At 42.1% G+C, this 72,089-nt stretch overlaps 2 protein-coding genes and 2 pseudogenes across 2 annotated transcripts in view; 1 reads left to right on the top strand and 3 right to left on the bottom strand.

Annotated features, from left to right (window-relative positions):
• The window catches only part of Hhex (hematopoietically expressed homeobox), a 5,891-nt gene extending 3,367 nt beyond the window's left edge, over positions 1-2,524 (bottom strand). The window contains exons 1-2 of the mRNA NM_008245.3: positions 2,132-2,524; positions 1-176 (exon numbers count right to left, since the gene is read on the bottom strand). The exon at positions 1-176 is cut by the window's left edge and continues 3 nt beyond it. Of these exons, the coding sequence (NP_032271.1) occupies positions 1-176; positions 2,132-2,495 (540 nt within the window). The 5' untranslated portion in view covers positions 2,496-2,524. The remainder of the gene's footprint in view (positions 177-2,131) is intronic.
• A 12,977-nt stretch (positions 2,525-15,501) lies between these two features.
• Positions 15,502-60,983, bottom strand: Kif11 (kinesin family member 11). The gene is made up of 22 exons (NM_010615.2): positions 60,698-60,983; positions 52,993-53,125; positions 52,726-52,823; positions 52,555-52,633; positions 50,163-50,348; positions 49,930-50,054; positions 46,963-47,053; positions 46,474-46,716; positions 43,585-43,680; positions 39,158-39,246; positions 35,073-35,160; positions 33,716-33,904; positions 33,044-33,251; positions 30,199-30,371; positions 27,764-27,889; positions 27,481-27,639; positions 26,732-26,838; positions 25,755-26,034; positions 24,022-24,244; positions 20,733-20,875; positions 19,348-19,464; positions 15,502-17,106 (listed from the first exon to the last, which is right to left on the bottom strand). Exons 1-22 carry the CDS (start codon positions 60,769-60,771, stop codon positions 16,975-16,977), a joined length of 3,159 nt encoding a protein of 1,052 aa, NP_034745.1. The 5' UTR covers positions 60,772-60,983; the 3' UTR covers positions 15,502-16,974.
• On the top strand, positions 23,493-23,954 carry Gm46649 (annotated as a pseudogene).
• Gm8663 (predicted gene 8663) lies at positions 47,870-49,026 on the bottom strand (annotated as a pseudogene).
• Positions 60,984-72,089: the final 11,106 nt, after the last annotated feature.

Here is a 72,089-nt window from a genome sequence, read left to right as displayed (position 1 = left end):
TCTCTCACTGAGCTGTAACATCTTGGCCAGACGCTTTCTCTCGGGTGGGGAGAGGTATTTCTGAGTCTCGAACTTCTTCTCCAGCTCGACGGTCTGGTCGTTGGAGAACCTCACTTGACCGCCTTTCCTTTTGTGCAGAGGTCGCTGGAGGAAGGGGCTCCAGAGCAAGGGCTTGCCTGTGGGCCAGAAGAGCTGTGGTTAACCAAGGCCCCGGCACCCTCTGAACAGTTCCCAGATCTACCTGGTCCCAAGTGACACGATCCAGAACGCAACCATGTTCCTATCACATACATGCTCAGGTTAATGGATGTTTCCACACTCCTCACCAATGCACACAAAGTCAGATTAGCCGTTCTACCACCCAGACCAGCTCTGGATACTCAAGACACGGCACTACCCGCCCAGCACACCTGTGGCTAAATGCAAACAAATCTTTTCAACCCCCAAGAACCCCTGCTGGCCTTAAACCTTATCTTATTTAACCGAACCGACTCTTCTGTATGCACTAACTTTTGCAAAAGACTCAGGGTGCGCTCTTTATGAGAGCACTTCCCAAGGCCTGCTGGGCGCACAGAAGCGCTCACAGGGCGCGGGTGTTAGGCCTCGAGTGGGGCCTCCAAAGTGGCTGGAGAGCGCCCGGGCCTCCTCTGATTTCACACTCGGCCTGCGGGGGCGGCCAGTTAAAGCCACCCCGTGGGCTATGGCAACATTTCCGTCAATGTGTTTCCTGTTGGTCTGTCTCAAAAAAAAAAAAAAAAAAAAAAAAAAATTTGCTTCCTTCTGCTCAGGCCTAGCAGAAACCCAAGGAAACCAGGGCGAGCTATGTGAAAACGTTGTACCCTCCTGCCCCAGAGGGTACAGAGTTGCGGCCGGTCACACTCATGTTCTGCACGCTGAAAAATTTAAATACAAATTTTATGTACAAAATTATAACACTCACACCCCAAATCCCTGTAGCGGTGAGAAGAGAGGAGCGCTGGAGGCGGCTCTTAATAATTCTGGCATTAAAATGCCAATTCATTAAAATGTTAATTGTCTCCCAGGTCCCCAGTTAAGCTGCCAAACTGTTGACTTTAAACTCTGGAGCCCCCTCTTATTCACTCTAGACCCCACTGGTTCAGAGGCTGAGGCCCTGAACCCGGTCACCATCGCGTATTTATTCTTAGGAATGTTGTGAGGACAAGCCTCGAAAATCCCAAATTGCCAACGTGTAGCCCTTAGTATTTGTTCGGGGTCTGCACTTTCCTTCTCCAAATTGATGGTGGTGCGTCTGTCCGTCCGTCCGTCCCTATGTCCACAGACCTACACCTAAACATTTTGAAAGTTGGCATTGTTTTTTTTTCCCCCCGAGATTTTGCTTGCGTCAGGCTTCAGACTTGGTGCAAAACAGCCTCCAAAGATGGGGGTGGGGGGTGGCGGGAGAGGCAGAGAGGAAGCAACTGGTTATTTTAGCTGCCATAAAGTCACATCCCACACAGAGGAAATGAACAATATCAGAAAAACGGATCCTGGCTATCAGACGTCGAGTGTTTCCTGAATTTGTCTGTATTGAGGATGTCGATAAAATAATCAGCAGCGTGCACTACTCCGGGGGAAGGGTCTGCTTCATGCAGCCAGGAAAACACTTAACAGCTTCAGAAACCAGATTTACTCCTATCGAGAACTCAAGATTTCCTGTATGAACGGAAAGGGTCAGGCTCCTTCACTGCACAAGCTTGTTGAACCAAGCCCAGCCCAGGAACCGCCCGGGCAGGCAGCTCTCCCTGCCCTGCAGGGGCCAGGCTCAGGGCGCCCCGACGTCCTCTTCTCCGGGCCGCTCGCTAAGGGAGTCCCCCACCCACCCCGGGGCGACACGCGTGGCCAGGGCCGCCCTCCTCCACCTCCCCGGGAGCCCCAGGTCTCTCCCGACTACGCTTGCCCCGACGTCTGCAAGGTGCAGGAAAAGCAATCTGAGTCGCCGAGCTTCCCAGTACCGGGGCCCCGCATGCACCCGCGAGCCGCTCGCTCCGAGAGCTCGCCGCAACTTTTCCACTGCGCTTCCCGTCCGTCCGCCCCTGCCGCCTCCCGCGCGCTGCCACCCGCCGGGAGCGCCTTCCTCACGGACGCCCTCACTCGGCCCCGGCCGCCTTACCCAGGGGGTCGTGGCGGAGTAGGGCGTGCGTGTAGTCGTTCACCGTCCGCGGGAACGGGTACAGAGGGCCTCCGAAGCCACTGGGGCCGTAGGCGGCGGCCAGCGCGGCGGCCGGGTGGTGCGAGAAGGCGGGGTGGACCGGCGTGGGCTCGTACACCGGGGTCCGGTAGGAGGACACGAGGCTGGTGAAGGAGGAGTTGGGGGACGGCAGCGTGGGAGTGGGCGTGGGGGCGGCGGGCCCGCGACCCAAGATGTCGTCGATGTAGAAGGGCGTCGGGTGAGCGGGCTGCAGCAGCGGCGTGGGCGCATACAGCGGGACTCCCACGGCGGGCGCAGCCGCGGGCCCCGGGTGCGGGAACTGCATGGCCGCTCCGCAGCCCCTCGCAGAGAGCTGCCGGCCGGCGGCGCCGCGCTACATTTATTTGCGCTCTGCGCTCCAGGCGATAGGCTCGGGCAGCCGCGGGGTGGGGCCGCGCTCGGTCCCCTTCCTGCCGCCAGGCCCTGCGGCCAATGGCGCTGGCTTCAGATTCGCCTCCGCCCCCCACTAACCCCCGCGCCGATCCGCCCCCACCGGCCCAGCTCCCGCCCCCGAGACGCACGGGCTGTGGGGCTCCGGGGACCCTCCGCCAGGGTGTTCCTGCGCCGCAGGCGCCCCCAGAGGTTCCAGGCACCTAGCGAGCGACTGCGACCGTCGAAGAGGAGGTCACAAGACGTGCGCCGCGGGGCGCGGATCCTGACGGGATGGCGCCACTGCTGAAACTCGGGCAGCCTCTGGAACCTGGAGAAGCGATGGGACTCTGCGGGCCAGGAGGCCGCCGGCAGGATGGCACCTTCGGGCGGCCAGAAGGCTGCGCTTCTTGGGGTAACGGTGGCACTGTCTAGAACGGGGGACCTCCGCAGCTCGGCGCTCCAAGGAGAAGACCCAAGCCGTTGGCTGCGTCCTAGTCCCAGACGGGTACTGACAGCGAGGCTGCAGGTGTTCCAGACCTATTTGAGGACCCCCTAGCTCGGCCACCTCCCTGGATGCTAACGGAATCTGCTCCAGACCGGTATCAAGATAGAACCTTAATCGTATGGCGCAGGACAGAGGCTATGCAGTGTTCTTCGATCCAATGGGGGTGGGAGGTGCTCCTGGACCTCTGTCCCCAGGCCCTGAAGGACACAGCTGCGCTTAGCCGGCCTCTGAGGTTTTACACGTGTTTTCTATTCAAAGCCGTGGTGCGCTGCTCAGTGTGGCCTCAGCTCTGTGCGGCTTCACTCGCCTCTGGGGCAAAGGGGCATTTTCTTGATTGACGCCCTCCTGGGGTGACCACACCTTGAGTTGGGCAGTTTCTGCTAAGGACTTCTATTAGTAGAAAAACTCCCTGGCTTTTTTTTTTCAACTGAGATATTTAGTTTTATCCTTTGGAATTAATCTTCAGCTGCAGTGGGACTGAAGGCGAAATAGCCAGAGGACCTGGGTCCGAGTTTCACTTCACACCTTATTTTCTTGAGCAACTACTGTGTGTCATTAGCAAACGAGAGAGGCAGTCTCTGCCCTGGTGGAAGCAGGAAACGAACACAGTCACATCTACTAGGGAGAAATCGTGTGTAAGGGTCGAAACCTTAAGGAGCTCCAGCCCCTCCTTTCGGGTAAAGGAGAGAGTCACTTTGAAAAAGGAAAAGTCTTCCCAAAGGAAATAATGTTTGAAAGATAGGTAGGTGTCAAGGAGCCTAGGGTGTGAGTGACTCCAAGTCAGAAGAGCACTTGAGTTGAGTCTGTCAGTTTATTGCCCTGGGCTTTTCTCACCTGTCCCGTTTGGGACTTGACATAAAGGTTCCTAACTGCTTGGGGATGGAGTCACGGACATCTTTCAGAATAATGACAGACAAAAGCCGTTAATTAGCACAAACAAACCAGTGAGTGTGAAGCGCCGCTATTAGAATTAAAACCTTGGGGGCTGGTAAGGCTATATCTCCGTGTGTTCACCCTGTTATGTGAACCATAAAAAGGAGAACAAGTTTAACTAACTTCGGGCAGGGCTGGAAAGAGAGTAGACTTCTGAATACCTGGAGAACTGAACCTTGGGAGGTTTCTTTCTGGTGAGCGCAAAGACATCTTGGCCAGACAACAGACTGCTTGAAGGGGCTTCCGGTGGGCAAACTCCGGGTTATTTAAGCCTTGAAAAATACATCATCGAGGAGGTGCTAGCCTGGCAACCTGAGCTTCGATCCAGGGAAGACATGGTGGAAGGAAGAACCGATTCCACAGTTGTCCTCTGCCCTCTGTCTGCTTGCTGTGTCGCATTACACACAATAGCGAAGTTGAAAAAATACGTAGTAAACTATGCTATTTCTAAGTCCATTGAACTCAAGTGAAATAAAGAAGTGGTGGGTGGGAAAACTGGGAGAATGCCAGAACAAATATAAAACATTTGGGACCAGTGAGGTGGCGCAGCCTATGGGAGATTGTCTCCCTTAATGCTGGAAACAAGGACTCAAGTTCAAGCTTCCGACCCCACATGAGAGAGGGGGAGGGGAGAAAGAGGTGGAGAGACTTGCCCTGTAGCACCATGGCTGCTGGAGTGCCCAAAACACACATCAAACACAATGAGATACTTTTTTTTTTTTTTGGTTTTTCGAGACAGGGTTTCTCTGTATAGCCCTAGCTGTCCTGGAACTCACTTTGTAGACCAGGCTGGCCTCGAACTCAGAAATCCACCTGCCTCTGCCTCCCAAGTGCTGGGATTAAAGGCGTGCGCCACCACGCCCGGCGAGATACTTTTTAAAGATTGATTTATTTTATGTATGTGAGTACACTGTAGCTGTACAGATGAGCCTTCATGTGGTTGTTGGGGATTTTTAGGATCTCTGCTCCCTCTGGTCAACTCTGCTCACTCAGTCCCTGCTTGCTCAGGCCCAAAGTTTTATTTATTAATAAATAAATACACTGTAGCTGTCTAAAGACACCAGAAGAGGGCATCAGATCTCATTACAGATGGTTGCAAGCCGCCATGTGGTTGCTGGGATTTGAACTAGAGACCTTAGGAAGAGCAGTCAGTGCTCTTACCGGCTGAGCCATCTCACCAGCCCATGAGATACTTTTTAATGTAGAAATTGTTATTGGTTGGTTCAGGGACGACTCATTAGACACACAGGTATTGAGTGAAACGTTGAAGATGAGGATTCTGGCAAGCTCTTACAGAATTAACACATTTCTTTGGATTTGGGGTAAAAAATAGGAATAAATATGAATTGTACATAGCTGGCAATATTTCACTGCTACAATGTTAGGTGTGATTTTGGTCTTATGAGTTAAATATAATAGGAAAGTTATTACTAAGATTTTAAGAATGTGAGCCATGATACCTGCAACCTTCCAGTAGTTCACTATACACGGGTGTAGTTACTTACATGTACACAACTGTAAATATATGCATATGTGTACATAAGGAAAGGAATAAGCCAAACATTACAGAATATTAATTGGTGAGTTTAGGTGAAGAACGGACAGGTTTCTGTTGTGCTGTAGCTGCTTTTCTTTTCTTTTTTTGGGGGGGGTGGTGCTCGAACTCAGAAATCCCCCTGCCTCTGCCTCCTGAGTGCTGGGATTAAAGGCTTGCGCCACCACTACCCGGCTGTGCTGTAGCTTTAACTGCACGGTAGCTTTCAAACTTTTCAGTATAAAAACTGGAAGTCTAGTTTTGTATATTAAAATAATTAAAGCTCTGGGTCAGAGATGGCTCAACAGATAAAGGCCCTTGACTCCAAGCCGAATGAGACATGGGGTGTCTCTCTGACCACACAAGCACTGGCTGTGGCACTGAGACACCTGTGCACATGCAGAACAAGCATAATAGTGACTGGAGAAATGGCTTAGTAGTAAGGGTTACCGGGCTCTATCCCAGATGCTCTCTGCTGGCCTCTGAGAGCACTGCATACACATCGTGTTCATAAATTCAAGCTGGCACACACACACATAAATGATTAAAAAATAAACATGGGGCTGGAGAGACAGCTCGTTGTTTAAGAGTGCATGCTGCTCTCTTTGCAGAGGATCCGAGTTCAGTTCCTGGCACCCATATTTGGAAGCTCACAACCGCCTGTAACTCCAGTAATCTGACACTGTCTTCTGGCCTCCGTGGACATAACCCCACATGGAGGATTCACTCACACGGACTCTTTTGTTAGTTGGGTGTTTATTACTGGGGGTTGAAGCCAGAGCCTCACACATGCTAGGCAAATGCTCTATACTTTGCCTTCCTCAGTTTAATTCTGCTTTGGAGACAGGGTCGTATGTAGTAGCCCAGGCTGGCCTCCAACTCAATACGTAGCCAAGGATGATCTTGAACGTCCAGCCTTCTGCCTACACTTCCCAATGTGGTGGGGTTGCAGGCACATGCTCCTCCTGGTTTCTGTCGCACTAAGAGTCAAACCCAGGGCTTCATGCATGTTAGGCAGAACCCAACACCACCAACAAAAAACCTATCAACTGAGCCACAACTTCCCCCCCCCTTCCCTCCACCCCCCCTTTTTTTGTTTTGAGGCAGGGTCTTGCTAAGTTATCCAGGGTAAACTTGAACCGAGAGCCTCCTGCCTCAGTGTCTCAGATAATTAGGATTACAAGCATGAGCCACCACACCTGGTACCACTCAACTTTAAAAGGTTTTGTTGTTGTTATTGTTGTTAATTATTCAGTAGGTCTCTATACAATTTCATTAGTGCCTTGTCTTTGGAGACTGTGGTGGAGGGTTCTTACCCAATCCAGGTCTCCACAGGTGACCCCGCTGCTGACCAGTCTCATTACCTGCCTTGATGGAGAACTCAAGTGTGGTTTAGGTTCCAGAAAGACTCTGGGGACCAAGTAAGTCGGGACCGTTACTATTTGAAGTTCAAATGCGTCTTCAAAAAACGGTATTTGAATACCCAAAAAACTTGGGACCTCGTTGAGCTCGCAGGAAACTGTTCTTCCTCGTGAACTATTTCCCCAACCTTCTGTTTGATCTTTTGAACTCTTCTCCCCCACTTTGGGAATCACCGAATGATTACTGTCACTTAGTGTCCTCACCCAAACCCCTTTATTCTCCTCCTCAGGAACATATGGGTTTAGGGTCTTCCTTTATTCCGTGCTTGATGCACCTACCAGCCACAAAGATGGAAATCTGTGAACCTTCCAAAAGTAAATAGTAAGATGCCAGGGAAATAACCGCTAACGCAAGACTCTAAGTCATCGCCTGTTGAGGTGTATCTGTCCTTTCTCTGCTGCAGCCACAGACCCTGGAAAGTGGGTGGAGACCTTAGAGGTATTGGTTCCGACATTCCAACTCAGCTACATAATCCTCACCAGCAAATTGAAGCACTTAATTCTGCTAAACTATATAACACAGCCTTTTCAAAACCCAATAGATCCATGTCCACTTTGCTGTCGTTAAAAAAAAAAAAAATTACAACCACATTTGTGAATGTCACATTTTCTTGAACTTCATAATTTTAATATCACTTGTGTAGGCTTTATAGTTTGTTTTATTGTTTTAAAAGTCATTTGGGGCTCTAAAAGAAGTCAGTTTTTCCAAAGTTGTCCTTATGATTTTTTTTTCACACAGTCAGAACTAATAAAACAAAACTGCTGTAGCTATTTAATTCAAAATCTCTTGGAGTTTCAATATTTTCTCTCTGCTGGATACTAAAGCCAATAAGGCTACATGAGATTTTAATTATATGCCGAATTAAACAAGACTCGCCAAAAATTTGGTGCCATTTATTTTCGTCATTGTTATTTTGCAAGAGAACGAATTTTGCAGGAGGAAAAGGTAATTCTGGCCTCTCACTTATCAACAGAGAACTTAGGTAAACTCCTGCAACTTGTTTTCAACAATTAAGTCTTCATAGAGTTAAACTTTCCAATTAGCTGTGCTTGAACACATCAGATGATTTTGCTGTCACAACTTGGTTCTGTCTGCATTTACAATGAAAGGTGCATTCCCTTCAACTGTTGGACTGAACAATTTATTAAGCCTCATATAAAATTATTTTTATCTTATGTAATATTTGACAAAAGCTAAGTAGAGTTTTAGGGTTTTTTTTTAAACTAATATATTAAATACAGATACCTAGTCCATAACGTGGATGGTATCAAAGCCTGAAAGTACAGAGGGGATGGGCTCGCACTGTGGCAGATTCACCCATGTTCCCTTTCCACATTTTCTAACCTACCACACACACTGCACAGCACTTTGCCGCGGGTGGGTTTTACTGCCCACAGACTATATAGTTTATGGTATTTGAACAGTGTAAAAGGTGATGAACTGAATAATAAGCACACCAAGTTTTTTTTTTTTTTAAATGGGTACAGGATCTGAGAAGGCACTTCCCCAGAAATTTAGATAGAGGTAGCTAGTAAGCACACAAATGAAAGCGATGTCCAACACCATTAGTCATCAGGGAAATAAGTGCAAATCAAAACCACAGTGAGACATCACTTTGCGACAGCTATGAGAAGTCTGTAAAAACAAGGGTTGATGGGGACGTAGCGTTTGGAATCCTTATATCTTGGGGACTAAAATGGGAACAGTCTCGTTTTCAGCATGGTTACACACACAGTTCCTGTTCCCATAATACCAGAAGGTTGGCTCCACTGGGCTACTATAGTTCCACCCTTAGGTTTAGACTCAAGACATGATAATGTATGTTCACACAGAAGCTTGTTTTTAGCAGTTTATTCTAAACAATGGAAGTACAATACCCAAAGTGAACAATCCAAATGTGGATAAGTGAAAATGTGGTATATCTGCACAATATAATATTAGTTAGCCAGGTGTAGTGGGGCACGCCCAGGCAGAGATTAAACTCAGGAGGCAGAGGTAGGTGGATCTATGCGTTTGAGGCCAGCCTGGTCTACATAGGGAGGTACAAGACAGGTAGAGCTGCACAGAGAATCCATCTCTGAAAAAGCCAAATATATGTGTGTATGTATATGTATATGCAGAACCTCCCAATCGAACCCAGATCTCATCAATATGGCAAGGCCTTCCCGTCTCTCCTAGAATTACAAATAAGCTGCCATGTTTTTAAAAGCACCCAGCATTTACCCGGGCTCCGAGAACCCGAACACAGGTACTTGCTCAGCAAGTGCCTTAACCACTGAGCTATCTCCCCAGCCCAAGGGAAAAGATAAGGGGTGAGTTGTAGAGTATGAAAATTACCTCACTAAAAGCAGTATTTCACATTAGTAGTTCTCTTAATGAGGAAAGAATGCCATCTGGAAGCCTTGCGTATGTAACCTATTGTTTGAGCCAGCACAAGTGATATCTTAACAGATAATCTAAGTCTAAGGGTGTACTGCCAGACTTCTAGGTGACAGCCCTTGAGAAGGTAGCAGAAATGACGAAGCAGGACTCTTGCTGTCTGAATCATGCCTTCTTTTAATCAGCGCACCAACCTGCCCCATTGGATCCCCACCCCCAGCCCTCAGAAAGATGGACTAGATTGCCAAGGAACAAAATGTCTAAAGGAAAAAAGAAAAAAAAAAAAACAGCCTAGATTAGATTGTGGTCCTTTTTCTTTTCTTTTCTTTTCTTTTCTTTTCTTTTCTTTTCTTTTCTTTTCTTTTTAAGATTTCATGAAGTCATTTGGGAGACTATGGGGAACAAGTGGCCCCATCCTTGGCTCTAAGGATTCTATTCTGAGAAAAGAGAAAGACAACCAATGTTGAAAAACCATAAAGAAATCAAGGGACTCTGTGTGTAGTGTGTGTGTGAGAGAGAGAGAGACAGAGAAACAGACAGAGAGACAGAGATCAATTCAAGGAGGTGGGGAACACTGAGGGGCTGTGAAGGGTAGGGACCTGGAAGAGCCCTGGGAGCCATCTAGAAAGCCGGGAGGCAACCGCTTGCAGCAGGGAGCTCACCCACTCTTTACCTGTTGGATCTGGAGGGACTGCATAGCTGTTAAGCAATGTTTGACTTTCAGAGATTGCATTTCCCCCAGCTGTGAAATGGACCCAGCATGTGAAATTATTTCAAACTGGCTCATTAACAGATTCTGGGATTATTAGGAGAGTCAGGAAACTATTACTCACACATAGGTTGGACTTAAAAGCAAAATTCCTAGCTGAAATCATAGGTCTCAGAAAGGAACAGGAAATGATAGAGGAAAGACACGGACAACGGTGGGAACACACGAGAGGATGAAACAGGAAGTGGCCTTACGAAGCCCCCTGTTTTTGCCTTTTGAAATGTGAATCCAGTTGTACACAATACGGTAGGAGATTAATAGATATTTTTGAATCTTTAGATGGGTAGGGGATGAATCTAAGGCCACTGGGCTTTTGTAGCAAAGAGCCTTTACCCAGCAATCCGTCTTGCCAACTCTTGTGAGTTTTGATGGTGTTCTGTGATGCTGATGATCAAACCCACATTCCCACACTCCACACTGACTGAGCTACACCCACAGCTTTCTTAGATTCTTTAGGCTCCCATTTCCTTAAACGTAGCAATGCAGTTAGATTAGCGCCTTTTTCCTGATTTGATGTTGTTGTGAATGTAAATAATATTCTTATATTCTAGCTTGCTCATATAAAAGACACACAATCCTGGTATTTTATTTACAAGCTGTAAGCCTAGACTGGGCAGGTTTGGAGCTTTTCTGACATCCCAGCCATATGTCCCTTGTTTCTTGCTGTTTCTCCTGGTCACACCCTCATGGTCTGTCTCCACTCATGGGGGCTTCTCTCTCTTCCTCTCTCCCCTGCTCTTTCCTGAGATCCCTCACTCCATCTTCAAGTCCTGTCTTTGTCGCTCTACTGCCCAGTTACAGGCTTTGGCCTTTTATTGATCAATTAACTTTAGGAGCAAGGTTTGCATAATAAAAGCTGGTGTGTGTGTGTGCGCGCGCGCGCGTGTGTGTGAATTTGCTCATCTTGGGGCAACCAGATCTTGGGTACAGAATTTAGCATTTGAACACATATCATCAGGCCAACCCCAACATGTGAAGGTTAAATACATTGTTAACATGTAAATTTCTGGCATATAGTAAGCACTCAATAAATGGTTGTCACGGGAACTTTATAATGTCTGCCACTGACAGTGACACCCACAGCAGTGAAGGGCCAGCCATCCCCAGGCTTTTCCAAGTCTTCTGGGCCAGAAGAGGCATTGGATCCTCTGGAACTGGAGTTATAGATAGCTGTGGGCTGCCCTGAGGGTGCTGGGAACTGAACCCAGGTCCTCTGCAAGAGAAACAAGCAGTCTCTCCAGGCTATTTTGTTTTGTTTTTGAGACAGAATCTCACTATGTAGCCCTGGCTAGCTTGACTTCAAGCCAAATCACAGAGATCCATTTGTCTCAGCCTCCAAAGTGCTATGATTAAAGGCCCACAGCACTATGCACAATAGATAATATCATATATATTTTTAAGATTTATCTATGTGTAGGGGTGTTTTGAAGGCATGTATATCTGCGTACCATGTACGTGCACCGCCCGTGGAGGCCAAAAGCGGGCATCATGTGCCCTGGAACTGGATTTACAGGTGGTTGGGGACCACTATGTGGATGCTGGGACTTCTGGAAAAGCATCCAGTGCTCCTAACTGCTAAGCTGTCTCTACTAATTTATTTTTTTAAAGATTTGTTTATTTATTATATGTAAGTTCACTGTAGCTGTCTTCAGACACACCAGAAGAGGGCATCAGATCCCCATTACAGATGGTTGTGAGCCACCATGTGGTTGCTGGGAATTGAACTCAGGACCTCTGGAAGAGCAGTCAGCGCTCTTAACCGCTGAGCCATCTCTCCAGCCCAAGTCTCTATTTTTATTTATTCATTTGTCTGTTTTTCGAGACAGGGCTTCTCTGTGTAGCCCTGGCTGTCCTGGACCTTGCTCTGTAGACCAGGCTGGCTGTTCTGTGCAAAGAATATGAGCCTCATTATTGGCCTTTATAGGAAATTCAAGAAAAGATTAGCCCTTATCAGCTCATATAGTACTGACATTGATTTAAAAAAAAATCAGTTGATTCTTAAAAAGGAAGCTTAAGGGGACTGGAGTGATGGGGTCAGAGGTTAGAAGCACTGGCTGCTTTTGCAGCGGGCCTGAGTTTGATTTCCAGCACCCACACAGTGGTTCACAAACCCCAGTTCCAGGGACCCAGCATTGTCTTCCAGCTTCTGAGGACACTACCTGAACATGGTGCACAGGCATATAGGCAGGCAAACCACACATAAACTAGGGGTTTTTTGATTGGTGGTGGTGTTTTGCTTTTTACTCTTTAAATTCTGATTTACTGAATCACCCACCACCCAGTCTGTGATTCAATGAGGAATTAAAGGGAAAGTGTCCTAGGTATGACCCATCACTGATGTACCAGCAGAACCAAACCTCTTGCCTAAGGCTGGGGATGTACCTCAGTTGGCAGAGTGCTTGCCTAGGGCTTATGAAGCCCTGGCTCAATCGCCAGATGAACCTGGCATCGTGGCACTGGCCTGTAATCCCAGCAACTTAGGAGGTAAAGACAAGAGGATTAAATATTCAAGGTAGGGTTGGAGAGATGGCTCATTGGTTCTTCCAGATGTCCTGAGTTCAATTCCCAGCAACCACATAGTGGTTCACAACCATCTGTAATGGGATCTGATGCCTTCTTCTGCTGTGTCTAAAGACAGGTATAGTGTACTTACATATAACAACAAATAAATCTTTAAAAAAAAATCAAGGTAATCTTTGGCTACAGGGAAACCAGCCTGGGCTACATGAAACTGTCTCAAACAACCACTGGCCTCTTAGCTGGTTTTCCAAGCCAAGGCATTAGTAGCAATATTTTAAATTCCCTTCCAAGCAAAAGATTCCAAGTTAAGATTAGATCTAACAGGGGAGGTGGGGGTGTGGGAGGCTTTTGGGATAGCATTGGAAATGTAATTGAGGAAAATATGTAATAATAAAAAAAAAAGATTAGATCTAACAGGTTTTCAAATCGTATCTTTTTGGATCTTTACATTGAGATTCTACCTGGAAGTCACAAAATTGGATTAAAGTTGGCAAAGATTTTGAACTGGTAAGAATCCAGGAGATACGTTCAATGGAAGATTGGGAACCAACCACATGAAGTAGTCCCCTGACTCCCCACTTGCACACCATGGCACATGCCCCTACCTCACACAAATTAAATTCAGAGTAAGAATTATTATGGAATTAAAAAACAAAACTAGCCGGGCAGTGGTGGCGCACGCCTTTAATCCCAGCACTTGGGAGGCAGAGGCAGGTGGATTTCTGAGCTCGAGGCCAGCCTGGTCTACAAAGTGAGTTCCAGGACAGCCAGGGCTACATAGAGGACCCCTGTCTCCAAAAACCAAAACCAAACCAAAACAAAAAACCCTAAACAACCTGTCTTAAACATTATGTTCGTATGAGCCCCACGTATTAGTAGCTTGTCTTTTTGCTTAGAATTGTGACAACACCTTCAGGAAAAGCTTCCTCGGTTTCTGCTTCTCCTGTGAATGGATGGTGCTTATTTCTTCCCATCTTTCAGGCTGCTTTTTATGTTTTAAAGCTGAACAGAACAGTTTGAATATCATAACATACTAAACCAGAAATCAAATTCTCTACTCAGGCTTTGTTTCTGTTGCTTGCTATGGCTGTAGGGACATAGTGACTTTTCTAACCTATATTAACAGAAGTTTTTCTAAAGGAGCTGGAGATGCTGCCTCAGCTCTTAGGAGCATTAGCTATTCTTACAAGAGTGCTCTGGTCCCAGGATGCTGGCAGCTTACAACCACAGCTCCAGGGATAAAATCCCAGCTCCAGGATGTAACACCTCCTGGTCTCCAAGACACCTGCACGAATATGCACATTGCCCACACATATACACATAAAAGAAAAATCTTTAATGAAGTTTCCTTGAAGACCAGACACCTTAAGTAAAATCAAGAAAATACCATTTTGGCAGATTAGCTGCTTGGGTCACACTTTCAATGTAGCATCCTTGGGCCATTTAACATCTATCTTCAGCTTACTTTCTGCGCCTAAGCCTACAGACTAGCTGGAAGCCGTCTTCTTGGAGCTGTGTGTGCCACTCACTTTGGGCATGTTCATACCTTCCTTCTACTTTCCTCCCCGCTGCTTGCCCTCAGGCTATACGTGTGTCTTCCTTTACCTGACTGTAACTGCCACAGGTGGGTGGTTCATCTGTGGTGTACGATGTGAGAACTGTTTCCCACTTTCCATTTGAGTTCATCTAACAGTGTCTGTCTGTGCTTCAGGTTGCTCCAAGCAGGCTTTTGAGAGTGAAGCTTCTCTACTCCTTAGGCACTAAAGCCACCGACATCACCAGGACCCATCTTCTTGAGTGTTGGTGCTGTGGATTGTGTACATGGACTTTATCGTTGGCCAGTCAGCTCTAGGGACCCACCTGTCTCCACCTGCCCACTCTCCCTTGTTATCCAGGCCCAGGGCTACAGATGCCTGTTGCTAGGCCCCGCTTGGCTTTGGTGCCAGGGATCCAAACTCACGTCCTCATGCTTGCACAGCAGACACTTTGCCAGTGGAGCCATCACCTTCCGCCTTATGGCGGCAACGTCACAACTGTTGTAAATGCTTTAAGCTGGAGAATATGGGAAAAGGCCAGATCAACTGTTGCTTTGGTTTGTCCTTTTTCTGACACATTTAGCACATGTTTGGTGGCTAAACCTTTGACTGTCTCCAGACTTTGGGCAAAGTGCTAAATCGTTCGCTTGAATTTTCTAAGTCCTTGAAGTTCTCTACGAAGGCATTCTTGTTTGCTTGTTTTTGACAGGTTTCTACTATGTAGCCCACGCTAGCCTAAAACTTAGGATCTTCCTGCCTCTCAGCCTACCAGGTTCCACAATTATAAACCTTTGCCACTATGCCATGCAACACTCACATTTTTGCCGATACCATGCACAGTTGATCGCCTGATACTGGTAGCGCATGAAGATCTGTAGGCTAAGTTATAGCTCTAGGTATTACTTTTGCTATTCTGTGGCTTGTCAGGCGTTAACCCTGCTGCAGAACCATTTGGGAGAACAATGACAGAGGCAGGATGACATAAGCTGTACTTCGGGCTGTGTAGGGTCTTTTCCCCACATACACATCATATGTCCAAGGTATATGTGCTTGGAGTCTACTGGAAGCCTGGTGTCTTCCTTGGTAGGACCTTTGCTGAAGTCTGTTTTAGGAGTTTCACCACAATAAATACCACTGCTAAATAAGAAATTATGGGCAAGCAAGTAAAAGAAACAAATTTCAGGGCTGGAGAGATGCTAGGAGGGAGAGTAAGGGCTCTGGTGCACACATGCTGACCCAGAGTGGCCCTAGCCCCAGCTTCAGGGCATCTCTGCATACGCACAGCACGCACGGGAAGCAGCGCACAAATGTACAGGCAGCACGAACAAAAAATTAAAATAATTTAATTTAAAAAATTCAAAAACAATTACCAATTAAAGATTTACCAAAAGCAAATTAGATAATATCCACAGATTAGGTTGGCATCTGTTTGCAGAGAAATTTATGCATTATTTTTATTAAAATAACGTTTCTATTTCTACAATGAGTTGGAGAAATAGTACAAGAAAATAAATTTCTTAAAGTAGCATTTTTTTCTAATTTTCTATTAGGGGTTAGCTCTTTGTTACAAAGTTCTATTTCTTTTGTTTTTTTGAGACAGGGTTTCTCTGTAGCCCTAGCTGTCCTGGCACTCACTTTGTAGATCAGGCTGGCCTCGAACTCAGAAATCCGCCTGCCTCTGCCTCCCGAGTGCTGGGATTAAAGGCGTGCGCCACCACGCCTGGCCAAAGTTCTATTTCTGAAACAGGCACAGTGATGATGTCTGTATTCCCAGGCCTTGGAAGGATGACTGTCCTGCTGCATAGTGAGTCCAAAGCCAGCCTGAGCTCCATAGTGAGACTGTGCCAAAACCACATCACTCTGAACCGTATACATGAACTTGACGTGACCACACTTACTCTCTGCATACACTTTTAGGTAGGTGCTCTGGTTCATCTTAAAATGGCCAACTTCCAGAAACAGCGTTGTCAAAGCGAAAGAGCGAGGGTTAATATTTCAACAGAGGGAATGTATATATACATTTTTATTATATACAAGGAATAAAGTTTTAAAAGATAAACAAAATAGAAGTTATAGTCATAATTGGTAGTTTGAAAACAATCTTATCATTTCTAAGAGACTTAAAGACCTTTTAAGTGGGGCCTCAAGGTCTCCTGCATTAGGAGCCGACACTACAGGGAGGCTGGTGATGTGTCAGACCTCAGGAAGGAATGAGATGTGTGCATATCAGCGAGAACAAATGAAGGACCCAAAAGGAAGGGTCCTTCCAGGGTCAGGTGTTTTGACAGTGATTGTAAGGGTAATCAGTGAGATAGAAGAGTTCCAGGTAAAACCCTGCGTTTCTCATACTAAAGAAACCTTTCTGTAGGCTACAAAAGGTTAAGTGACAGGAAAAGGGAGACAGGAGTCGAAGACAAACTAGAAAAGGCTGGTTAGAGGTAGGGAAACAGCCTTGGCCAGACAGCAAAGGAGATGGCATTCACCAATACAAGTCTAAACCTGGAACAATGATTTCCATATATTTGGTATTTAATTATATACAAGAAAAATACTTACTTGTTACAGAAGAGCTTCTTTATATAAAAAGCTAGAAACACACACACATATTCAATGTAAATCCCAAATGATACCCAGCTTACTACATCCTTGGACTACAGGGATTATAAAAAAGACTTTCAGTTCAACTACAGTTACTGTGGGGCCCTCACACAGCAGTCCCCTTTTCATCTGTACATAGCTTCAGACTCTGGAGTTTCAGGTTGTATTTTAAAGATGACACCCTAAGCCTCAGATCAGCTAGAGGTTTATGGAGGTGTGAAGCGGCAGTCTGCTCTTGGAGATGGAGAGATCCGAGGCCTCTTCCACTTTATACTTCTCCACCGGGTTAAGGCCTCTGTTTTCTTTGTCTTTTCCATGTGGCTTTTTTCGCTGTGGGTTTAAAGGGGAGAAATGAAGTCACAATTATGTAACATTTACTAGACATTGCAACATTTTATTATGAAAGTTCTATGCATTATGGACTAAAGTTTAAATTTGAAAACCACAAAACACAAAAGGTAGGGTCTTCTTTACTTTACCAGTAATGGAAGAAGAAAGAATTACTTTTCTTTTTTGTTTGTTTTTTGTTTGGAGACCGGGTTTCTCTGTGTGTAGCCCTGCCTGTCCTGGAACTTGCTCTATAGAACAGGCTGGCCTTGAACTCACAGAAATACACCTGCCTCTGTCTCCTGAGTGCTGGGATTAAAGGCGTGTGCCACCACCACCTGGCATGAAATATTACTTTTTTTGCATTGTTTCTAAAACATAATTACAAATTTCCCTTTAAGACAGTGGTTCTCAAGAGCAAGTGATTCTGCCCCCTAGTGGACACAGGCAGTTATCTTGAGACAGGTTAGTACAAATACAAAGTGCTCCTAGCTGCAGTAAGAACCGGCCCCAGAGGAAGTGTTCAACCTGCAGGGCAGCTGACCACAACACGTAGTTACCCAGTTTAACAGATTTGTCACCACCAAGAAAGACTTTTATTTATCCTCTTTGAAAACCTGTTTCACAGTCTACATCTCTGAGGTGAAATCTAACCTGGTCTGCAAAGCAAGTTCCAGGACAGCCAGAGCTACACAAAACAATCCTGTCTCAAAAAACCAAAAGAAAAAGAAGGAGAAAAAGAAAGAAAGAAAGAAAGAAAGAAAGAAAGAGAGAGAGAGAGAGAGAGAGAGAGAGAGAGAGAAAGAAAGAAAGAAAGAAAGAAAGAAAGAAAGAAAGAAAGAAAGAAAGAAAGAAAGAAAAAGGAATTTTTACTCTATGTCTCTGGAATCAGGAAGAAAATCCTGCACACTGGGATTATGAGCGCTGAGACCAATAGCGAGATGTAAGTCAGCTCCTTGGCACGCATAAGGCCTGCCTGTGGGCAACGGTGAGATGAAGAATGACGAGCTGTGCCAGGCCAGGAAAAAGTAAGGGGTTAAAAGACAATGGGGGTGAAGCTGCCTTGAGGTACATAAGGGAGCTAAGGAAATCTGTAAATATGGAACAGTTAAACCTGCATGGAGAGAGAACTTTTAGACCTCCAGAAAAAGGATCCAAAAAACTACTAAAATTAGATACATAACATATATAATAATACAATATATATGCACATATGTAAGTATGCACATATATAACATGTAATATATGTATAAAAATATACATATCAGCATCCTAACTGTAAAAATGGAGATATTATATGTCTTGCATAGGAAATTTTTACTTTAATCTAGGCTCCTGTCTTTAAAATATAGGGAAAGCTGCCAAATAGGATTTTAGGGGTGTTTGTTTTGACATAGGGCTCACTGTGTGGCCCTGGCTGGCCTGGAATCACCATGAAGACAGACTGGCCTTCAATTTGTAGAGCTCAAACTGTTTCTGCTGCTACAGGGTTGTGATCACAGGTGTTCATTCGATGCCTTACTTGGTTGGCACCAGGCACTTTTGAATGGCTTGTTCCTAACTATGTTAAAAGGGCACGATGCCTCACATCTGCAATTCCGAAGGCAGGAGAACTGCTAAAGTCTAGGCAAGCTGTTCTACTGAGTGTGACAGTTTCAAGGATAACAAGGTGGTGGGCATAGGATCTGTCTGTCAGGTGATTTAAATGTACAGCATCAGAGCAACAGAGAGCTCAGGAAGTCCTGGGGAGCAATGAACAAGGAGAGCCACAAGGTGGCAGGATAAATCACTAGTACATCTTATAGTCTCCATGTGTGATGGACAGCGATGCACACCGGACCTACTGGGTAAAGATACAAATTAAAGAAATATAAGAGGCAGAAATGAGACAACAATGACTAGAGATTACTTTCTAAAGTTACAGATGATATCAAATTTTACCTTTATGTATTCTATAGAAGATTCTTTCATCAATCACACTATGTACACATTTTAAAGAAAAATTAACAAGCCATTAGAAAGGAATGACTAAATTTTTGTTGTTCTATGCCAAGAATATTGTGGGTTTTTTTTTATTTTACTGCTCTGTTGTTAAAAAGACAGGTCTTGCTGTGTTAGCCTAAGCTAGCTCCTGCCTCAGCCTCACAAGTGTGGGCATTTTAGGTGTTTAGCATCATGCCTGGCTACTAGCATGGTCTCTTTACACTAAGTAGTAAAATCTGAGTGAAATACATTATCAAGTACCTGGAAAAATGGAAGACCTCTGCTGGAAGAGCAATCTGCACTGGGATGTTCAGTTGTCTCTGGACTTACAAGTTCCTCAGTACACTGCTCCAGAGCCTCCCTCTCTTCATCCATGTCCTAAAGGAAGAAGGTGATGAGTGGGTGAGTCCATGGCTGGAGCATCATGCTGAGCAGGATAAGGCGGGGCATGCTTAACAATCCGAGCTCTCAGGAGGTACAGGCATTATAGGAAAGTTAGACTTTGATAAGTATTTTAAAAATTACAAAATATAATGTATTGGCTTAGACTTGTTCTCTAATTTCTTAGCTTTTCTACACTATTAACTTTCTATTGCTATTAACTACAGAGCACAAACTGAGGGCTTGATTGCCTTGCTTCTAATTGCAGCTTCATCTTTGTAACCTGAAACAAAAGAATTCTTTCTTTGTTTGGTTTTTGGTTTCCTGAGACAGGGTTTCTCTGTGTAGCCCTGGCTGTCTTGGAACTCATTCTGTAGACCAGGCTGGCCTCGAACTCAGAAATCCACCTGCCTCTGCCTCTCAAGTGCTGGGACTAAAGGTGTGTGCCAACACTGCCCAGCAACAAAAGAATTCTTAGCTTAATCATTTTAAAGATGTGGTAGCCATCCCATAAGGTTAAGTTAGCATACATGGAAAGAACTTAGAACAGTGTCTGGTATGCAGTCACAGCTTAAATACTGGCCTTTTCTTATTACTATTTACTAGCCTAACTAATTCAAAATTAATCACATTAAAAGAAAGTCAGTGAGCTGGAGAGATGACTCAGCAGTTAAGAGCACTGACTGCTCTTTCAAAGGTTCTGAGTTCAAATCCCAAAACCACATGGTGGCTCACAACCATCTATAAAGGGATCTGATGCTCTCTTCTGGAGTGTCTGAAGACAGCTTCAGTGTACTTACATATAATAAATAAATAAATCTTTAAAAAAAAAAGAAGAAGAAGAAAAAGAAAAACAAAGTCAGCAACTCTCACAGAAAGCAGCATAGGACTGAGGAGTGAAAAGTGACATTCGTTACATGAAATCCATCACATCAATAGTTCACAGGGGCGCACATTTGCTGTTCAAATGGAAGGACCAGACTTTGGATCCCTGGCACTTACCTAAATATCCTGTGGATGTGACAGCCCACCTGTAACCCCAGCACTTGGGAGAGCTGGTAACTGTTAGCTCTGGGTTCAAGTGAGGGACTCTACTTCAGTATATACAGTGGAGAGAGCAATTAAGGAAGGCACCCAAAGTCAACCTCCTGCCTCCACTCACATGCACACATACTGAATGCACACTCCCATGCACACATGTACCCCCATATGTGCAATAATAAATAACTGTATGGAAAAGTTCTAAACGTATGTATTAACTGTACCTGACTGGTCTCCTTGCTGGCTTCTGAGCTGTTTAGCATCATTGGTGGTTGTTTCTTTTGCAGCTGATCAAGGAGCTGCTCTCGTGGTTCAGTTCTCACAAGTGTTGTTGGATATAAATATTTTTTCCTCTCTGGTGTCATACCTTTATAGCAGACATTAGAAAAGTAGGGGCAAATTAAATATGAAATATAATTTTTATTTTTATTTATTTTCGAGACAGGGTTTCTCTGGGTAGTGCTAGCTGTCCTGGAACTCACTCTATAGGGATTAAAGGCGTGTGCCACCACCACCCAACTCTTATTTAAAAGCATTTAACTGAGCCTTGGTTACGATTTCAGAGGTTTGGTCCATTATGAGCGTAGCAGGGAACATGGTGGCATTGCAGACAGACATGGTACAGGAGAGGTATCTGAGAGTCCTACATGTGGGACGTCAGGCAGCAGGAAGAGAGCGAAAGAGAAAGACAGACTGGATTGGGCTTTTGAAAGCCCATTGCCAGTGACACACTTCCTCCAACAAGGCCACACCTCTTTTTTGTTTGTTTGGTTGGTTTTTTTCCTCTCAATACCTTGGCTGTCCTGGAACTCACTCTGTAGACCAGGCTGGCCTTGAACTCAGAAATTCTCCCGCCTCTGCCTCCCGAGTGCCGGGATTAAAGGTGTGCGCCACCATGCCTGACAATTTTTAATGTTATCTTAAAATGAATACTTTCAAGTAACTTGTCTTCCAAGAACAAACAGTGATTTTCATACATCTTTTTTTTACCTGCCAGGCACATACTGGTTGAAGCTAGCAATATTCTGTTATGTAGTAATGGATCTTTACTAGATCTTAAAATTTTCAAGTGATCCTACCTCCAAAAATGTCTAGTTTCCATTTCTAAGAAAGTACAAAAGATGTATTAAGCTTATGAAAGATTTTGGGTATTCTCAGAATTAGAAATAAAAGTTTTACCAGCTTTGAAGAGTTATAATTTCATTACAGATCTGGTGTAGTGCCTGGCTCTTACTCAGTTCTGTTTCTTCATATGACTTTTCATGTAACATTTAATTTTCATTGATAGCTAATGATAAGTCTGAAAGACTAGCTGGGCGGTGGTGGCGCACGCCTTTAATCCCAGCATTTGGGAGGCAGAGGTAGGCGGATTTCTGAGTTCGAGGCCAGCCTGGTCTATAGAGTGAGTTCCAGGACAGCCAGGGCTACACAGAGAAACCCTGTCTCGGAAATAAATAAATAAATAAATAAATAAATAAATAAATAAATAGAAACCAAGAATATTGGTTTATTTAGTTTCTTTAGTCTTTCAGATTTTTTTTTTTTTTTTTTTTTTTTTTGTGGTTTTTCAAGACAGGGTTTCTCTGTGTAGCCCTGGCTGTCCTGGAGCTCACTTTGTAGACCAGGCTGACTTCGAACTCAGAAATCCGCCTACCTCTGCCTCCCAAATGCTGGGATTAAAGGCGTGCGCCACCACGCCCGGCTCCAATATTATTTAGTAGAAACTCTTTACAATGACTATTTTAAAAGAAAGTTTTGAGATGTAATTTATATGTTCCAAAAACATTCAAAAAAGTATATAATTAAATGATTTTACAGTGCAATGAGGAATCAATTATTAATAACTGTTAATTATTAATAACTTAATAAACTGTTAATGGGTAAGTTTAGTGATCATGGTAGTTTATCGATCTTTGCCATTTCTGATCTCTAAAACTGGTGATTTTTAAATGTTGGCAGTCATTTAAATAAGATGGACGTGGGGAAATGTACAATGCAGTGAGTTTGCATTAAACTAGACTTAGCTTTTATCCTCATCTAATATTTTGGTATTGAAACATCCTTTGAGACACACTGTTGACTAAACAGTCGGTCAATTTTATTTGTTTTGAGTGCTTTTGGGTTGGGTTTGGTTTTCTGAGACAGGAGCTCTTGTAACCCAGGGTAGGATCAGGCTCACTCAGCAGCAAAAGATGACCTTGAACTCCTAATCATTCTACCAATTCCTCCAGAGTACTGTCAGAAAGTGTTGCCACCACACCCAACAATTTATGTTTTTCTCTTTCATCAGTCTTGCTATGTAACCCAAGATAGTCTCCAAGTGACAATTTTCTTTCCTCAGTCTCAAGGAAAATAAATTATAAAATTTCATAAATATTCAGATTATCTAGCTTGTTTATATGCATGCTCTTAAGCTATACCAGGCTTTAAAACTGTCTTTTCTTAATAAAGCCAGCTGTCTGACTGTTTATGAACTATTATTCTATTGTGCCCAGATTTCTAGGAATACACCACTGACAGGAGGACAGCAAAGACTAAACAAGAATTATTCTGGTATTCTAAATTTTCCATATTTAAATTTTATTACAGCAAGATGGTAAATTTCTGTAGGCAAAAGCAGGCTCAGGTTCAAAGAGTATCTAACACTGTATACAGTTGAATTCAATTTCAAAAACTTCAACAAGTTTGTTTTAAAACTACAGAGGGTTGGAGAGATGGCTCAGAGGTTAAGAGCATTGGCTGCTCTTCCAGAGGTCCTGAGTTCAATTCCCAGCAACCACATGGTGCATCCACCCACCCGTGACCCACAGAAGTAAAATAAATCTTAAAAAGTAAAACTAGCCGGGTGTGGTGGCGCACACCTTTAATTTCAGCACTCGGGAGGCAGTGAGTTTGAAGCCAGCCTGGTCTACAGAGTGAGTTCCAGGACAGCCAGGGCTACACAGAGAAACCCTGTCTCGAAAAACAACACCACCTTTCTGCTGGGTGCCTGCTGCCTGCTGTCGAGATGGGCAAGTTCATGAAACCTGGGAAAGTGGTGCTGGTCCTGGCCGGACGCTACTGCGGACACTAAGCCATCATCGTGAAGAACATTGATGATGGCACCTCAGACCACACTTACAGCCATGCCCTGGTGACTGGAATTGACGACTATCCCCGGAAAGTGACAGCTGCCATGGGCAAGAAGAAGATCACCAAGCGATCCAAGATCAAGTCCTTTGTGAAAGTTTATAACTACAACCACCTCATGCCCACAAGGTACTCTGTGGATATCCCCTTGGACAAGACTGTTGTCAACAAGGATGTGTTCAGGGACCCAGCTTTGAAAAGCAAGGCCAGGCAGGAGGCCAAGGTCAAGTTTGAGGAGCAATACAAGACAGGGAAGAACAAATGGTTTTTCCAGAAGCTTCGCTTTTAGGTATATTTTTGTTTTCATCATTAAAAATTAAAAAAAGAAAAAGAAAAACAACAACAAAACCAAATCAAACCAAAACAAAAATAAAGCTAACATACCTGTTGGGATATCTAGTTTCAGATCCTGTTTCAGAAAGCAATTCAGCTTTGTTAACCCAGTCTTTATAGTTTTATCAAGCTCCAGGCTTCCTGCTTTACAGCTTTCTTCATCGGAAGTCATCTGAGCAACAAAGGAGCTGTGCTGGTTCGCAACAGCTGCGCTCTGTTCTCTTACTTTCTTAGTGATCTCCGAACTTGAAGCTTTACAACAGCCATTTACAAACTGTAAAGGACAAAAACAAGCTTCCATTACAAAATTTGTAAGCACTTTTAGTCCATATGCCATTTTTTACTACCTCAAAACTTCCCAAAGCAATTAGCCGCTATATTTACTGCATAACATGGAGGCCAAGACCTGAAGCACTCTGACCTGCTATACCATCTCTCTCACTACCCATCCTTAACATTACTCCAATAACAGATGTAAGGAGAGGCTAACTTAAAAACAAAAATCAGACCAATAGTCTGGCAGTGGAGGTGCACACCTTTAATCCCAGCATTTAGGAAGCAGAGGCAGACTGATCTCAATGAATTCAAGGACAACCTAGTCTACAAAGCTAACTCCAGGACAGCCATATCTATACACACACACACACAGACACACACACACACATGGCTCCATCTTTTGGGGGAGAGGGGAGGCAGACTGAAGGCTAAGTCTTTTTTTGCTCTGTAACTTATTCTTTTTGTTTTGATATTTTGTTTTGTTTTGTTTTGTTTTGTTTTTCTTTACCTAGAAAAGCTTTGCTTTTTTTTTTTCTTTTTTCTTTTTTTTTGGTTTTTCAAGACAGGGTTTCTCTGCGTAGCCCTGGCTGTCCTGGAACTCACTTTGTAGATCAGGCTGGCCTGGAACTCAGAAATCCACCTGCCTCTGCCTCCCAAGTGCTGGGACTAAAGGCATGACCCACCACGCCCGGCTGTTTATGCTATTTTTGAGGCAGAGTCTTAAGACTGTATAGCATACACTGGACTCATCAAATTTTGAATCTCCCTAGCCTCTGCCTCCCAAGTAGTAGTATCACAGGTGTGTGCCTCTATGTCCAGCTTCTATGCCTCAGTTTGATTCATGAAACCTATATAAAAGTGGATTTTATAAAAGTGGAACTTTACAACGGCACACAAGTCCACACATCATGCCCACAGACACAATAATGATGATGGTGACTATGAGCTGAAGATGTATTAGTAGTTAAGAGCACTCGCTGGTTATCCAGGACTCGTTAGGTTTCCAGCACCTGTGTCAGGGGCCTCACAGCTGCCTACAACTCCCAACTCCAAGAGATCAGACACTTTGTCCTCCAAAGGTGTTCATGTAGACACACACACATCCACACACACCAAATAAGATACAACTTTTAAAACAAAGAATATAAAAAAGAAAATGGAAAAAAAAGTAAGAAAAGTAAGTTAGATTTGAGACCTAAAAGACATATGCTAAAACATGAAACAATATCATGTATAAACATAGCAAATATTATACTTAAAAGCTTAAGTTGTTCATTATATCTTAAAAGATTATATAATGTTATCAAGTTTCTGGTGTTTGTTTGTTTTTGTGAGGGTCACACTATGTATGGAGCCCTGGCTATCCTGGAACTCACTGAGTGCTGACATTAAATGTGTGGACCAGTATGCCCAGCTTCTGTATTTTAAAATCAATTCTAAGTCAAGAATACGTGTACTTCTGAGTATAGCTATTCTCTCCAGAGTTAGTTCAGGTGCAGACATATTACCTCCATTAAATTCTCAAGTTCTTCCTTTCTCTTGCTTAGGCAGGATGCCCACTGATCAGAGAAATGAACTGTGCTTGTGTTCAGGGTCCCACACTTCTGGGTGATCTCTTGGGATACAGTCTCCAGGTTGCTGTTGAGTGAACTGCAGTGTCCTACAGACTCTTCAACCAGCTGTGTGCCTTCTTGGTTAAAGTGTCTGAGTTCTTGTAATAATCCATCAGATTCAGCAAGAATTTTCTTACTGTGAACTGTTGTTTTATTGATTATATCAGTAGACCTCCTGCAGGAAAATAGCAGAATAACTGTGAGTGCAAGGCCAACCTGCTCTACAAGTCAAGGTCCAGGGTGACATGAGCCTCAGAGTAAGACTCTCAAAAAACCAACCACCAAAACTAACCCCAGTTATCTGGCAATCAGGACCAGGAAAACCACAAGTTGAATGAGAAAGGCAATCAACAGATGCCAACAAGAATATTTGGAATTATCTGGCAAACATCCTATAGGAGTCATCCTACAAAATATCTCAAAAGGCAATTACAGCGGGGCGGTGGTGGCACACGCCTTTAATCCCAGCATTTGGGAGGCAGAGGCAGGCGGATTTCTGAGTTCGAGGCCAGCCTGGTCTACAGAGTGAGTTCCAGGACAGCCAGGGCTACACAGAGAAACCCTGTCTCAAAAAACCAGAAAAAAAAAAAAAAAAAAAGGCAATTACAAGCCCCAGCCTATGGTTTCCACAGCTGGGAAGCTGAGGCAGAATTGCTTGGAAGTCAAGGCTATCCTGAGGCACACAGTGAGGTCCTGTCTCAAGAATGGGGGTGGGGAGGAAAGAATATATCATCACATATACACACAAAAAGCCAAAGTCACAAATTTACGTATAAGCAAACCAGAGTTGTACTATTTGAAGTCTTTCTTCCTTCTGAATATCTTTCCAGGCTTTTACCGAAGACTTTAAAGAATAGTTAAAAATTTCTTACAGCTCTGTATTTTCTTGAATACTGTTCAGTGGTTTCTGGATGTTTTCATACTTCTTCTCCAAAGCACAGAATCTCTCTGCCCAACTACTGCTTAACTGGCAAAGTTCCTATAAGAAACATTGACAAGAGAAAGACTGAAATGATAGCTGTTTGTTTCCTGTATGTGAATGGTCACATGGTCACGGGTCTCCTTACTCAGATCAGGTTGGCTGCCAACTTCTGAGTGCTGGGATTACATGTGCAGCACTACACTCCGCTCAACTACATAAACTGACTCAACATTTAACCTCAGCTCTCACACATAGAGGAAGCCCTGAAAAGAACACTGAAAGAACATTTTAGGACTTGTAAAAAAGAGTAAAGAATTAACCAAAACAATTCTTTTGCTTTGTTTTTTGGAGGAAAGGTCTCATCATGCAGCCTTAGCTTGAATAACCTAAGCGTCCGATGCTAACTGATCTAAAGAACTATTTTCGAGCCAGGTGGTGGCGGCGCAGGCCTTTAATCCCATCCTCTCAGATGCAGAGGCAGGGGATCTGTGCATTCTGAGGCTAGCCACAGTGAGTTCCAGGACAGTCAGGATTACCCAAAGAAATCCTGTCTCTAAAACAAAAGATGCCCTCAAAAGAAGTATTCTCAATTATTTTACACAATTACCATCAGACACAACAGCAGCCGTGGTGACCCCAGGCTGTGTGAGATAGATTATTAAATCCATTAAGGTATTAGAAATGGCTGTTAAGAAATACCTGTGAATGGGTTTCCTTTATTGTCTTCAGGTCTTCAGTTAGGTCTCCACAAAGCTTTTGTGATTCAACCAAGGAAGAAACTGTGTTTTCTCGGAGTTCATGTAAATTGTTACACAATATGCTGAGAAAACTGTCTATTTCTCTTTTTTGATCTTCTACCTTTGAGGGAAAAAAAATTATTAGTTTCTCTTTTAAGTAACCTATCAAATCTGAGGTATTAAGAGGATAACACCAAAGAATAAATAAAAATTTAAAAAAAAGAAAAAGAAGAAAACATGTGTACCTTTTCAGCCACTGTCGATGAAGCCCTGAAAATATGCTGTAGCTGCTTATTTATGTTCAAGATGGAAACCACACTAGGGGCTACGATGGTCTTCAGGGAAGTGAAAAGGTCGGTCACAAGTTCATCCTGGATTTTAAAACAAATACTTTCCTAAGAATGTGTTCATTTGCATTTGCTTAGATGATATATCTTGGATATTTAGCAACCAAACACCTACATTCAAAATTCTGCTTTGATATTCTTTGTAACCTGAAGAGACATAGTTGCATCCCCAGTTTATATTCTGCCTATATTCTGAGTCCTACTCCAGCAACTAAACAATGTTCACTAAGTGTATAGTAAACGCCGAGTTTTCTCACTTGTGTTTATATATGTGTGTGTTTTAGGTATCTTATAGCACAGGCTGACCTGAACCTCACTGGGGAGCTGAGGATGCTCTGTCTGTCCCCCTTCCCCTCCTGCCTCCACAGCATCAGGACCACAGGCAGCTGTGTACCGTGATCTTTAGTCAATTTCACAGTCTAATGGAGAGTTCAGAGGAGGAGACAAGTAACAGCAGAGTGCTGAGCGTCCAGCACTGCCGTTTGACCCCCAGCATGACTAAAAGAACAATCTCTACACATACATTTTAACACAATGAGTTTTAAACAGCCTTAGGTTAAAAAGAACTAAGCCAAAAAACAATCATTAAGAGTAGGTCTTAGGGTGCTAGAAGGATGGCTTGGTGGTTAAGAGCCTGTGCTGCTATTGAAGAGGAACAGAGTTCAGTTCCCAGCACCCATATTAGGGAGGCCAAGATTGGCTTCTGGACCCCACAGGTACCCATACTCACTTGTACCATCCCACCTCCACATAAGCATTTAAAAACAAAAGACAAAAAAAAAAAAAAAAAAAAGAAAAAAACCCCATAGGCTTTGGAGCCGAGCTTTATCACTCATGCTATCGTGAAACCCAAGAAGCAAAAGCAGGATGATTGTACTGAGATCCAAACCAGCCTGGACCAGTGAGCTCTGGGCAACCACCTGTGAGAAAGAGAGGGTAAGAACCCGCTCAAAACACTTGGGGGAGGGGGGTGCGCAGTACACTTTTAGGGTAGAGTATTTAACTGTGAAGATCCTGTGACTCAAGAGCCTATTGTATCTGAACTTGAAAGCTCTTGTTCTTGCAGAGGAACATGTGAAATTGAGAATATAATGTAAAAAGATTCTTTCACTAGGGAAAGGGCAACAGAATAAGTACAAAAAAATCTGAGCAGAAGTCAGTTAGGAGGCTGCACTGAAAAGTTAGTGCTTGGGGCATAAGTTTTAGGACCTGAGTTTAATCTCCAGAACCCACATTACCAAAACAAAAAGAGCTGAGTGATGCACATACTTGTAATCCAGCAAGCAGAGACAGTAGACAGGCAGAGCCCTGGGACTTAGTTAGTTACTTAGTGTTAGTTTACTTGAAAAGCCTGACACCCAAAATCCATCTCTAGAATCGAGGTAAAGGTTGGAAGATAACAGATTCTACAAAGTTGTCCTCTGTCCTCCATGTGCACACCACAGAAATACACTCACCACACACATAATAACATATCAAATCTTAGGAGAGATACTTAAGGGTTTTTTTCCTGGACTCCTTATCCACCTGTGCATACATGTATACACATACGCATATGCACACAGAAAGAAAAAGGGAGAGGGGGGAGAGGGGAGGGAGGGAGGAAAGGGTAAAGGGGGGAAAAGGAGAGAGGGGAGAGGGGGGAAGAGAGACAGGGGGAGGGAAGGGAAGGGAAGGGAAGGGAAGGGAAGGGAAGGGAAGGGAAGGGAAGGGAAGGGAAGGGAAGGGAAGGGAAGGGAAGGGAAGGGAAGGGAAGGGAAGGGAAGGGAAGGGAAGGGAAGGGAAGGGAAGGGAAGGCTATATGGCTGGGCAGTGGAGGCACACGTTTTTAATCCCAGCACTTGGGAGGCAGAGGCAGGCCAGCCTGGTCTACAGAGTGAGTTCCAGAACAGCCAGGGCTACACAGAGAAACCCTGTCTCGGAAAAAAAAAAAAAGAACTGGTACCCTTGTTTGTGACAGGTCCTCGGGTAGCTTTAAATTCACTAAAAACCAAGGATGGCTTTGAACTCCTGATCCTTTGCCTCCTTTGCCATCTTTCTTTTCTCAAAAAAAAACCAAAAAGGTATCGCCAGTCTGCCTCCATCTTTCACAACTGCTGAAATGACAAACATGTGAACTACAATGGCTTAAGTATTCCAACTCTCAGCTACACCCAATGAGTAAAAACAGTTTCAAAATTTAGCCATATCCTCTTTCAAAAGAAACCAGTCTTTCTATGGGGGGGGGGAGGGACAATAGTCCTCTCTCCGTGTCTAGCAAAGCTCAAGCTGAAAGAACAAGCACAAGGTTTCTGACGGCTGATCACTGTAAAAACATTAAGAGATTTACTAACAATCAATCCTTGCAGAACACTTTTACTTTGTGCTGCTAACGATTGCTCTTCCAATATCATATCAGAAATCTGAGAAACACGAGCGGACACATTTTCTGGAATAGACACGAGAGATTCAAGTGCTGTCGTGGTAATGGTGTCTAATGCAGAGACACTAGAAGACATCAGGTTACCTACAAAAAAGAGAGAGAGAAAGAAAAGAGAGATGAACTTTGGCATAAATATATTTAAATGAAGTTAAGACCACTTTCAATATGTCAAAATTAGTCTATTGTAGAATCTACAATAACTGCATTAAAGAATTGTCATACAAGAAAAATTTTAAATATGAATGTTCTATAAACTTTTGCATATTAAAAAGCACATAATTTTAAAGTATACCTTAGAATAATTTTAAAATTAGAATATATTTTTCTTCATTTGAGATGATCCTTACTCCGGTCAACCATGTTTCAGCTTCCCAAGTGCTAAAATCAGAGGCATGAGTCACCAGATTTAAGCAGAATATTCTAAAATTAGTATCTAAAAGCTTATAGTAGACAGAAGTTTATTAAAAAGAGAGAACTATATTTATTGTGAAACATACTTACAACCCCAGCACTTTAAAGGTAGAGACAGAAGGATCAGGTTAAAACACACACAGTTCAAGGTAATTCAAGGTCACCCCAGCTGTGGGATGTAAAGCTGTTACATGAGACTTTATCTCAAAAGGAAGCATTCACACACACACACACACACACACACACACACACACACACACACACATACACATACACATACACACATGCACACACACACAGACACACACACACACACATACATACACATACACACACACATACACACACACACACACACACACACACACAAAAAGCACACACACACAAAAACACATATACACACACACTCTCTCTCTGATCAAACAGCTAATCTTTTTAAAATATTTATTACTTTATGTGATGGGTGTTGTGCCTACATGTATGTCTATGCACCACATGCGTGCCTTATGCCCTAGGAGGCCAGAAGAGGCTATCAGATCCCCTGGGCCTGGAGTTACAGATAGTTATGAGCCACCATAAGTGGGTGCTGGAAATCAAACCTGGGTCCCCTGGGAGAGCAGCCAGTGTTATTAACCTCTGAAGCCCCCAATGAGCAAATCTTTAAGTATATATTCCCACAAGAAAAAAAAAGTTGCAAGACAATTTATTCAAAGGAAATTTCTAGGGAGACTACTGGGTTAATGCTTGCCACAACATTTAATGACCAAGTTGAATCCCTGGGATCCACAAGGAAAGAAAAGAAAAGGTATTATCCTCTGGCCTCCACATGCATGTTATGCTGCACACTGTACATATATCAGCCACAATTTACAAAATAAAACTTTTTTTTTTTTTTAGGAAGGGATCCAAGAAATTAAATAGTAATACCTAGAAGAAATGAATTTGGCTCAGTTATAAAGGGAAATTTATTTCTAGTAATAACATGCTAATTTGATAAAGCTTCTAGAAAAGTCTAAAAAAAAATTAGAACCTCTAAAATTTATTACAAAGAAAGCAAAAACATTCATCTCTTGCCTAAACAGCTGACATGTTCAATGGGACAGACAGGTTCTAGTGACACTGCCACCTGAGTCGCTGGGTTTCTGTTTGTTTGATACATGTTAGTGCGCAGCTGCAAACCTCAGCACTCAGGCTGAGCCAGGAGGATCACAAATTAAAAGCCAGTCTGTGCTACACTGTGACTTTAAATTCAAATTCATCAACTTAGTGAGACCATCAAGATAGATAGATAATAAGATAGATAGAAAAGAAAGATAATGAGAAAAATTTAAAAATGAAAACTGTGAAATTGACATACATGAAACACATAAAGGAAGACTAGAATGGGCTAAGAATTTAGCTCAGTTGCCAGAGCATTTACTATACACAAAGCCCTGGGTCCCATCTCCTCTATCACATAGAACCAGGTATGATAGTCTATAATTCCAATATTCAAGTGGGAGAGACAGGAGGATTAGACCTTCGGGGTGATCTTTTGCTACATCATACCAACTTTGAGGTCAGCCTCAAACAAAACAAAAGACCAGAAAGTCTGGGTTTAGTGACACTCTTCCTGTAATCTTAGTACTTAAGATCGGAGACCAGAAGGATCCTTAGAGATCAGTTGGTCTAGTGGTGGGGAAGGGAAGAGGAGGGAAGGATTGGGGAGAAAGGGAGAAGAGGGGAGGGAGAAGGAGACAAATTTGAGAGAGGAGAGAGCGTAAGAGCAAGCAAGTGAGCTAGCCTCGGTCTCACTAAGCCAGCCAACCTACTCTACTTAGCCAATGAAAGATCTTGTCTAAAAGAACTAAGGTGGAGGGCTAGAGATATGAATCAATGGTTAAGAGTACTACTCACAACGGTGAGTCTGAGTCCCAGCACCCACAGCAGGTGGTGGTGCTCCAATTGAGGGACTCCAACACCTACAGCCTCCATGGGTACATGCACTCACATACACAAACACAGGCACACAGACATACACACATACATGAAACTAAAAATAAAATAATTTGCTTGGCAATGGTGGCACATGCTTTTAATCCCAGCAGTCAGGAGGCAGAGGCAGAGGCAGATGGATCTCTGCGTTTGAAGTACGCCTGGTCTACAGAGCGACTTCCAGGACAGCCAGGGCTTCACAGAGACGCCCGACTTGAACAACAGAACAACAACAATGAACCCAAAAAGAAACTAACTCTTTAAAAAAAGGAGATGGTCCCTATGAAATAACATGTGAGGTTGTTCTCTGGACTCCACACGCATGTACACACAGCCATGCGATGCACAGCCACAGAAATGCTCGCACTTACCAAACAGTGTCTTATGAACGTCTAGCATGGCCTTTTGTTTCGCACTGCCATCCTTAATCAATTCTTCCATATTATTAAACAGACTGTTGAGGTTTTTGCCAAAGCTCTCCTGAGCTTCAGCGTTGTGCTCATCGATTGCTCTCTTGCGGTCCAGTTTAGAATGTAGACCAGATACAGCCCTGGTGGTTTCTTTAACCGTGTTAAGCAACTGTATGTTTAAAAACAAAACAAAAAAAACAAAGAAGATAACATAAAAGCAGTCTGATCAACGTGCTTGTGCTCCATAAGGCTCTCTCCCCGATGAGAACTAGACACAAAATTGTAGACACTCTATCAGAAAAAGTTCATCTTACACTAATGTAGCCAGTGCTCAGGAATGCTCAGTCCCCACCAACTCCCCTCTGTGCAAAGAAAACTGACTTTGCAAATTTATTCTAGTAATTACATTTGTTATAAATGCTTTTTCTTTTGTTTTATAGTCCCGTCAAAAATGTACCTTAAAACATGGAATACTTTCATTCCAGCTTTTAAAAAAATGGATCAAATAATGAAATATTGTTTCATAAATGAACAAAACATTTGGAATAGATAAATTAAAATCTTATAATCAAAATTTAAGCAAGGATACCTCTACCTACCCTTCAATATTCTCAATACAAGCAAAGGACAAACCTTGCTGGCCGTGTCATGCAGTGTCTTCTCGGTTCTTTCCAAGGCTGAAGAGACATATTCCTCTTTAACCAGTTGTAATTTTGTTTCTTGCAAATGTTTCTGAGTGGTTTCAAGTTCCTGTGTCTTGGTTTGCAGGTCAGATTTACACTGGTCAAGTTCGTTCTTACTATCCATAAATAACTCTGTAGCCTACATGTAATATATCAAACAATTCTTTAAGAATCAGAAAAAAAAAATGCTCTGGCTGGGCAAATACTTGGCTAGTTAATAATACTGGGAAGAAAAATTATTCAAATGTAAAAATTGTAATAGTTTGTCAGACTGATTAGAACATTTTAAATGGTATCTAGTCTGCTTCTATAAAGCTATTCAAACATGTAACAGGTCTAACAGTGGTGTTAATTCTTCAGGCTCCCCCCAGGACTTCAGTGACAGCAAAGGTGCACCATGAGGGTGGCAGAGAAAGGGTCTGGCTGCTTGTTTAAGTGTCCCATAGCTCCCAATTTGGGAAAGCCTTACCTTGAAAAGGAACCGAGGGGAAAGATCAACTGGCAGAAAGCTTACACAGCATAAGCAAAGCCCTAGGTCCCATCCCAGCTCTGCATAAGAACAGGCATGGCTAAGTACTGCTCTAATCCAAGTAAAGGCGAGAAGTTCAAGGTTTGGCTACATAGTAAAGCTTTGGTGCTCTTTTGAGACAGTGTCTTTCTTTCTATGTTGCCCAGGTGAGCCTGGAACTCACCAAATGGACTAGGCTGGCCTCTAACTCAACAAGACCCATCAGCTTCTGCCTCCTAAGTAACTGAAGGCTTGTGTTTGAGTTTAGCCTAAATTATGTGATCATTGTCTCAAAATAAAAACTGAGTTGGGGGGGTGGGGGGAGGGCGCATGGGAGATGGCTCAGTGGTTAAGAGCACCGACTGCTCTCCCAGAGGTCCTGAGTTCAATTCCCAGCAACCACATGGTGGCTCACAGCCATCTGTAATGGGGTCTGGTGCCCTCATATACATAAAATAAATAAATCTTTAAAAAACAATGAAGTATACCATAAATTCTAGGATTCTAGCAGATTTTGGAGGTTTGTACAAGTAAACTCTATAGTGTTTACATAATAATAAAATCACTTATAACACATTTCTCAAAAATATAACCCAGTCATTAAGCAAATGTCTGACTGTGATTTCTTCTAAAGTGTCAAAATAGAAGGCTTTTCATTACTAACAGAGGTAAAAATAAAATACAACTTACCTTGAATATAAGAATCAAAAAAAACTCTTTAAAAAAAGAAAAGAGTCCCTACACATTCTCCTCCTTTTAGCAGTCCCTGTCACCCAGCCTTGGTGGCCCCAGAGCCTACCTTACTGAGCTCCTCCTCAAGAACAGCGATTTTTTCAACCAACTCAACAATTTGTTCCTCCTGAACAGTTACCTTTCCATTCATGGCTCTAAAAGTTAACACAAATTTAATAGTTAATGTTTTGTTCTAAATTCTACAAAATTTTAGTCTAATTGCAAAATACAACATAATACAACAAAATCCTGGCTGCTACAGAAGCTCATCTCCACACTCTTCAGTCTCATGACGATAACTAAGTAGTGGCAAATGGCAATAAGCAAATGAAGCCTCTTTGGGGAAAGACTTACCTGTGTTTAGTTTATGTATCAGTGTTTGCCTACAGTTATGTCTGTGTACCATTTGCATGCCTGGTGCCCTTGGGGATCCTTTGCAACTGGAGTTACAGTCAGTGTGAGCCACCAAGCCAGTGCTGGGAATTGAACCAGGGTCATCTGGAACAGCAACTAAGCCATCTCTCCAGCCCCTCCCTGTCCTATAAATGGAACATTCCTGATTTGACCTCTTTGAAACTGGGAACCTTTATCTATGAAGGAAAGGCATGTGTGTACAAATCCAACTTGATATGCTAAGGAGCTAGGAAGTAACGCGGTAACAGGATGCTTTTCAGCACACACAAGAGACTCTGGATTTGGTCCCTAGAACCATAAAATACACATAAAATAAAACTTATGTTGAGAAGATGGAAAAATGACAGAGCAGGGAAGTTCCCTTCTCAGGACCTCTGGAAGAGCAGTCAGTACCTCTTAACTGCTGAGCCATCTCTCCAGCCCCAAAAGGTCAGGTTTTAAGAGTCTTTATTTTTTTTCTCATGACAAATTTCTCAAAGGCATTGTATTACAAACTAGATTTTCATTTTCAAACAACACAAATGTTACCTCTTGTCCCTTATTTCAAATTTTCCCAGGCCTATCTCATTTCAGACTCGAATAGCGAGGGTCTCACCCTCCCCCACGCTGAGACTCGAATAGCGAGGGTCTCACCCTCCCCCACGCTGAGGTTAAGAATGTTGTGCGATGTGCATCCAATAAATAAATAAATAAATCTTTGATTAAAACAAACCAGAGGTCTGGATCTTGCAGAATATCCTCTAGGGGGCAATGAACCCCCCTCCTGAGAGCCAGGAGGCTGCTAACTGCATGTGACCTTCAGCTTGCTCTCTCACTAATAACAATGAAGATCCAGGCATTTGAATGAAAATCTAGTGAATGGTGGGCTCTTTAGCACTTAAACCCTTTCTAACCGGGTGATAGCAGCCAGAGTAAACTCTAACCAAAGAAGTGGGTGCCTCTTTCCAGAAGGACTGAAGGGCTTGGCCTTTGCCTTACAAGTGACCTAAGTCCAGACGTGATTCCAGTCAACACAGAACTGTAAATCTCACCCCACACAAAACTAAAACACCAGCTAACAATCACTTAAACATTTGAGGAAACAAACACAAATGACAGAAACCACCACAGAAAGTAAAAAGGTCCTGAAGAGAAGATAAAACTTTAATAATACTAACAATTTTTGTGGACAATCTATCTACAAAAGAATATGAAGTCATATTCTCTAAAGGTCACAAAAGATGTGGTAGAGCTTTTACAAATTAAACATCTGACAACAGAAAGAAAATTCAACAAAAACATTTGTACATAAAGCCAGGCAAGCTATAGTGCGCGCCTTTAGTCTCAGGGCTTGGGAGGCAGAGGCAGGCAGGTCTCCCAGCCTGATCTACAGAGCAAGTTCAAGGATAGCAAGCCATATGCAAAGAAACCCTGTCTCAAAAAACAAACAAACAAACAAACAAACAAAAAGGTAAAATAAAGTATGATGAATACTTTTTTGCTTCTTCTTAAAGATAGGCTGGCCTCAAACTCAGAGGTCGGCCTTTTGCCTCCTGAGTGCTGAGATTAAAGATGTACAACACACCTGACTGAAGTAGCGCTTTTAACCATAAACTCACAGGACTTCTAGAACCACTTAGAATGCTATGCTGATTTCTTGAGTGTTGGGAAATTTCAGAAATGACTGACTGGCTGGTGGTATAGCTCAACGGTAAAACTGTCAGAGGATGGGGGTAATGGTAGAAGAGAAGATGAAAATGACTTTAAAAAAGAGACAAAAGCGGTTTTGTATCTCCAGTGCAGTGATGGTTACACAAATGTAAATATAAGTCAAAATGGTATAGAATCCACCCATATGCTACCAGTTCTAATCTCATAAATTTACTATTGAATCACAGTTATATAAAGGAATATTGGTGGAAACTGGGTAATTAATACATGGGAGCCCATATAGTATTTATGGCCTATGCCTATAATTTTAGTTCTTAGAAAGCTGCAGTAGGGATACCTATAAATTCAAGGCCAGCCTCACCTGCATAGTGAGTTTAAGGCCAGCTAGGACCACAGAGCAAAATTCTGTCTTAAATAAAAATAAAAGGGCTGACTGAGGCTATGACTCACATGGTGAAGTACTTGTTCAGCATCAAAAAAGCCCTGGGTTTGACCCCAGGACCACATAAAGCTAAGCAAAGAGGTACACACCTGTATCCCAGGACGTGGGAGGAGGGGGCAGGAGGATCAGAAGTTAAAGGCCATCCTTGACTACACAGTGAGCTTGAGTCCAGTCTGGACTACATGAGACCCCGACTAAATAAATAAGTAAAAAATAATGATGCATGGGACGTCTCTGTACTACTCTTATAACTTTTCACATAAACCAATAGTCTTTTTAAATACAAAGTCAGCTAAAAGGCTTTCTAAAAAGTGTTTGAGAGCCGGGTGGTGGTGGCGCACGCCTTTAATCCCAGCACTCGGGAGGCAGAGGCAGGCGGATTTCTGAGTTCGAGGCCAGCCTGGTCTACAAAGTGAGGTCCAGGACAGCCAGGGCTACACAGAGAAACCCTGTCTCGGAAAATCAAAAAAAAAAAAAAAAAAAAAAGTGTTTGATAACAATATTTGTGTGTGTGTATTTGTATGTGTGTATTTACTGGGGGGGATGGTGCATGTGTCACAGCACACATATGGAGGTCAGATGACAACTTTCTGGAGGGGTTGATTCTCTCCTTCTGTCGTGTGGGTTCTGGGGACTGAACTCGTGTCCTCAGGCTTGGCAGCAAGCAAACACCTTTACCTGATGACTCATCCTACCAAGCAGAGTTTTAGTTTTGAGACTGGTCTAGCTATGTGGCCCTGACTGGCATCAAACTCCCAATCCTTCTATCTCTGCCTCCTAGAACATTCCAGTTAAAATGTGAGAGAGAGTGCACGCATGCGCACGCACACACACGCACTGGCCTGCACAAATATTATGGTGCATTTGGGGAGGTTGAAGGACAACCTGTGGAAACAAGGACTTTTCTTCCACAAAGTGGGCTACTGTCATAAGTCTCTGCAGCAAGTACCTTTGCACACAGCCGTCACACTGGCTCAAGAACTACTTTTTAATATCAAACCAAAAGAGGCACTTATGGGGAGTGGACATTATTTCCTTATTGCTGCACTACTAAGTTTTACTTCAAACTACTGTTTTCTAAAATTATGGTTTTAGAAATAGGTATATTGGCACACCTATAATTCCAGTAACTGTGAGGCTGAGGCAGGATTCAGAAAGCTTCAGGCCAGCCTGGAAGAGACATACCAAAAATACTTCCAAAAACAAGAATAAGGGTATGGGGAGATGGCTCAGGAGGTAAGATTTCTGTCTGCTCGTCTAGGGAACTGAGTTCGATTCCCAGTACCACACGGCAGCACAAGAGGGTTTATAACTCCATTTCCAGGACGCCTCTTCTGGCCCCGTATCACTGCCTGAAATGGGGTACACAGACATACATGCAGGAGAACCATTCATATGCTTAAAATAAGTAAAAAATAAGTAAAAATGCTTTAAAAAAAAAAAGATGCATCCAGACAGTAGTAGTGCACACCGTTAATCCCAGCACTCGGGAGGCAGAGGCAAGTGGATCTCTAAGTTCAAGGCCAGCCTGGTCTACAGAGTCAGTTCTAGAACAGCTAAAGCTATAAAGAAAAACACTGTCTCAAAAAGCCAAAAGAAAAAAAACAAAAATACCTCAGAAATTAACTCTATAACCAAAGTCTTACCTAAAACTTTCTTCAGAGATGTACACTCCATTTTTCTCACGAGCTGCTGCAAGATCTCGCTTCAAACGCTCTATCTCTTCTGTATACTCCTATGCAAGAGGAATGTTACATGTAGGTATCACATTAGTTGATTTTTTTGTTCTATTATTCAGTGTGGAGAGCATATGCATGAAATAAAACATGTTGGCCCTTTGTGATTTTCAAACATAAAAAGTTATAATCATACTTTTAAAAAAAGGAATTTCATTCCATAACTCAGGCTGTCATGGCAACCCTCAGTCTCGGCCTTTAAAATGCTGAGATCACATGTGTAGGCCTCCACCCCCAGCTATAACTATAGTTTTAAATTAATGCTAATTTGTTTAGAAATAGTCTTTCAATGGTCTTAATAAAATTCTTTAAATGTTTTCATTATAAACTCCTACCCACCTTTAAATAATTAAGATCTCTACTGCTGTGATAAAATACCATGACCAAACAAAACTTTGGGAAGAAGTGTTTGCTCAAGCTTACCCTCCCTTACTGAGGAAAGGCAGAGCAGGATCCTGGAGGCAGGACTCCAGCAGAGGGGAGTGCTTCTTCCTGGCTTTGTTCCTGCTGGCTTGCTCTACCTGCTTTCTTATAGAACCCAGGATCATCGGCCAGGGGGTTGCTCGGCCCACAGTGAGCTCCACCCTCCTACATGAATCACTAGCTGGAAAACAAAGATAGCCCACTAGCTGGCCTCTAAGTCAACTGGGTTTGGGCATATACTATCAATCATATATTAGGTTCCCTGTTCCTAAATGACGATAGCTTGTATCATGCTGGCAAAACACTAACCAGGACAACCTTTGAGAATTATTATACAACTACAGTTACTAAAACTAAGTAGTATTGGTAGAAAAAGAATGAATTCATTGGAGATAAATGAACGGAATAGAACAGAGTGCAGAAATAGGCCCACATAAATTTGGAAAATTTGATATACTAGACAACTGAAAATTAAAAGCTTTTTGCTCTGTTAAAGCCTGTGTGAAGATGAAAAGCCATTCAACAAAGGAGGAAACCATGTTTGCAAACATCAAATGTCCAGAAAACTTTCCATGTAACAAAATAAATAAAAAATATTAGAACTCTAAAGTCCAGAAAGCTGGCTCTGCAGTTAAAATAGCTCACCGGTTATTCTTCCAGAGAACCTAGGCTCCATTCTCAGCACCCATATTTTGGCTCACAGACATCTATAACTAACTCTGGCTCCAGGGAAGCTGACTCCCTTTCTTCTTGCTTCTACTGTCACGGCATACATGTGGTACACACACATGCAGGCAAAACATCCATATACATTAAAAAAAAAATCTTTTTATTAAAAAAAAACCTTTAAAATGCCTCAATAAAAGAACAAATAATCCATTGGGAAATAGTGCTAAAGACATGAACAAACATGTCCCCAAAAAGGACATCTGAGCCAGACGGTGGTGGCACACATCTTTAATCCCAGCATTTAGGAGGCAGAGGCAGGCTGACCTCTGAGTTTGAAACCAATATGGTCTACAGGAGCAAGTTCTAAGATGGGGCTACACAGAAAAACTGTCTTGAAAAACAAAACAAACAACAAAAAAGGACATATGAAAAGCAAGTATGAAAGTACAAGAAGTTAGGGAAATGTACGGTAGCCAAGTGATATAGCTAAAACTCACATGTTTTCTGAATGGATAAAGTGAAAAATAGCTGTCTCAGCAAATGTAGATGCGGATGTGAAGAAATTACATCACCTACATTGCTTGTGGGAAGGCAAAATTATATAGCTCCTCTAAAGGACAGTTCAGCAGAGCTGAGCATAGTGGTGCATGCCTGGAAATTCAGAACTCGGGAAGCAGAGGCAAGAGAATTATGAGTTCAATGCCAGCCTGAGCTTCAGAGTCAACTTCACCTCATCACAAGAAACTAAGTCATTCCTTAAAAACTGAAGCATTCAGTTATCATGTATCACAGCAAATTCACTCTGACAATTACCACAAAGAAATGAAAGTCTTGGGAATGGGTGGATAGGGGAGTGGGGGGGAGGGTATGGGGGACTTTTGGGATAGCATTGGAAATGTAATTGAGGAAAATACGTAATAAAAAAAAAAGAAAGAAAGAAATGAAAGTCTTAAGTCCAGAGGAGATGTTTTAGCAGGTAAAAGCATTTGCCCCAGCAGCCTGACAACTGCTGTTACTCACTGTGAAGCTATAGACTCCTAAAGCTGTCATCTGACTTCCACATGCATGCGATGGCGTGCACACAGATGACACACGGTAATAGTTAATAAGAAATACTTTAAATGAAAATGTACTGTAGTGGTTTGGATGAGAATGGCCCCACGGGCTCATAGATTTGAATACTTGGTTCCAGGTGGACTGTTAGGAAGCAGTGAGAGGGGTGGCCTTGTTGGAGGAAGTAAGTCAGTGGGGATGAGCTTTCAAAAGCCTATGCAGGCTCAGCCTTGCTCTCTCTCTACCTCCACCTTTCAGATCAGATGTGAGCTCCGTGCCATGCCTGCCTACCGCCATGCTCCCCACTATGATCTTGGACTAAACCCTTTGAAGCCGTAAGCAAGTACCCAATCAAATGCTTTATTTTATAGGCAGCTTGGTCATGGTGTCTCCTCATAGCAATCAGAATAGTAAATAAGACATATATGTTTACACAAATGCCTATGAACTAATATAAATAGCAGTTTCATTTGAAAAAAAAATGAAGCTATTCAATAAATCATTCAAGATGGTCACACAAGTTATACAAATAGCAAACAAATACCATAAAATACTACTGAGAACTAAAAAGACCTATCAAAACTCATGACAATTTCGGTGAGCCACAATAGAATAACACAAAATTAAAAAGACAACTCCAAAAGTTCATGAGCTATATACAATTTCCTTCAATAATACTCTGAGACTACAAAATTCTACAAAACAGACTAGTCAATACAGGAATCAGAGCTAAGAAAAGAGGAGAAAATTCTATGAGTATCTTAGGGCATTTCTGGAAATAATCAATTGGTTGGTATATAGTATCATCCACATACTGGCATATTGTTCAGCAATATAAAGAAATAAACTACTAATAAGTATAAACAGCATTTTTAAATCTCAAATGTTGCTGGGCGTGGTGGCGCACGCCTTTAATCCCAGCACTCAGGAGGCAGAGGAAGGAGGATTTCTGAGTTCGAGGCCAGCCTGGTCTACAGAGTGAGTTCCAGGATAGCCAGGGCTACAGAGAAACCCTATCTCGAAAAACCAAAAAAAAAAAAAAAAAAAAAAAAAAAAATCTCAAATGTTATACCAAGTAAAAGAAAGAAACAAAAGGCCAAATAAGCCAGGTGATGGTGGCACACGCCTTTAATCCCAGCACTCGGGAGGCAGAGGCAGGCGGATTTCTGAGTTCGAGGCCAGCATGGTCTACAAAGTGAGTTCCAGGACAGCCAGGGCTATATACAGAGAAACCCTGTCTCAAAAAACAAAAAAACAAAAACAAAAAAAAAAAAAAGGACAAATAATTTATGATTTTTTTCTAGAACATGTGTAAGAAAGGCAAACAATCTATAGAAAGCATATTGATTAAGCCAGGCCACTCAGCTTACATTGATGTATTTTTAAAACTACTGAAAAAAGTGCTAACAAGAGGTAAATTTCATAGTGTGTAAAGCAATGAAGCAAACTGAAATCATAATTGTAAGCACAAATGCTACCAAGGGTGTCAACTGCATTATAAAGCTAGGAATGTCAACACAGCAGTGGTAGGAAAACATTCTATTAGGAATGGCTTTATGTCATTAACGGTGATCTACTGTTATTCCTAGCCTGGTGTGGTGGCAGTGGCCTTTAATCCCACCACTCAGGAGGCAGAAATAGGTGGATCTTTGAGTTCCGGGCCAACCTGGTCTACAAAGAAAGTTCAAAGACAGCCAGGACCTCACAGAGAAACGCTGTCTCAAAAATCCAAACCAAAGAGCCAGGTAGTTGTGTCACACGCCTTTAATCCCAGCACTTGGGAGGCAAAGCAGGTGGATTTCTGAGTTCAAGGCCAGCCTGGTCTACAGAGTGAGTTCCAGGACAGCCAAGGCTATATAGAGAAACTCAAAAACAAAAAACAAAAACAAAAACAAACAAACAAAAATCAAACCAAAAATGAAAAACAAAAACAAAAACAGTGATCTGTTGTTATTCCTTATTTCAGGCATGCCAAACATGGTTACATTACTCCATAAAGACTCATAATTACTGTCAGGCAGGGGTGGTACACGCCTTTAATCCCCAGCACTAAGAAATCAAGAGGCAGGTGGATCTCTTAGTTAGAGGCCAGCCTGATCTACAGAGCTAGTTCCAGGGCAGCCAGGGTTACACAGAGAAACCCTGTCTAAAAGCTAAAATCAACCAACAAAACAAACAAAAATCATAATTACCTTAATAAGAGCTTTTTTGGTGAGTTTTTGATTAACTTCAGGCTTATTCATTATGTTCTTTGCTCTGTGAGCATATTCCAATGTACTCAGAGTTTCCTGTTATGAAAAGGAAAGGTTAATAATTACTGAAGGTATAAGGATGAAAATAAAGATACTCTTATTTAAAATGTACTACATAACTTACAATCATAATTTCTATCTGTGTTTAGTGTATGGTCTATTTATACACTGTTTTATCTTTGTGTGTGCTGTATGTGTGCATGAGTGTGAAAGCCATCAGGACAAGGTTGAACATCTTTATCACTCTCCATCTTATGCTTTGAGGTGGAGCCTTTCAATGAACCTGAAACGTGTCAACCTAGCTAGCCTGGCTGGCCAGTGAGCTCCAAAGCTGTGAATGTCTCCTCCCAAAGCCAGAACTGCATCACCAAACTTAGCTCTGATGTGAAAACTGGGAATCTGAACTTGGAACTTGGGTCTCCTCATGACAAGCACTTTACCAACAGAGCCATCAGTTCAAGCCTCCTACACAGGTCTTAAACTCAATGAATTCCACCAACTGGTAAGTAAACAAAATGTCCTTTTATGTAACAATTTTCTCAAAGATAAAATCTTTCATCTTGGAAGGAAATTCATTAAGGATGATGTTCTAAGGGTAGTCTTACTACATTCCATATTGCAGGGCAGCTCAGAAATACAATGCAAGTTCCTGAAACAGATATACCAGGCTCCTCCCTCTCTAAGTACACTGTACGTAGTAAGGACTACTGAGAGATACCCTCAGACCAGAAAGTTCCTGAACTAGACACAGTGGGCCCCTCCCAGCGAGACACTCTCAGACCAGCAGAGCTACTACCAACAAACCGCGCTGCCTAGAAGAGGCAGACAGCAGGCCTCCCCCACCCCTTTGTCAGCCTGTTGAGCTGAAGGCAAGTTACACAGTCATGAGCAAATGCACACTGAGGATGGGGAGGCTCTGGTGATTCAGATGTCCTTGTACAAGTGATCTCTCACTCATATTACGGTAAGTAACCCCAATAAAACCCACTAGCTCACCGAGTTGAGCTCTGGTGATGTCTTTACTTTGGTCTGCATGTGTTCTCTGAGGTGAGTAGACATTTGTTCATGAGATCCCAGAAACCGTGTTACACAATACCTATATCCACATAATTAATTATGCACCCATTAAAAAAGAATTAAGAGGGGACTAAAGAGATGGCTCAGTGGCTAAGAGAACTGGTTACTCTTCCAGAGGTCCTGAGTTCAATTCCCAGACACCACATGGTGGCTCACAACCTGTAATGAGATCTGATGCTCTCTTCTGCTGTGTCTGAAGACATCGACAGTGTACTCATACATAAACTAAATAAATCTTTAAAAAAAAAAAGAAGTGTTGATATATAAAAAAATTTTAACATTGCATAGTGTAATGAAAATAACATGCCAAGTACTAGAATTCAGTGCCCCAAAAGGACTTAACTTGGTCTGAGTCCTTAATGAACCCTACATACTACCCATCACTACTGACATTCAGCAATATTTTTATTGACGTGCATGAGTATTTTGCCTGAGTGTAAGTCTGTGCACTGTGTGCAGGCCTAGTGCCTAAGGCAGTCAGAAAAGGGCAAGAGATCCCTAAGCATGGAGTTACAAACAGTTGTGAGTCATCATGTGGGTGCTGGAAATCAAACACTGGTCATGTGGTAAAACAGTCAAATCTCTTAACCACTGAGTCATTCCTTCAGGCCCAGCGATCTTGGTTCGATTGTTTAAATAATGTATGAAGGGCTAGCAAGATGACTCACTGAGCAAAGACACTTGCCACCAAGCCAAATGACCTGAGCTTGATTCCTGCTGGAGTCCACAAGGGGAGAATTGACAGTCACAAGTTATTTTCTGACTCCTATTTGTAGACCCCCTACCCCCAAAACATACATACATACATACATACATACATACATACATACATACATACAAAATAAGTAAACAAATGAGTGTATGTATGTATGTGTGTGTATATATACATATATGTACTAACTAGTTTTGTGTCAACTTGACACAGTTATCACAGTTGAGTTGAGAAAATGCCTCCATGAGATCCAGCTGTAAGGCATTTTCTCAATTAGTGATGGGGGGTTGGGGGGTCCATCTTGTGGGTGGGGCCATCTCTGGGCTGGTAGTCTTGGTTCTATAAAAGAGCAGGCTGAGCAAGCCAGAGGAAGCAAGCCAGCAAAGAAAAACCCTTCCGTGGCCTCTGTATCAGCTCCTGCTTTTTGACTTGCTTGAGTTCCAGTCCTGACTTCCTTTAGTGATCAACAGCAATGTGGAAATGTAAGCTGAATAAATCCTTTCCTCCCCAACTTGCTTCTTGGTCATGATGTTTGTGCAGGAATAGAAACCCTGACTAAGACAATATCTCTCTCTTTTTTTTTTAAATTGTGAAACCAGGGCTGATAAGATGGCTCACTTGTTAAGAACACTGGCAGTGCTGGGCGGTGGTGGCGCATGCCTTTAATCCCAGCACTTGGAAGGCAGAGACAGGCGAATTTCTGTGTTCGAAGCCAGCCTGGTCTACAGAGTGAGTTCCAGGACAGCCAGAGGAACACAGAGAAACCCTGTCTCGAAAAATTTAAAAAAGAAAGAGGAGGAAGAAGAGGAGGAGGAGAAGGAGGAGAAGGAGAAAGAAAAAATTAGGAAGAAGAAAGAAGAAGCAAAAGAAAAAAAGAAAAGAAAGAAAAAACTACTTTGGAAGTCATAACTGGCTTTTTATTGTACCAGATTGTTCAATTTTTATAGTAGAGAAGGAAGCCAGTAAATGAACTTTAAAAATATGACAGCTAAGAAAGGCTTATAGTTCCCACGGTTGCTGCATTTTCTCAAAGGGCTTACCTCAAGATTGAAAGATGCAGGGGAAATGGTTGCAATTATAGATGTTCTTGTACGTCCCCCAAGAGAATCTTGCAGGATTCTAGTTAGTTTAGATTCTCGATAAGGAATATGAGGTGTTCTTTCCACAAGAGCAGTAATAACTCTTCCCAGAGTCAAGAGGGATTGGTTGATATTTCCAGCTTCCCGGGCCCTCTTGTCAACAGCTCCAGAACGCCCAATATTTTCACTTCCTGCAAGATCAACCTTTAATTTAAAAAAAGAAAAAGGTCAATCTATTGTATTTAGATTCAAAGATTTGTATTCTTTTATATATTTTACTCTATACCATGTTCTAAATCATAGTAAAATAAATTTTCACAACAAATTCCTTCTCCCACTTCAAAGCTAGTTGATGAAGTTAACTATGAAAATACTGTACATAAGTGAGAATTTCAGCTTTTCCAGGAAGAAATCAAGACTAGCACAGTGGCATCAAGGCAGGATACTTACCAAATTCAACTTTCCAATTTTAACAAGCTCTTCTCCATCAATTGTTGTTTCTTTCATGTGTATCGTAACAGAAAAAACTGAGTGTGAACGACTAGAAAAAAAGATCAAGTTGTCGACTCATTACAATGAAAATGTTATCTGTTCCCTATCAAATACTAAAAGCAGGAAAGGAAGCTCTGAATGTACCAGGGAGGACCAAGACATCATTAATCAGAAAATTGAACTTGGAAAGACAAAATTCTACCTGCTACCTACAATACTGACCCTATCAAAGAAGCTATCAAAACTACCCTAGAACTTTTGCAATTCCTGGGTTCCATACCCAGCAACACATACACACATTCAAAGAATTTGGGGGAAAATCTGAAATAAAAAAAAAAAGAGCGTTTCAGAGCAGATGGCTGCCAACCAGAACATCAGTGTGTTTATTAATATCATTAGGATTGGCGACTATGGTCATTTTGTATTGTCTCCTTTGTACTTTTAAAAATTCTTATTTTATAAGTTATTTAAATTACAGAAAGGGGACGGGTGCGAGGAAAACAAACTATACCCCTGAGTTCTATTTAGCCAATGTTTTTCTATTATTATCCACTGATTATATTATATTATATTATTAATGTTATAAAAAGCATGATGTGTGGATTGAGCATGTATACAGTAAGGGGTAGAGCACATTCCATGTGGAGTTGGCTCTTTCCTTCTACCTTTAGATGGGTGGGTTTTAGGGCTAAATTAGCAGGACAAGTCCCTTAAGAGGCCATATCAACAGCTAGCCCTACCCACAGGTTTCTAGCTTAAGATTGTGGGATTGATGGAATTAAGCATAAATATCAACTGCCTTGGGAAAGCTAAGTTAATTTTTTTATTCATAAAAAAATGATCTTTGTTTTTTGGGTTTTTTTTTCAGTTACTCCTTTTATTTTCTCTGTTTAAAATCAAACAGAAAACAAACATCAACTCTGTTATATACTAACAGTCTTCAAAGTACATCATTTGTACAAGAGAAGGACTAAGAACCAAACTGTTTACAGAGATCCCAGCCCTCACACGGCTTTCCGGTGTCCCTGAGGAGGAGCCACTTCATCATCACCGGCACTGAACACAGTTGCAGAATTCTTCGCCAGGTACTTGATAGTTCAGTAGCAAAGCAAGGCTTTTCTCATCTAGAGGCGTGTAGGCCAACATCGCTCCAATTCGCATAAATAATCTCAGCAAATGTGGCGCTCCATACAGCTGGGACATGGGCGCATCCGGGTGATCGGCGAGGATTTCAGCATACTGTGGTCTCTCAACTTTGTAGAGGAGCTGAGTGCCCAACATGACATTGAAGCACTTCTCTATCCCTGCCACCACCTCATTAACAGCTTACTCCTTATTATCTGTATTTCCTTATAATTTGCATAATCCTCCAAAATGGAATCCACATTCTTCCTGGCAGGCAGATAAAAAAGCTGCTTTTGCCTGGTAATCAAGTCCCAGTCATCCACAAGCCAGGGTTTCAGCTCTTCAGGAGTCTTCACTTTAACTTCAACTCTGTTCATGAAGGTTTCTTCATTTTCAACGGTAGGATCTACCCGGGCTCTCTTCTTCCTAGGAGGCTGAGGTGTCTCACTGGTACTGCCACCATCTCCGTTTCCAGGTGTTTTCTGCTTGTTCTTTTTTGTTTTCACTTCAACATTTTTCTGTTGCAGACCGGATTTTTCTGTTGTTCTTCCCCGGAGCAGCCCCTCTCATCTTGCCCTCTGCATATTGTTCCTGATTGGCCTTTTGAAGTTCTCACAGTTTCTGCAAATTGGTGTCCGCGTATTTGAGTACTCTGCTTTCTGGCACCCATTCATCCCAATTTTTATCCCAACCACTGTAATGGATGAAGTATTTCACTTGTTTGTCCTTTATGGCAACTTTACATACTTTGCTTCATAAAGAGGCCATGAAAGCACAGCACTCGCTCACCCTCCTGGAATTTTGGCTTCGGGTCCTGCTTGGGCGCCATTTATAAGCGATTCACCGCCTCCTCCTTCTCCCACCACCCCTGACTACCACCCTCTACTGTCTACCCCATCTTTGTTTTATATATTAAATAAAATAACCAGGCACAGTAACAAGCAGTACAGAGAAATGTGTTCCTTTCTCCCTTTTCATGAATACCAGGGATGGTGACCGTCTGTGCGTTGACTCTTAAGAAAAATCATTTTAAAACAAAGATTTGGTCTCAGTTTCTATAGCTCAGTGATAAAGTGCCCTGGATTTAATTCCCAGTACAACCACCCAAAAAAAAAAAAAAAAAAATCAAATTCCACAAAAGAATGAAAATTAACATTTGTCCTTTTATTAAAACCATACAATTTTTTAATAAGAATTGTATAAATGTGCCCAAGAGGCTACCTTTAATAGGTAGTTTAGGCTCTGTGTATTTCATCCTAAATTCCAGAAGGCATAGTTTCATTCAAATCTCTGGTTTGGTTTATGGTTGATTTTGAGACACAGTCTTACTCTGTAGCCTTGGGTGGCCTGGAATTCTACTTGCCTCCTAAGTGTTGTGATCAAGTCATAGGCCACCACACCTTGCTTTGGTTTGGTTTTTGAGTCAACAGAAAGGTTAGAGGTAATAGGAAAAGGCTGTGCTTTGTACAGCCCAGCTGGTCTAGTCACACATATATGGCTCATCTTCAACTCATCATCATTTCCCTGGCATCCCAAATGCTGGAATTTCACACGTGAACCACCACACCTCACTCATTTGAAAAAGAATATCTTTAGAACATTAATACTTCCACACTAATTTAACTTATCTTTGCTTTCCTTTCAACAATCTTCCAGTATTGCGAGCCTCTTTATGAATCTGAGTACCAAGGACTCCCCGTATAGCATCAAATCTACTATGTGACCCAATTCCCTGACCCATCCCAAATTGATGCCTCCAAAGTTTTAGTAACAGGAGCAAAGAAAACCGTGGTCTCTTACCTAGAGTAAGCATTCATCAAGGTTGCTGCAGTTGTCCTTTTTGCTGCTCCCTTCTCTAAGATTTGGTAGACTTCATCTTTATTGTGTACTGTGATTTCCTCTAAGCCTTTGATTATCACTCCTCTCTGATCAAATATCAAAGAACATCTATTATTTTATAAAGAAAAGTACACTGACTTTTAAAAAACTCATACAGTAAATTTGGAAACTTTCCTTCTGAAACCCTGAGTTACCTTGTTCCGGGGATCATCAAACATCTGCAGCCTTTCAGAAACATCAGAAGATGGACTAAGAAGATCAAAAAGCTCCTCATTATAGATTTCCAATAGGGACACTTTAACTGAAAACTCAGTGCCATTATCAGTAAGTTTCTCAAAAATTTGATGAAGAGTGCGTGGAATTATACCAGCCAGAGGATCCTGAAATTATATTAATAAGAATTAAAATAAACTCAAAATGCCATTTATTATACAGTTAAAATATGACAAAGACCTCCTTCAGAGTTTATTACTGTATTTGCAACACTGAGGACTGATCCTAAGGTCTTACACATACTAGGCAAGTCCTCTACTACTCAGCTACACCTCCCATCCCTGTTTTGCTTTAGAGACATGAATATTCCTGAAATTGCCCAGGTTGGCCCCACACTTGAGATACTTTTGCCTCGGACTCCAGGGTATTTGGAATGATAGATACACACCATCATACCTAAGTCTAGTTTATTTCAGGTTTACTATAGTCTAGCCTGGCCTCTAATTTGCAATTCTCTTAACTCAGACACCAAGTTGTAGCATTCAGGCACAGCCAGGTGTAATGACACCTGGCTTACAGCATATCTCAGTAAGTGCCAGTTAACTCTTCCCATCCAGTTGGTCTGCATTCTACCAATCATAAATAATACTTGAAAAATTATATCTGAGGGCTGGAGAGATAACTCAGCATTTAAGAGCACTGACTGCTCTTCCAGAGGTCCTAAGTGCAATTCCCAGCAACCACATGGTGGCTCACAACCATCTGTAATGAGATCTGATGCCCTCTTCAGGCAGGAAGGCAAGCATGTAGATAGAGCACTCGTATACATAGTAAAGCTGGGTGTGGTGGATGCATGCCAATAATCCAGCAGTTAGGATAGAGAAAAGGTCAGCTCAAGGTCAGCCTCAGTTATATAACAAGCTTACGGTTAGACTGAGCTTTGTAAGGGCCTATCTCAGAACAAACAACTCTGCCCCCGCCCTAAAGAAAAAGAGTATAACAATTATTTACATAGTACTTGCATTATATTGCAAGTAACCTATAGTTGACTTAAGCTGTTTGAAAATATGTATTTAAGTTATATACAAACATATCATCTAATAAAATAAGTTATATACAAACATATCATCTAATAAAATAAGTTATATACAAATATCATCTAATAAAATAAGTTATATACAAATATATCATCTAATAAAATAAGTTATATACAAACATCATCTAATAAAATAAGTTATATACAAACATATCATCTAATAAAATAAGTTATATACAAACATATCATCTAATGAAAAGACTTTTGAGCATCCTCGCCCTTTGGTATGTGTGTATATGTGTATAGTAGAATCAATCACCCTCCATGGACACTGAAAGACAATTATGGCAAGGCAAATTTAAAACTAAAACTTAACTAAACAAGTTGTATCAGTCTCAGTTATAGTCAACCATAATCTAAAATATTAAATGGAAAAATACTGAAAAACAGCTGTTAAAATTTAAATTTAAAAATTGGGCATCATTCTAAGTAGCGTGATGAAGTAATGTACCATTGTAGAGAGAATCTCTTATAAACATCACACCGGTCAATAAAAACACCTATGTCCAATGAGGTGAAACAGGAGATGGGACACTAGCAGGAAGAGAAAGGATTCTGGGAAATACTGAGAGAACTAAAGGAAAGGCAGGGAGAGAGGAGGGAGAGATTCCAGGGAGACTCTGAGGATGATGCTGAGGGGACTTGAAGAAGTGGGCCAGAACTTAAGGAGAAGCAGCTAACATGTGGAAGGCATAGGATAGTTGGAATGGGTTAAGTAAGCTACAAGCTAATCGGGAATAAGCCAAAGCTTATGACCTAGGCATTTAATAATAAATAATTACTCAGAGTCGTTATTCTCTGAGCAGGAGCAGGAGCTAGGAGGAAAAATGGATTTAATTTTTTTTATACACCATCCTGTCAGGGACACGAATCCTCCCTCTGACTATCTGTATCCATACTGTCAATGCTTCCTACTTATCAGCCACTTGGTAGCAGTACTAACTATAATATCCATTATTCTGATAGGACACTGTTAAATATTCGACACTGATTTCAAATTATCCCAGTATTATGAAGCCTGGGATACAACAAATATTACAAGTCCAAGGGCAACATACAGTAAGTTCCAGCCCAGCCTGCGTTACAGTATAAGATCTTGTCTCAAAAAATATCATCTTCATCAACAATAAGAAATCTTTAAAACAACAACAACAAAAAGAAAACTTAGGTTCACGGTTGATATGGCTCTCTGATCTTCTGCATTTCAACATAGGTCCATAAACAAATTTTAGCTGGGTAAATTTTTGCTACAACTGAGATAAAAGGACAATAAATACCTCCTCCCAGGTATATACTTCATTAGGTGACCTTTCACCTTCCATTGTAAAAGTTTTTCCAGTGCCAGTCTGACCATATCTGTGAAAGATTAAAAAAAAAAAAAAAGCACTAAGTCAAACAGCAAATACACACATCTAAATCTTCTAAACTTGAAAAGTTGTTTTGCTTACGCGAAGATGGTGCAATTATAGCCCATAATAACTTCATCTAGAATTGGACAAACAACACTTCGGTAAACATCAATTTGTTTTGTAGATGCTCCAAACACCTATTTTTAAAAGAAGAAAGAGAAAACGCTCTGAAAACACATCACTCATGTTAATAACCTGCCCAGGAGAAACTTGCTCGTCAAACGTGAAGACAACGCTCAGAAGCATGCGTTTCCATAGAATCACTTTACATTAGCGAATCATCAAAGAAAAGAAGACCATCAGTACCATATCAAACGTGTATGTTTTCTTGGAGGTCTTGTCCGTCAACCCTGCAGTCCGTACACTGACTTCTTTCCGTGCATGGTCACATTCCACTACTGAGTGGGCATTAGCTTTCCGCTCTGCCAGATTAAATGGTCTGTACAAGAAATACACAGAATTAGAAACTTTCAGTTAAGTAAAGTGAAATAATAACACTTTCCTTTACTACATCAAACAAGAAAAAAAAATGTAATATAAAGTTGTTCAAAGGGATTAAAGAGGAAATGACACTATAAAGCATTTAGTAGAATCATAAAGGGCTCCGTTCCCCAGAAATAAAATTAATTTACAAGGATAGGTAAAACATAATTCTCTCAACTCCTCCTTTCTCCCTCTGCCCTTTTCTCTCTCTCTCTCTTTTTTTTTTTTTTTTTTTTTTTTGAGGCTGGTCTCATGCAGGCCAGGCAGGCTTCCAACTCTCTAAGTAGCAGTGGCTGGCTCTGAACTTCTGGTCTTCTTGCATCTACTCATCAAGTACTAATTTTATGATGCAGTAGAGAGCAAACCCAGGGCTTCATGCAGGGCAAGCAAGCACACTTCACAAAACAGCTCCCACTCTGTTTTAGAAGAGAGGCCAACATAATGTAAGATGTAAAAACATCTCTTTTTCAGAATTCCATTCCTACTTGATTTATCTGTTTTGAGAAAGGGTCTCTCTCTGTAGCCCAAGGCTGTGTCTGGCAACTCACAGGGCTGACTTCAAACTCACAAAGATCCTCCTGCCTCTGCCTCTCTAGTGTGTGTGCCATTATATCAGCCCATATTTCTAATATTCTTAACTGTGATTGCACTTCAAGAGTGAAGACTAAAGTTTGGATGCCCAAAATTCATTTAATAGCCAAGCTGCTATGTGTAATCCCAACACTTGGAGGCAAAGACAGGCGATCTCTAGGGCAGGCTGGCTAGCTAGAACAGCCAAAATTGTAAACCCTGGGTTCTGTACCAGATCCTCGGCCACCTAGCAAGATATCCAAGGTCAACTCCAGGCCTACACATGCATGCACACTGCACACAAATACACATTTTTAAAGTGGGAGAAGGATTGGGTGGGAGAGTGAGATGGCTCACTCCACGCTTGCCATCAAGCCTAAAAAGTTGAGTTCAAATCCCAGAACCCATATGGTGAAAAGGAGGAATCTACTCCCGCAAGTTGTGGCTAGACTGCACATATGCCCCCAACCAACCAACCAACCAATCAGTGCTTTTTAAAGTGATGAAGCTCAGTCGGCAGTCTGGCTGCATGCATGCACTTGTCTCTCCTGTCTGGCTGCATGCATGCACTTGTCTCTCTTGTCTGGCTGGCATGCATGCACTTGTCTCTCCTCATGGCACTCTTCTTCCCCATAAACCTTAAATAAGGCCCCATTAATTTCTATCAAGAACTACAATCCACAGAGTAGAATCCATAAAATACGTATATACTTAATACACAACTGAGCCAGCCTGAGTTATTTACCCCACTGAGTATGTATTGAAGATGCATACCTCGACCTCTCTTTCCAGACCCCATTCACCAGCATATTACTGAGTGGTCAGAAGAGCAAATTTGTGTTCTTGGGAAATTTAACTTCTGGGTAATAGTAATGCTATCTATCATTTTGCCACTATACTGAAGCCTAGAACAATGCACATTACTCATAGGAATATACAACATTATTGAGAGTTCACTAAAATCCAAGTTAAATCCAACACATACTGAGGTAAGCTAAAAGTATCAAGTATAACGGATTCACTTTCCAGCGACTAACGCTTCTCCAAGTATCCTGCTGCTCCTAGCATCTGTTACTTCCTAGCATGGACATGAGATTAAGGTCCTGAATGAATGACGTTCACACTGTTAGGACAGAGTAATAAATTCAGACAGATCACATGTTGCTAAAAATTATGACAACTCATGCCAGTAATCCCAGCACCCAGGAGGCAGAGGCAGGAGAAATTTATGAATTACAAGCCAGCATGTCTACATAGCCAGGTATAAGCCAGCCAGGAAGGAAAACAGAATTTTAAAAACTCCCAAGAGGTATTTTAGAAACTGTCAGTGTACCAGAAAAGGTACTTCTGCCCCAATTTCTCCAACTAGAAAGTGCCAGGTTCTTGCTGATTCCTAACTCCATCAGTTTGGGCCTCAATACAGATGTTTAAAATTTCAAGCCAAAATGATAAGAGAGGGAGACTAAGATTTTTTAAAAAATTTTAAATTCTGTGTCATTCTATAAATATTCATCATATACTTACTATATGATAGATGGTAGAGATAAACTAGAGAACAAAACAAAATTCAAAAAACAAATTGTGAGCTAGAAAAACAGCAGTGAAGAGCCCATACAGTACCCAGTCACCTGCAGTTCCAGCACCAGGGCACCCAAACTCCTATGCACTTATCTACACACACACACCACACACACACACACACACACACACACACACACACACACCATACACATACACACCACATACACACCACACACACACATACCACACACATACCACACACAAACACACACATACCTCACATAATTAAAAATGCAAAACTTTTTAAAAGGGGGTTGCTATAACATTTCAAATGTAAAAAAAAAAATCTAATTAAAAAAGGGGGGGGGGTTGCTTGGCTGCAGCTCAGTTGATAAGAATGCTTGCTTGCCTAATATGCACATGCCTGGATTCCATCCTCAGCACCGTGTACAGTAAACACGGGTGCACACCAGTAACCCTGGAACTCAGAAGTGGAGGCAGAAAAATAAATTACTCAAGAATAAGGCCACCTGAGTACATCAAATCCTGTCTCAAAAGAAAAAAATAAAAGCATCACTAAATCCTTCTCAGGGAACTTTGAACATACTTGGAAGAGAAATTACCAAATAAATAACATTAGGTTCTAGTAAATTAGAAGTGAAAAATAAAGCAAAATAAAAGGGCATAGGAAGTAATAAGACAGGTAAGTGTACTATTTTGGTGTGGCTATGAAATGCTTCCTGATGAGGTGACATTTAAGCAGAATCTAAAATGTGAAGGAGTCGGATGTAGGTATTTTGGCAAAAAAGTTTCCCAGGCAGACAATAGAAACTGGCAATAATTTTTATACATAAATACCGGCGGCTGGTTCCTGCTACCCGCCCCCATGTTTTATGTTCCTGAATTAAAAACACATATTTGATAAGCCATAACCAGCGCAACAGTTGGGCCACTTCCTCACCTCCGGCCGATAATCCCGAGTTAGTACTTACTAAGTTCTATATTGGACCTTGGCTGCCCTGGACTCCCACTGACTATACCTCCCTGTCCTCCACTCTTTGTCTCTCCTCCTCTCCCTGGGATTCCAAAGCCCTGGAATCCTAAAAGTCCCACCTCTGTCTGCCCTGTCCAGCCATTGGCTGATGGCATCTTTATTTACCAATCAGAACCCCAAATTAACATTATTATACAAGCAGCATTAGGCCAAACCCACTACACAATTAAAAAAAAAAAAAGTAGGGGCATTAAGGATAGGTCAGAGGCCAATAGCGCTTACTGCTCTTCCCAAGGACCCAAGTTCATTTCCCAATACCCATGTCTAGTGGTTCACAACTGTTGGGGAGGTCTTTCATACTGTATTTTTTGTGCCCTGACATCTGGTTACAGTACAGATGGTCGTAGTCAAGTACTTCCGGTCTCAATGTTATGTAAAAGTTGTTTTTCATCATCTCTGATTTGTTAATAAACAGCTAGTCAGCCTATGGTGGGGCAGGAGAAGACAGTAGAAGTGAGGCATAGGATCCCAGGGAGGGAGAGATTGAGGGAGGAGGGAGAGAGGGGAGGGGGGAGGAGGAGGAAGAAGAGGAGGGAAAGGAGGAGGAGGAGGAAAAGGAGGAGAAGGAGAAAAGAAAAGAAGAAAGGTGTAGAGAGACCAACGTGTGGGACACCAAGAGGATTGGCCAAGAGTACACGTGGAGCAGAGCAAGCCAGAGCAAGATACAGATGGCAAGAAAAGGGGCATTTATCTGGATGTTAGCAGCCAAGTCAGGCTGAATAGCTCAGAACCTGCCAAGCACATTGCCAACAGGTTCTTTTTTTTTTTTTTTAAAGGATTTTATTTATTTTATGTATATGAGTCCACTGAGGCTGTCTTCAGACACACCAGAAGAGGGCATCAGATCCCATTACAGATGGTTGTGAGGCACCATATGATTGCTGGGATTTGACTCAGGACCTTTGGAATAGCAGTCAGTGCTCTTAGCCGCTGAGCCATCTCTCCAGCCCGCCAACAGGTTCTTAATAAAAATTCCAGGTCTCTGTGTGTTTTAGTCAAAAGCTAAACAGGATAAAGTGGGTGTAAAAAAAACCCAGAGATAACTGGAAACAAAAGGAAGTGTGGCAATCCCCACCATCACTACCAAAATACTATTATACACAACTCTAGCTCTAAGTGACCCATGCGCTCTTCTGACTTCATCCATACAGGCACGTAATTACACATAAACGAAAATAAATCCTTGCATTAAAAACTTTAAAATAAATAATAAACTCAACAAAGTATCCAGGTTAGGGCAGGTGAGCAGGGTAAGGCGGTAAAAGCAATCCCTGGGTCAAGTCTGAGGACACGATTTAAAATGAGCAGACTCCCCAGATTTCTCTGCCGGTCTACACACACACACACACACACACACACACACACACACACCACCCCCTGCAGCACATGAATGCTGGCACTGACATACACATTATACACACATATAAGATTTAAAATTAACATATAGACAGCTGGGCGGTGGTGGCACATGCCTTTAATCCCAGCACTTGGGAGGCAGAGGCAAGCAGATTTCTGAGTTCGAGGCCAGCCTGGTCTACGGAGTGAGTTCCAGGACAGCCAGGGCTATACAGAGAAACCCTGTCATGAAAAACAAACAAACAAACAAAAACAACACATCTTCAGGACTCACACTTTTTTTTTTGTTTTGTTTTGGTTTTGGTTTTTTTTTTTTTTTTTTTTGAGACAGGGAGAACTCACACTTCTTGATTTTAAAATTTATTCTAAAGGTGTAAGCAGTCAAAACTATACGATAAACGAGACTGGAACAGACAGACACAGACCAGTGGGATTGAGTGCTCATAAATAAACCCTCTCCTATATGGGCAAATGATTTTAGACAAATGAGCCAAACCATTCAGTAATCTCTGTAACATGGTGACAGAAAACTGGGTATCCTACACAATGAAGCCGAATGTCTCACTTAACATCACATAAAGAGGACCAAAAACTTGCACCTAAGACGTAACACCATAAAACTTAGAGAAACAAAGAAGAAAAAGCCTGGCAGCTTTGGCTTTAGCAACGATTCCCTGGATCAGATACCAAAGGCACAGGCAACAGCATCAAAAATCAGGCATGGTGGCTCACACTTCTAAGGCTCAGGAGGCTGCCACAGGAGCACTGACTGCAGGACTTCAAGCCTGGGTGCAGATGAGTTGCAGGGGAGGCAGAACGCTACATAGTGAGACCCTGCCACCAAACACAAGACGATGAGGATCTAACGTACAACATCCTAAGAAAGCCTCATTTATTGCTTATTAAAGCTTAATGAGGGGCTGGTGAGATGGCTCAGTGGATAAGAGCACCCGACTGCTCTTCCGAAGGTCCGGAGTTCAAATCCCAGCAACCACATGGTGCCTCACAACCATCCGTAACGAGATCTGACTCCCTCTTCTTGAGTGTCTGAAGACAGCTACAGTGTACTTACATATAATAAATAATAAATCTTTAAAAAAAAAAAAAGCTTAATGAGACTGGCGCCAGGAACACTACTTAATAGAGAAAAGACTAACCAAACAAGAAAAAGAAAAACCTATGCCTAAACTATTGTACATAACAGACACGTGTAAACGTTTTCACTGGTAAAAAAATGTTTAAAAAAAATTCTCTTAAGGCCAGCCTTGAAATGTAGGAGGACAGTATGGACACATGAGATGTTTTATTTCTTACTTTGAGGGATAAATACTGGGATTAAAGGCTTGTACCATCACACCCCCACCGTCAGTGTTCTTTGTAACTTTTTATGACTCAAACACTTTGTAAGTAACAAAGGAAATAATAGCACACAGAAAAGGCAATATTGACTAATAATAATAATACTGCAAAAAAATTGTAAAAAAAAGTGCATTTGTTGGGTAGCTTAGGGTAAGAACACTTCTTGTTCTTCTAGAGACCTTGAGTTCTGTTTCTAGCCCCCACACCTGGGGGTGACTCACAACCACCTGTAACTCTGGCCTTAGAGGTGGTGCTCTCTTCTGCTCTCCACAAGCACTCACGTATGTGTGCAAACACCTGAATATATACCCATTATTAAAAATAAAAATTTTTTGAGGCAGAGTTTCTCTTTGTAGCCCTGGTTGTCTTGAAACTCGATCTGTAAAACATGCTGGGATTAGAGGTGTGCCCCACAACTGCCTGCCTAAATCTGCCTAATTTTTTTTTTCCTAAATTCTTAAGTGTGTCTGCTTTCCTGTTGATTAAAATGAAAGTTCCAAATTAAGTAACTAAAACTCCAGAGTTCAGCAATTAAGTATCTTTGGCAAGCCTAGAGTTGCTCACACACACACACACACACACACACACACACACACACACACACACGTCACCTAGTTTAAAAACTTGGGTCTGGTAGCTGAAACTTGAATTGCTTATAACTCCAGAACTCAGAACTAAGGCAGGGAGCTAGTCGGAGTTTGAGGCCAGTCTCAGGAAAAAAAAAAAAAAGGCAGACACAGTGGCACACACTTGTCACCCAGCAATCCCAGCTAAACGACCGAGAGGCTGAGACAGTAAAGTACGCTAACATATAGTTCCAGACCAACCTCGGTAACATCACAAAAATTCAAAAAAATTAAAAACTCTGGGTAAGTTATTTGGATGTCAGTCGGGGAGAGCTGAACCCCACACCCTCCCTCCTCTCAATTTTGTCTTTTGGTCAATGAACAAAGGCAGATAAAAGAAAGAAAGAAAGAAAGAAAGAAAGAAAGAAGGAGAGAGAAACCCTGTCTCGAAAAACCAAAAAAAAAAAAAAGAAGAAGAAGAAAAATGAGAAAGAGAAAAGATGCTGCACCTTAGCCATGTACTTTCATTAGCTCGTGAGTTTCATAAACTCATTTTACAGCTTAGCTTAAATTCAGCAATGTCTACTTGGTTATTAGAGGTGAATTTGATGGTTGCTCTTCGCTGAAAAGTGCGTTCCCTTTTAAAAGCAAACCTACTTTCATCTATTGGACCAAACACACAGAATAAAGAACTATTAGTCTTTCCGAAGTGGAAATAACCCCAAGGTGAGCGCCAAACTACATGCAAAGTAAGTAGGAAGCTTTATTCCCAAACTGACAACTCGGACGGGGTAGCACAGAGCAATGACAGCTAAATTTTCGGCGACATTGGCTTTTAAAAGGGAACGCACTTTTCAGCGAAGAGCAACCATCAAATTCTTTGTGACTGCAGCTTAACTTTAACCAACACCAACATCCCCCCCCCCCCCGAGACAAACCCTAATTTAGAACTAAACGTGGTAGCATGTTTACCGAACAAAACACGGGGAGCCCCAGAAACCGATGACTTGGTGTCCTTCAGAAAGGTAAACAAATCGCTCTCCGGAACGGCTAGCCCAAAAGCTAAGCCTCCGCGTCCGGACTCGTCCCAGCCTCTCCTTACCTGCATCTCACCACCACCTGGATGTTCCTGCCCTTTTCCTCTTTCTTCTTCAAAGAACTCGGCTGGGACGCCATGACGGTCGAGCCAAAACCTGCCGGCCTAGCGGAGACTCAGACACAGTGAGAACCGGGAGCAGCCTCTCCTCACCCGGTGCTGCCAAGGCCACGAGGACCGAGACTCGCAGCTCGGCGTCCCCGAGGTCCACGCAGGCCTCTTGGCCGTGGCCGCCGCCCCGCAAAAGCCGGACAGGACGAACCTCCTCCTCTGCTCCGAAATCAGCAACGATTCCGCGCCTCAATTTTGAAAAATGGAGACGACTGACCGGACCAATAGCAGAGCGGCACGCGAGGCATCATGGGACGCCGTGTCGTCACTGTGGTGACGACGGGGCGTGACCCGAAGAAATGGATGGCGGTGCAGGCTGGCTCCTGTAGTCCGAAGTTCACTGTGCAAGCTTTCAGTGCTGCCGCTGGCGGGCTTCTGGGGCCTGGGACGCCTACATCGCCGCATTCGCTGGGTCCTTACCGCCCTCCGAGGCTTCTCGCTTTCCGTAGAGAGGTGACGAACAACTCGGCCGTTTAAGGTGTAGGTGGGGACCGGGGAAACAGAAAAGCCGAGTCCTCCGCCTCATCGGGTTTCCGGAGCTGCTTTTTCTGTTTCGCGGGATCTTAAATGCGGTTTAGCCTCTCCGATGTAACTTAGCGAGGATCAGAGAAAGCGCCGCCGACCTCGCCAAATACCCGCCTTCCGCACTCCAGATCCCTGGTCCTCTGGATTAAGCAAAGCCAACTGTCTACTGGTAAACTACTCTCGGAGGCAGGAGTGGCAGAGGAGCTCTCCGAGTTCCAGACCAGCCTGATCTATAAAGCGAGGCCAGGACGGCCAGGGCTGGTTGCACAGAGAAACGCTGTCTCCAAAAACAAACAAACAAAAACAAAACAAAAGCTAGCCCCAGAGACTCACTGCTATCTCAAAATGTCCCACAAAGTGAACATATTGAACATCTTTATACCCTTGCCTCCGGCCAGTCTTTCTCACTTCAACACGTGTTTTTAACCAGACCCTTCCTCTGCAATCACCTTCCTCCAAGACTTTGAATCTCGTCCCTGAATGACTTCCTTCGATGTTCCTACTGCTACCCTTTTTTTCTCCTCCCTGCTACTGCATTCACTCAGCAAATATCCTTTAAAAAGCAAACCAAACACATATAGGGACAGAGGCAGAAAGATCAGGAGTTCAAGCGTCCATTTCATACATTTCCAGTTTAGTATCAAACTGTGTTATGTCCATCATTTGCTATTTATTCGTTTGTTTTAAACAAGATATCTTTCTGAACACAAGGCTGGCCCTGTGAGAATCCTCAATGATCTTCCTGCCTTCTGCATACTGGTATTGAAAGAATGAGCTACCAGTCCTGGCTGGTTTCTTGTTTGCTTTTTTTTTTTTTTTTTTTTGAGGGGTGTGGCTTAAGATTATTTATTTATGTGTGGGGTAGTGTGTCTGTGTGTGTGTCCTCCAAGTGTGTGGTGGTGCCCTTGGACAGAAGATGGCATTGAATGCCCTGGAACTGTAGTTAAAAAGTCAGTTGTGAACCACCTACAGTGGGCGCTAGGACCTGAATTCAGGTCCTGTGGAAGAACAGGAAGTGCTCTTAACAGCTCTTATCCATCTCTCCAGCCCATGATTTTTTTTGTTGTTGTTGGTTTTTTTGGGTTTTTTTTTTTTTTTTTTTTCGAGACAGGGTTTCTCTGTATTGCCCTGGCTGTCCTGGAACTCACTCTGTAGACCAGGCTGGCCTCGAACTCAGAAATCCACTTGCCTCTGCCTCCCGAGTGCTGCATCCCATGATTTTTGTCTTTTTGTCTTTTTTTTTTTTTTTTTTTTTTTTTTTAATCTTTTGGAATTAGATGCAAAAGGTCTTACCATTCCTGTGTTTTCCGATGGGCTTGCTTGGCCCCTGTGAAAGGGTCATTCATGCAGACCACTATTCTAAGGTGGTGTTTACCCTGTTCTCTGTCTCCCCTTGTACTACGAGTGCCAGCGCCTCAGTGGAACTCTAGTCCATTGGCACTTTGGATGCCTTCCTCATTCTCATTTTTCTGTCAGTTTCTGGTTTTTAAAGACTGTTTTGTTTGTTTGGGTGGTTTTTTTGTTTTGTTTTTATGTATTTATTATTACACATAAGTACACTGTAGCTGACTTCAGACGCACCAGAAGAGAGCGTCAGATCTCATTACGGGTGATTGTGAGCCACCATGTGGTTGCTGGGATTTGAACTCAGCACCTTTGGAAGAGCAGTCAGTGCTGTTAACCACTGAGCCATCTCACCAGCCCCCATGGCTTGGTGGGGTTGTTTGTTTGTTTGTTTGTTTTTTACTGGGTTGGTTGAACAAGCTTGTAATCTCAGTCTCAGGGTTTGGATTAGCAAATTCAAGCCAGGCTGGACTACAAGAGACCCTAGAAAAAACAAAACTTGACCATCCTGTCTAAAGGAACTTGCTATTTGCTTCTTTAACACTACACTTTATAATTATGTTGTGGTTTTTTTTTTTTTCCTACCTGAGTGTAAACTTCATCTGGGTCCTTCTTCACATTGTTTTGGGGTTTTTTGAGATGGGTTTTATGTAGCTCAGGCTAGCCTCCAGCTCACTGGCTAGCTGAGGATGGCTTTGATCATACTGCGTCCACCTCCCCCGTGCTGAGATCACAGGTGTTTACCACCATACCTATTTATACTGGACTGGGCATCAGACCCAAGGCTTCTTTGTGCTAGACCAGCACTCTACCATCTACACCCCTCGCTGGTTTTCCAGTCTCTTGTAAGACATTTATATATATTTACAGACAAAGTAAATATATCCTTGGTACCTGAAGGAAAATACTTAACATTTCACAGTTTGGGTTTCCTTGTAGTAAAATGGAGATAATAAAAATTATCATTATCTGACTTACCAGGTCTGCTGCTTGCTAAATGCACAGACACACACACATACACAAAGCCCTGCAAACAAGAGTTGGTGCAAAGAAATTCATTTATTTCCCCTCTGAGCCAGAACTGCAAGAGTAATGGAAAGCGACGCCCAGAAGCATATCTATATAGGTTGAGCTGTAAGATAAATTACCCAAACTGAAAGATGATGCCTTTTCCTGGGGGAGAGCTCTGGACAGCAGAGTTTCAGCCTGTCCCTGTGCCAGCATCAATCTCCTGGGAAAGCATTAGGAAGCCCTGAGGATCCAACCTAAGGCTTTATGTATGCCAGGAAGGTACTGTACCGTTAACAAGCATTCTCAACCCTTAAACATGGTGTGTGTGTGTGTGTGTGTGTGTGTGTGTAATTTTAATTTTTTTCAGGGTTCCTGTTTTATTGTTAGAATCATTAGAGGATTAAGTGCCTAGCAGATAATTTTTTTTTTAAAGAAAGAAGCAAAGAAAAGGAAAAAATGTCTTTCTCCTTCATAAGTATCAAAACAGTGTCTCTGTACAATCTTTTTGATTGTGGCAAGGAATTCAAGAAAATAGCTAAAAATTTCAAATACAGGCTCAGTAGCACAGCATTGGGTCAGTATGCTTGAGACCTTGCTCTTGATCCCTGGTACTGAAAAAAAGAAAAAAATCCTAAAGGCTGAGTATATTGGCACACACCTATAATCCCAGTACTTTTGAGGTGGAGGCAGTAGAAGTGCAGCTAGTTTTCTTTAACTACTGATCCATCTCCTCAGGTCCACAAAGAAGGAAAATCTTGAGCTAGGCTTGGTGCTTAGGCTGTAAGTTCCACCACTCAGGAGGTGGAGGCAGGAGGATCAGGAGTTCAAGGTCAGCTTTGGCTACATCAGAGTCAAGAACAGCCTGCAGTATTTGAGACCTTGCTTTTCCAGAGGACCCACGTTCTGTTCCCTGTACCTACTTAGTGGCTTACAACTCTTTGAGATTGCAGTCCCAGGGGATCTGATCTTCTCTTCTGGCCTCTGTAGTCAACAAGCACAGACATACATGTAGATAAGACACTTGTACACATAAAAAAAGTTAAGAGTTTTTAAGTCTTTCTTGGTGTGTGTTTGTGGTATAGTATAAGTGTGCTAATGTGGATGAACGAGCCCTATGTGTGCAGAATCATAGGCCAGAGGGTCACATACTCCTATTGTTCTTTACATTTAAAAGAGAAGTGTATGCTTACATACATTACAGGGACATAATGAAACCTATACCAAGCATTCTTCTATACATGTAAGATTCCTATCGAAGAGCACTGTAAAGGCATTGTCCTGTTACAAACCTAGCTGCTAATTGTTTTCTCCAAACGATGAATTATTTGGAGTCCAGAGCGCTTCGTTTCAGCTTCTACATGAATGAACACATTTGTTCCCATTAGCAACATCATGCACATGGTTTGCTTGAATATTCCATTTGAAACATGATATATGAAAGGGCAGTACCAAGATTAGTCAACAAAACATTTACTATTTAGCTACATTTCACCAGATATGTTTCTTAGAGCCAAGAATATCAATTCAAACAGTAAAGGAAACTTGACTTCCCTTTGGGGGCTGGAGAGATGGCTCAGCTGCTTTTCCAGAGGACCCAGGTTCAATTTCCAACAGCCACACCGACAGCTTATCACTCACTGTCTGCAACATCAGCTCCAGGGAATATGACACAGACATCACACAGGCAAAGCACAAATGCACATAAAGTAAAAACAAACCACTTTTTAAAAATCCTCCATTTGGGGCTGGAGAGATGGTTTAGGGGTTAAGACTGCTGTCTGCTCTTCCAGAGGTCTTGAGTTCAGTCCCCAGCAACCACATGGTGGCTCATAACCATCTATAATAAAATCTGATGCCCTCTTCTGTTATGTAGGTGTACATATAGATAGGACGCTCATGTACATTAAATAAATAAATAAATCTTTTTAAAAAAACAATCCTCCATTTGATCAGAAAGAATCCATCTTATTTTTATGCAATTTTGTTCTTAAACCATATATTATATTATATTATATTATATTATATTATATTAATGCTAGGAGCAGTGGCACATGCCTCTAATCCCAGCACTCAGGGCCAGAGGCAGGAAGATCTCTGTGAGTTTGAAACCAGCCTGTTCTGCTTAGTGATTTTCAGGAAAGCCAGAACTAGAGAAACCCTTACTCAATAAGTAAATAGCAAATAGAATATATTGAACATATCTAAAATAAGCAATGATGAAGATGAGCTATTAACGTAACAACACTAATTAATACTTGAGTACATTTTTTTTCTGTTTTGGTTTTGCTTGTGGTTTTAGTATTTTTTAAGACTGGGTTTCTCTGTGTAGCCTTGGCTATCCTGGAACTTATTCTGTAGACTAGGCTGGCCTCAAACTCAGTTCCACCTGCCTCTGCCTCCCAAGTTTTTAGGACTAAAGGTATGCTGCATAAATTTCTCAATTTAAAAATAATCAGCTTTAAACCAGGCAGTGGTGGCGCATGCCTTTCTTTCCAGCAATCAGGAGGCAGAGGCAGGCAGATCTCTGAGTTCGAGGCCAGCCTGGTCTACAGAGTGAGTTCCAGGACAGCCAGAACTACACAGAGAAACCCTGTCTTGAAAAAAATATTTTTATTCAATTAATAAATATTTCAATTAAATGATCTACTCATGAAACAGGCACCCATAATCTGTATACAAATTTTTGGCATTGGTTTTAAAATGTTCTTCTTTTTAAATTAGTACATAAGCTACTAGATATAATTATGGCATTTTGTTGGTTTTGACACAGGGTCTCTGTGTAACTCTTTCTGTCCTGAAGCTCCCTATGTAAGCCAAGGTGGCCTCAAACTCACAGAGATCCTCCTGCCTCTGCCTCCTGAGTGCTAGGAATAAAACTATGCACCACCAGATCCTGCCCAGTTACGGCTTTGTTTGTTTGGTTTTGGTTTTGATTTTGTTTTTTGTTTTGTTTTGTTTTTTTTCAAGACAGAGTTTTTCTGAGTAGGCCTGGATGAACTAGCTCTGTCAACCAGGCTGGTCTCAGACTCACAGAGATCCACCTACTTCTGTCTCCCATGTGCTGGGACTAACAGCGTGTGCCACCACCTGGCATAACTGGGGCAATTTTGCAATAAAGTGACTTAAAAGGCTTTGTTTCCCGCTCTGCTCTGCCGTGCCGCTCTTTACCCATGATTCTCCTGAGCCACCACACAGTCTCTTCCTCTTTCATGTCCCAAGTATTATTTGCTTGCCCGTCTCTTCCTAATTGCCTGTTTTTACCACCTCATAGTCTCTTGTTTTTTAGGTTTTAAACACATATACAACTCCTACACACACACTCACACTACAGGCTAGGAGTCACATGAGAGAAACATACATACAAATTTGTATGTTTCTGAGTTTGGCTCACTTCTTTGAATGTTACACTTTCCTGATCTATTTCTCTGCAATTTCATAAACTCATTTTCTTTACAAATAAAATGCCATCCAACTTATCAGATGACGTCTAAATGAACACGGGACATGCCATTTCAGCTAGACTGGTTGGCCGTTACACTCCAAGGAGTCCCTAGTTTCCTGGGGTGTCACAGCACAAGTGGCTTTCACATGGGTGCTAGTGTTGAGAACTCAGGTCCTCATACTTAAGCAACAAGCACTTTACCAAGTAAGCCATTTCCCCAGCCCAAGATTTTTGTTTTTCCTAGAGTGAAATGTGGGGAAGTTGAAACTTGAGTAGTTCTAGAACATCTATAAGAGCTATCTTTCCTGCCTCGATGCCTCTAAACCTCTCTCAGAAGCAATCACTTTCAAGTTTTTAGAAAAAAAATTTTTTTTTAATCTTCACAGGGTTTCTCTGTGTAGCCCTGGCTGTTCTAGAACTCACTCTGTAGACCAGGTTGGCTTCAAAAATTAGAGAGTCACCTGCCTCTGCCTCCCAACCACTGGGTTTAAAGGTATATACCACCACTGCCTGGCTGAAAAAAAATTATTTAATATTGGTATATTTTCAACTTTGTAAGGAATTTCTGCACACTGTTATGTTTTGTTTCATCAGTTTTAGTTGTTAATTATTAACTAATAATATTTAATAACTAATAAATTATTAACTAATAATAGCCACTGTCTATCCAGCATACTCAATATTACTATTTTTATTAAGTTGGTATTTTGCCTAGTCGCGGCTGAGCATTACGTTTAGTGGCTGAGCTAGAGGTTTTTTTTTTTTTTAAGATTTATGTATTTTATGAGTGAAATGTTGCTGTCTTCAGACACATCAGAAGAGGGCATCAGATCCCATTACACATGGTTGTGAGCCATGTGATTGCTGGGAATTGAACTCAGGACCTCTGGAAGAGCAGTCAGTGCTCTTAACCACTGAGCTATCTCTCCAGTCCCTAAATTAGAGATTTTTACAATCATGAGTTTATATGCAAATCTACTTTCAGCTATTGGACCAAACACACAGAATCCTTTCAGCCTGGCAACTCACTTCCTTCAGTTCTCAGAAATGCGTTTGAATAATTCATTAATCACTCCCCTCATTTGCTGAGTTCTTGCTTCTGTACCTCTTACATATTGGATTTCTACTTCCCAGCACACACCACTATTATATCTTGATATAATTTTTCAAGTTGTCTATGCATATTTAAAATCAGTAACATCACACTTGATTAGTTTTGCATCCTGGATTAACATAAATTAAGCATTCTTCCAAGACCTTAAAATTTGCCCCTAAGCCTCATTGCTATTTGTAAGACCTATTAAGGCTCTTGTGTAATGTCTACGCTACTCTTGAGTGAACAGCTGACGATGCCATGCTTAATTTTAAGTGTGTATTTTGCAGCTGCTAGGATCATGTTAGGTTCTCTTATGTCTGTGTGTATGAATGTAGACATGAACATTAATAAGTATGTCCGCATGCTCTTGTAAACTATGAAGGAAGCACAGTTTATTATAACCTTGTTAAGAAAAATAGCTTTACAGTGCCTACATAGTGCAGGAATGCAGCTCAGTTGATCAAGTGCTTATTTAGTTTACACAGAGCTCTTGGTAACGACACCACATAAAACCAGGCATGGTGGTGTATACCTATAATCCCACTAGGGAAGTAGAAGCAGGATGATTAGAAGCTCAAGCTATCCTTTACAACACAGTGAGTTCAAGGTTCGAAGCCACATGAGACCCTGTCTTTTTAAAAAAAATAAGCACTGTTTCCCAAATCCGTATTTGGATTACCATTTTGTGTTTTTAACTAGTACAATATCAGTAGTAAAGGTTAATGGAGAACAGGAAAGTAGAGGTTGCCCGGTCAGTTTCCTGGCTTCCTGTCAGGCCCACAGCGGACTAGACTTTCTCCTGGAATACTGTCTATTGGTATTTCCCACAGCTGACCTCACAATTGTCTTTACGTTGCCCTGACAATGCAAATGTCATTTCCTCATAGGGACTCTCTCAAGACCCCTTTCATTCCTTTCCCTACACAAAATAAGTTGAATTTCTATTTACTTTTAATTTTTTTTCTCTTTTCCCCCTTTCCTTTTTCCATCTTGCTCCAGCCCCTGCTCGCTTATAAGTTCTTTATTTGTTTCTCATTGTGGGTGGTTGTGAGCCACTATGTGGTTGCTAGGAATTGAACTCATGACCTCCAGAAGAGCAGTCAGTGCTCTTAACCACTGAGCCATCTCTCCAGCCCAAACTTTTATTTTTATTTTTGTTTTTTAAAAATGTATTTATTTTTGTGTATGTGAATACACTGTTGCTGTCTTCAGTCACACCAGAAGAGGGCATCAGATCCCATTACAGATGGCGTGAGATACTATGTGGTTACTGGGAATTGAACTCAGGACCTCTGAAAGAACAGCCAGTGCTCTTACCGGCTGAGCCATCTCTCCAGCCCATAAGTTGAATTTTTACTCTCTACTCTCTCTGTTTGTTTTTAGGTGGGGTCTCAAATAGTTCAGTCTGGCCTAGAACTTTCTACATAGCCAAGGGTTGCCTTGAATTACTAAGCCTCCAGCTTCCTCCCTTCATGTTTGTTCCTTTTTGTTACTGTGCAGTATTCCATGCATATTACAGAGTTTAGGTTTTTTTTAAGATTTATTTATTTATGTATTTATTTATTTAATGTATGGGTACAATGTAGCTGTGATGGTTGTTGGAAGTTGAATTTTTAGGCCCCTGCTTACTCCAGCCCAAAGATTTATTTATTATTATACATAAGCATACTGTAGCTGTCTTCAGACATGTTAGAAGAAGAGAGCATCAGATCTCATTACAGGTGGTTGTGAGCCCGAATGTGGTTGCTGGGATTTGAACTCAGGACCTTTTCAAGAGCAATTAGTGCTCTTACCCGATGAGCCATCTTGCCAGCCCACCAGTTTACTTTTTGTGTATTTTACTGTTAGTGAGCATTTAGATTGTTTCCAGTTTGGGAATATAACTAATTTCACTGTTATGAACATTATAATACATGTATTTTCATGCACATTTGTTCTCTTTTCTGTTGGGCTTATTTATAGCTAAAATTGAAATTATGGACTAGCTTATGGGTAACTATATTAAAGCCCAGTTTTAGTGGGTATTACTCAACACTTCACGGCTGTTTGTCTGTCTTCATGCTAACATCATATTGTCTTAACTATTATAGCATAACAATACATACTATTGGTAATGCTTGGTATAAATGCTTCAGATTCATTTTCAAAAAACCCTATATAATAGCTCATGTCTGTAATCCTAGCACTTGGGAAGCTGAAAGCAGGAAAATCATTCATTGAGTTTGAGGTCAATCTGGGCTTCAGAGTATGTTCCAGTCATCCAGAATAACTGGCGTGCACACACACACACACACACACACACGCACACACACACACACACGACCTTTTGTGTCACTTCCACTATCCCACTCCATACCCAGACTTTGAATGCCCTTTGCCGTCAGGGTCTAGCCTGATAAGTGTAGTCCTCACCACTCAACAAGGAAACCAATCTTTGCAACAACAGAGATTATTACAGAAAACTACAACCAATTAGAATGCAGGGTTGTGGAGCCCAGCCCCATGGGATACGTCTACAATACAACTCCTGCACCAAAGGCTCAGGTAAGATTGTGGAAGACAGGTTGGAGAGATTGTAAGAGCCAGAGGACCAGAGGCTTTGCTGTGAGATTTTATCTCCTGGAGACATCAGAAGCTATACCTGTAAAGCCTCACCAACACAATAGCCCAAATGTAAGCTAAACAAGGAAGACATCAACAAACATGTCAAACCAAACTGCATGAAGCAAAGTCTATAAGGACTCAACCCTACACAGAGAACTACAGGGAAGTGTGAATAAAGCTAGGAACAGGAGAGATGTTCTTTCCCAGGGAAGAGAACACCAACTGATTGTCCAGTGCTAAATGGTCAGCCCTGGAAACATATATACAAGTAACGTTGTATGGACTCAACAGGTTATGTTTTAGCAATATGGGTCTATGCAAACACATATATGCATGCAATAATGGTTGGTGGAAAGGAGGTCATGGATTTGAAGGAGAGATGGGAGGGGAATCTGGGAGAAAGGAGAAGAGTGAAAAGTAATTAAAATACAATCTCAAAATCAGAGAAGGAAAACCCAGATTCCATTTCAAGAGTGGCATAGAAAGCTGGACACATCATTCGCAACTGCACAGTGAATTCAAATCCAGCCTAGGCTACATGAGGTCCTAGCTCAAAAATAGAAAAAACATATTTGGGGGTGGGAGGGCATAGTGGAATCCCAGCATTCAAGAGGCTAAAGCAAGAAAGTCACAAACTTGAGACAACATAGTGCAATCACATTTAAAAAAAAAAATGGGGAGGCAGAGGCAAGCATATCTCTGTGAGTTCAAGGTCAGCCTGGTCTGCATAGCAAGTTCTAGGTCAGCCACTGTCTCCAAAGAAACAAAACAAAACAAAACAAAACAAATGTTGGCATGGGTGTTTTATCTCCTTACATTTTCATATAATTGTTTATAAAACATTTGTCATGACTTATTGATTCTGAGCCCTCTTTTAACACACAGGCTCCTCCATCTCTTCTTCATATTGCAATGTATTTATCAGAGGTCCGATCTTAGCCAAGCATGGTGGCATGTGTCTGTAATTTTAGCACTTAGGGCCACTGTTTAGAGGACAGCCTAGGATTACCTAACAAGACCCGATTTCAACAACAAATTAATTAGAGATTAGGTAAAATTTCCTGAAGTGTCTCATTCTAACTAGTGCTAATTGCATCATTATGTGAGTTAACAGGTTGCCCCCCGCCCCCGACCTGTGATTTCCTGTAAGTAGAATTGAACCAACTGAATCACAATTGATCCAGCAACTGTATTTTCTAAGCATTGTGTTTTGTTGTCAGATGTGATACAATAGTGACTTCTGGCCTCTTCCATAATACCTGTTC

The sequence above is a fragment of the Mus musculus genome, chromosome 19 (genome assembly GCF_000001635.26).
Source record: "Mus musculus strain C57BL/6J chromosome 19, GRCm38.p6 C57BL/6J".
NCBI classification, from domain to species: domain Eukaryota; kingdom Metazoa; phylum Chordata; class Mammalia; order Rodentia; family Muridae; genus Mus; species Mus musculus.
The sequence above is the reverse complement of the archived record's forward strand: the minus strand, read 5'-3'. Positions and strand labels throughout refer to the sequence as shown.

Coding starts and splice junctions, on each gene's coding strand:
- Kif11 (NM_010615.2), bottom strand. CDS start 60,771: ATGGCGTCCCAGCCGAGTTCTTTGAAGAAGAAAGAGGAAAAGGGCAGG. Junction 47,054..49,929: donor TTGATGAATGCTTACTCTAG/GTAAGAGACCAC, acceptor CTTTTTTTCTAG/TCGTTCACACTCAGTTTTTT. Junction 46,717..46,962: donor AAATTGGAAAGTTGAATTTG/GTAAGTATCCTG, acceptor TTTAAATTAAAG/GTTGATCTTGCAGGAAGTGA.